General features: G+C 43.5%; 2 protein-coding genes across 2 annotated transcripts in view; one reads left to right on the forward strand and one right to left on the reverse strand.

Moving 5' to 3' along the window:
• GCA (grancalcin) overlaps positions 1 to 12861 on the reverse strand; it is a 19122-nt gene extending 6261 nt beyond the window's left edge. The window contains exons 1-5 of the mRNA XM_048485333.1: positions 12679 to 12861; positions 10836 to 11006; positions 5036 to 5105; positions 3232 to 3275; positions 610 to 757 (exon numbers count right to left, since the gene is read on the reverse strand). Of these exons, the coding sequence (XP_048341290.1) occupies positions 610 to 757; positions 3232 to 3275; positions 5036 to 5105; positions 10836 to 11006; positions 12679 to 12702 (457 nt within the window). The 5' untranslated portion in view covers positions 12703 to 12861. The remainder of the gene's footprint in view (positions 1 to 609; positions 758 to 3231; positions 3276 to 5035; positions 5106 to 10835; positions 11007 to 12678) is intronic.
• A 10734-nt stretch (positions 12862 to 23595) lies between these two features.
• Positions 23596 to 55369, forward strand: IFIH1 (interferon induced with helicase C domain 1). The gene is made up of 16 exons (XM_048485332.1): positions 23596 to 24311; positions 26828 to 26984; positions 31040 to 31156; positions 34693 to 34776; positions 37872 to 38095; positions 39143 to 39353; positions 42768 to 42985; positions 45125 to 45241; positions 46154 to 46277; positions 46391 to 46612; positions 48438 to 48694; positions 50092 to 50241; positions 50563 to 50724; positions 52513 to 52703; positions 54728 to 54821; positions 54921 to 55369. Exons 1-16 carry the CDS (start codon positions 23859 to 23861, stop codon positions 55104 to 55106), a joined length of 2967 nt encoding a protein of 988 aa, XP_048341289.1. The 5' UTR covers positions 23596 to 23858; the 3' UTR covers positions 55107 to 55369.
• The last annotated feature ends 5579 nt before the right edge of the window (positions 55370 to 60948 follow it).

A 60948-nucleotide genomic window follows, 5' to 3' on the forward strand; every position in this document is an offset into this window, starting at 1 on the left:
ACAATGATGGACTCGGAACTCATACGATTAGGTGGGTGTCGCATCAATTAATTTCCCTTATCCCTAGAAGAAAGGTCCACAAATGCCTAACCACTGAAACTAAATTGTGCACCTCTAAGCATCTAGATATTACATTACTCATAGGCAATACAGTCAAGTAACATGTTGAAGATATTAAGTTAACCTGATCCTGTTCACCAAGATTTGTGTGTCATATGAAGATATTTTCATTGAAGAATGGCTTTCTCTGTAAGTCAATCTGTTCACTATTCTGCTTTCAAATCCCAAGGATAAGTTATTTAACTCTGAGTGCTGCAGTGTCTTCTCCCTGTTAGTTGCTAAACAAATTAATTGGGAATCCACCAACAAAACCTGCCAGTTATACCGATAAGTTACAGAACTAATACAACGTTCAGTGCATATCTATCCTTCAAACTATTTCACCTTCAAAATAGCTGCAGCAACTGCCAGGGCTCATCAAAACCATTTCCAAGTTATATGGATAATAAGAAATGCTGCCAAGATTCATGTATACAAGATACAGTTTCAGTCAAAAGTCTGCATTTAACAGATTTGAAAGCCATCTATTTTGTTTTGGTGTGACCTTACCCATAGCAACGATGACTTGAGTCAATTCGTGAAGTTCTACAGTTCCACTTCGGTCCTGATCAATCATCATGAAGTTTTGCTTCCAAGCACTTAGAGCTGCCCAGAGTTCTTTAAATTCATTGAAGCCCATTTTCCCAGTATTATCTCTCTGAGGGTAGCTAGTTAACAAAATAAACTTCACAGATTTTCTCAAAAATCTATTCATAGGTACACTGCAATTCCCCTGGGAAACACCTGCATTCAACAGTTTGCTTACAATATTTAAGTGCGCATTCCAAGTAAAAGGCCGCTCTGTCACATGTTCAGTATCTTGCTACATTGCATTAATATCCTGGTCCACTACAAAGAATACCTTCACATTCAAAAGGATTCTAGATCAGAAGGCAAAGGAAGCAAGATGTTTGGCATAAAGCAACACCACACCAAATATGGCCGCTAAAGTGAAAGAACAGAGTTTATGTCCCAACTTTGCTAATGTGATTACTCATTTTGCCATAGTAATACCCAATTCTTGAGGCCTGTGGGAGTGCCAGGAAGGCAGAGGTTGAAATGTAGCTTCCTTTTTTAGTTATATCCTGTCATTTGGTGAACACTTTTCTATTCAGTGCTTTGGCACTGATGGCTACCAATACACTTTCCCTACATACAAGTCTACTATCATAAAAGAAACCAGGATGAAAGTTACAAAACTATCCCCCCATTTGGTCTCAAAACAACCAGGAATCTTAATTGTTTATAGCAGATATCAACATGAGACTAAGTTTTGGACCATCCTATATCTGTCTCAACTGATGGTAATGATGACATTCCTGCATGCAGAACAGCCTCCTGTGCTGGAGAAAAGTCCTCACATCAGCAACACTCAGCAATTAGATGAATGCAGACAATCCACTTTAGGTCAGTGCCATGAATAAGCTTAATGTCAGAAAAGAAACTAGCATGGAGGTCACAAAGCTATTCTTTTACAATCAAATCATAGGGGAAAAAATTGAAAAGATGGTCACCAGACCAATCATTAATGGTACTGTAATTGAAAAGTGCAATTTTTGTAAAGCCTTTTAATAGCTACTTGGTCCCCTGCTCTATGGCTTCCAATATTTATTTATTTATTTATTTTTTCAATTTATATACCGCCCGATCCCCGGGGGTATATATAGAACAAGTCAAAGTCTAAGCCAATCAAATGGCCCACCCAACTTCCTGCTTTCTTTGTTCCAGAGAGCACTGCAGCCTCTCCAAGGTGAGTAACAGTGCCTGGGAATGGGACAGGCTTTTTTTTGATCATTTAATACCAATGCCCATGTCACACAAGCACATGCAGTTAAAGTACTGAACACTTGTGGGGGGGGAAGTATTGCAAGCAAATGTTAACGTAATTAGCACAGTGAGCTTTCTTTGACAACTAAAGCAACAAATGATACATTCTATCTTGTTAACACTACACACAAAACAAAGGCTCTGCAACAAATCTGACTTTGGTTTAAAGTTAACCTATGTTTGCTCACTTACAAGCTACAATGTATCAATCTAGAGTACAATGTGACTACCAAGTAACATAAACGCAAAGCACTCCCTGGCCAGTAAACCTTTGAAAAATGATCATAATAATATTGTTTCTTTCCAATTCTTATATTAATTCTTAAATGTTGATCGCCCCCAAATTTTCACATGACATTCCTCCCTGTTGCGGGCAGGTAATCGGACCTTCAAATCGCCGAAAGTCCATATCTGAGCCAGGTAAAATGTCTTTTTCCTGGCGCAAGAGGCCATGAAGCTGGCTGTGTTTAACTGTCACCCTTAGAATGTTCATGCAGCATGTCTGTGGCCTGAGGGCTTGGTATGCCCTTAGAATGTTCGTGCAGATGGGCAGAGATGAGCAGTGAAAACAGTAAATAGGTAATACTGTTAGGTAATATGAGTGGAAGTGAAACACAGACACACTTTGCCATACAGCAAAGGTATAGTATTCAAGTCAGAAATGCTCCTGAATTTTTTTTGAGGCCCTGTATGAGGGTTGGCTTTCCCTGACGAACTATCTCCTGCAATCTTCCTCTTTGCCTAATTACACATGAAAGTGGTTATCACAAGTTTCAGTGATGAAAAGTGAGGCCTGTCCTTGAGTGGGGTAATTAACTTTCAAAGACAGCTGGGAAGAAAAGCAGGGAACCGGTTGTTGTTTTGTTCCTTCCTAAGCCTTGCGGCTGGGAGTATTATTTTTGGATCAGTTAAATCTTTTCAGTTTTGATACTGCCCGGAGAGAGGATGATTTAACCTTGGGAACGTTTGTTAACAAACTTGTGAACTTCATTTCAACAATGGTGTCTGGAGCTATGCCTGCAAAAGTCCCTGTTCACAAACCCCTTTGATGCAAAGGATTAGAGGAGGAGAGAGCTTCAGCTAGTCCTCAGCAACTGAACTGCTGGGCCTCCCTGGCTGAGCTTCCTGGAGCGTTGGGAACACCTGAGAGAAGGGTGAGAAGGGTGAGCCAGTGAGCAGTTTCATACAGGCCCTTATCCCAGTATCTAAATTTTGGTTCCATGGTACAACCAACCACAGCCCAACTGCACCAAAGGCAATACTAAGATGACTATTCCATCGGGCCATTTTTTGTGAAAAGGATACATCCAACATTGATATCATAATTCTGCAGGTCTCCAAGCTGAACGCTGAAATTACAAGCAAGGGATGCATTATTATAAAGCCAACTAAATGGAGCTCAATTTTAACCACTTGTTATAATTAGCAGCATAATGAAGTCTATCAAAACAAACAGTTCAAATACAATACAGAACTGCCAATTGGTTGAAAACAGAAAGTCATGATGAACACATACTAAAGATGAAGATGTCTTCTATTTTGCCAGTCTACGCAACTTGTACAATTTGTATATGAACATATATACTACAAAAATACATTCAAGAAGAGCGTTACCTGCTGAAAGTACCTTTAAAAACACAGAATGCCATTCTAAATAGAGCTATAACCTTCTGCATCTACTGCAATCAATGGGCTTAGGACAGCAATAGCTACATAGGATGGCACAGCTAGATTAATAGAAATTGGCATCATTTTGGAACTACGAAAATGTTTCCATAATTGCAAGAAATTCCTGGCATGCTGAAAAGCAAGGCAAATCCTTATCAGGGATTTCAGTAAATAGAAGTAGGAACAAATATTAGTGCCAGAAATATTTTACTTGAGGACATAAATAATGGCTTGCCTTCTGAGGCCTTTCATAGCTTCCGGGGAAATGAAATATTGTATATGCGAAACCTGCGTGAATGCAGATTATGAAATATATATTTTTCCTATTTCACAATAAGGTTAAGTTTACAATATATTATGGCTATCCTAACAAGTTTTATTAAACACTTATTAAACTTTAATTTCCCCTGGAAGCTATGAAAGGGCTCAGAAGGCCGCTTGGACCCCCTCAAGCCATTAGTTATGTCCTCAAGTATAGGTAAAGCTATGCTGTGTGTCAGTACTGGTATACAAGAAATATTCTTGCTTGCACAGCACTCACCACAGGAATTTTTTGCACACAAGGAATGCTGGCCCAGAGATCCAGTTGTTGTTTAAACTTATATTCTGCAGAATTTAAATTATGTATGCAGTTTCAACCTGTGGACTTTCAAAAGACTAACCAGATTTGTTTCAGCAAGTTCACCTGATGCACAGGTAGGAACAAATATTGTAGGTGGGATACAGAAGCATAAATGAAAATGTAACACTCATAACTGGACTTTTTAATGTTTTGTTTCTGTTGTTGTTCAGTCAGCAGCAGCAGCGTAGTGGTTAAGAGCAGGTGCATTCTAATCTGGAGGAACCAGGTTTGATTCCCCACTCTGCCGCTTGAGCTGTGGAGGCTTATCTGGGGAATTCAGATTAGCCTGCGCACTCCCACACACGCCAGCTGGGTGACCTTGAGCTAGTCCCAGCTTTTCGGAGCTCTCGCAGCCCCACCCACCTCACAGGGTGTTTGTTGTGAGGGGGGAAGGGCAAGGAGATTGTAAGCCCCTTTGAGTCTCCTACAGGAGAGAAAGGGGGATATAAATACAAACTCCTCTTCTTCAGATACATAGTATCATATTTTGTCTATCAGCAGGATGTTTCTGTACAGGATAGCAAAAGAATATAAACAGCAACCTGTCTACTGTCACCTCAACGGCAAACCAAAGTTCAAAGTACAAGCACTGGGTATTCAAGAAGAGAGTCAAAAATCCTACTGGACACACTTGAAATAGCTCTTTGATTCTTTGCCACTGTATCCAAGTGAAGACAATGCTACTTTGAAGTGTCCCAACACACATCTTGCATATAAATTTGCTAGACATTTTCTCTAGAGATGTTGATTTTTTTAAAACTAAAAACACACACAGAACTGTACATGAAGATTTCATTTAAAAGAGCGGCTAAATCTTACGAGTGTAAGTTCCAGTGATTCCAGACTGCGTTAGACATCTCTGTAGCTCTTCAGCATCCACTTCACCATCCTGTAAAATGAATGAGTGCAGACATATCTGACATTCAGGGACACTGACCAATTTGCTCATACAAGATCAACTGTATACATGAATAACAGACAGCCACCTAAATTCTAGCCAGACGTACAGACCTAGAATACTTCAGAGGAATGCCTCATCTAAGAGTATGCCATACTGTAGAGATCATACTGTAGACAGAAAACCAAAAAGCTTCAATATTCTTAATTTAAAATGAAGTATATGCTCATTTGAGATTATTACAGTTAACAGAGATCTTCTATACATAGTTGCCAGTTATTTGCTCCACAGATGTTCGCTCCGATTCTCAAAATAAATAAATAAATAAAAGGGTAAAGAAAGAACTCAACCAGAAAATTACAGACAGCCTCAAAGACTGAGCTAAAAACTGTAAAATCTATAACACACTAATTATATGTGCACAAAAAGGCTTTTTTAAAAACACAGTCTGAAACACATTTTTAAAAAATCAAAATAAACTGTTGTAATACATTTTATCACTGACTGATGGTATGCACATCCAGAAACACTGGTAATCAAACACCAGATTTTGGTATGAACGATTTCAATTGTGAAAGTTTTTGTGAGTAGGCCACACCAGGCCACCCGGTACATAAGGGTTTCACATTTTCAGATTAAAAATACCTGTAAGGTGTATTTCCAGATGTGTTTTCTTTAATAATACTGTTTTGTATTTATGATCACTCCCTGTAATCTGGGCCCTGTGTTTTTAACAAACCTTTTTGTGTACACCATATAATAAACATATTTTGCAATTGATTTTACAGATTTTAGCTCCACCTTGAAGGTTCCCTGATCTTCTCAAAAAACCACACACGTTTTACTTACAGCTCTGTAAATTACTAGAGAAACTATTTGAATATAAAGACTTGAAAGGATTTTTCCTTGCATACCTCCTCTACAAGTTTATACTATTCAAAATTATGAAGATGAACTGAAGCCCAACTTTGTATATACACACAGAGATCTTCCCACTCACCACCATAGAACAAGGAGTAGTATTTTCTGCTACCATGGCACATGTAATCCTGCTAGGAGGATATACCTGGCATAGAGATTTATTTCCCAATATAGAAAGTTCCACATGCAAGTAATGTGTTACGTATATTATACTACCTTCCCCTAAACTGACTTTACATCCTTCCCAAACAAAAGTGCTATTTGCGAGCTTCTCCAACGAAAGTTTGCATGTTTTAATTAATAAAAGCATCACCTTGCTTCTTTTAAGGTAGTGGAAAGGAGAGATTTAGTGTTTATTATTTCATTTTGAATTAACTGGAATTTTTCTTAACTATCATTGTAAACTCCTTTGAGCCACAAAGAAAAGCAGAGCATAAATGCTGTAAAAATAACATGTATAAATAAAAATGAGGGATATTCTAAGTTCAATAATCAGTATATTTCATTTGCACCCCTTTATAATTCCATGAATATAGAATTAAAAGGACTGGGCTTTGGAAAGAGGTTCCTGGAGGTTGTTGCAAACCATATTCATCCTGAAACAGCTCAAAAATGCAGCTGAAAAATGACAACACAGTTTTGCAGGAAAGTATGAATTCAAATGTAATTCTGCCATCTGGATATTATAAAGGCACCGCATATACAGTTCCCTCAAACATGTCTAGAAGACTATGAATCCACATGGCTACATATTCAAGAAAATATCAGATATGAACGGACGGAAATATGCTAATCATGGCATTTACCCACAAAACAAGAGACATTTTCATTGGGTAAGCTCACAGTGGAAAAGGAGAACTGAAATTGTGGTGATGAGTATACTTCTGAGCCCCATTGACTGGTGCAAGGCAATTCAACAACACTCAGAAATTATTTCATGTTCCTGCGTTCACCCTCCCCTCCAAAAGCAATACCCATGTTTTTGTGAATTTCTACCTGATCAGTTCTTTTGAGAGTCAGGGCTCATGCTTCCATCACCCCTTTGGTCTCGCTACATGGCAGATGACAGACTGTGTTTAATTGACTGGTACTTCAGGAGTGAATGTTTATTCCTCCTATAAAAAACTGAATTCACTAAAATAGCACACTTGAGAATGAATAAAAATATGGAAGTCAGCAAGTGTTGAAGATCCGAAGCAGAGCAATTCAAAGCAAACTCTTTCCCTTGTCCATTGTTTTTAGTTCTCAGAAATATAGTTACTATTAAAGCAATGGTTTTTCAAACTGTGTTCTGGAGAACCCCAGGGTTCCTTGAAAACTCATTCAAAGATGCTTCAATGAAATGGTCAGGGGTGGTGAAAGAGCGGCCTAGAAAGACAGCTTGCCCTTCCGCTAACAGTCTTCTGTGTTGCACCAATGCAAACAGGGTTGGATTCCTTCTGAAGTGTACTCTCAGCTGATATACAGCCAAGTAGACTCTATCAATATATCGCAGTATCCTTTGCTAGACATGGCTTTTCCCCAGCAAAGAGGGAAAGGGTTCCCTGAAGATACCAAGTTAAAAAACCACAGCTTTCAAGTTTTATGGAAATAAATGCAAAGATGGCAGATATTCTGCTGGAGTGGAGGGGCAACTTTTGAAACCAAGGAACACTGTAGAAAACTGAAGTCATATTTTAGCTACAATCCACATTTACCTTTGGATCAGCAACCAATCCAAGAGTACATGGGAACTCTAATACACATAATCTTCTACACGTGCAAAGACCTCTTTTCTTCACTGAAAGAAGGTAGCTCTAAAAATATGTTATTTTGCATTATTATATGCAGTTCCCTATGATAGGATTACTTCTGGAAAATAATATCTGTTCTCAAAACCCAGAAGTATGGTAGGATTACTTCTGGAAAATAATATATGTTCTCAAAACTTCTACAAAAACTTTCCTAGAGCCTCACTACATCTTCAACTCTGATGAATTAACTCCCTACCACCTTTCACATCCCCATACTGGATTTTGTAAATCAGAGCTTGCCTTTACTACTCCAAGTACAATCCAGCAACTTGAATTCTGTGAAGGATTCCAGATTCCTCATTCAGGGAACTGCCTAGATGGGCTGAAAATAACTACCATTCAAAGTGAAAACAGTTCAAATTACTAGACTGTAGGTACTTATTTTACAAAGGACAGCCACTTTTCTAAAGGCTTGAAGCAATTTTAATTATCTACATTTTTGTCTATAAAATTCAGTTTTTCTGCAGTCATTTCTGCTATTGCTTGAGAGGAAGAGGGACAATCACTAACCCTCTCTAGGAACACATGGCTGTTTAAGCAGCTACTGGCAGAATGAGGCGAGTCATTAGAAAGTGATTTCATTTTTGGTGGCTCCAATCTTTGTGGTTCTTCATCTGCAGAAGAATGATACTGAATGGGAGGTAAAGACCACGCTTGCCTGATGAATAATTTGTATCATCTATTCTATTGAAGCACTAGCCTTCAATTTGCTGCAGAAGATACCAGATGTTTGAGTGATCAACTAAATGGCAGATGCAGAACAGCTGCTATGATTTTAAATTTGCCAAGCTGCTATTGCAAGCTCAAGCACCTGTCACAATAAAGTTGCTTCTACCAGGCAGAGAACAAAGGGGTGCTCTGTTACCTGCAAGTCACAGTCCTGATTCTCTGCCCAAATAAATGGGGAAAAGAAAAAAAATAGGAGTTTTCCAGACCTCCCATTTGTGCCTTCTTCCTTCCAAATGTCCACTGACATCTAATAATCTCTCAGCTCGGCAAAGTTAAAGTATGCTTTGGCCAGCCATGCCCAGAATTGAAACATGCCAAATTCAATAAACAATCAAAATGGTAGAAGTTATGTACTCTTCCTTTCCATTGTGGGAACAAGTCTGAACCCCACCTACCTTTCTGCAAACCTACACTGTGCCATCTCATTCAAGTAGACAGAAAATTCTGCCTGCCTCAGACGAGAGTGCTTTATTATGCAAGCTGGCACCTTCAGAAGTGGGATGTAATGCTATCATGAATGTTCATGAGAATGCCCAATTCAGAGGAACACGAAGTACACAGAATTCATTTGTAGTCAACAATACTTCATAGCCTATCTGTTGCCTCAATGACTAATCCAAACAAAGCTTCCAGTTGTCCACAGTAGCTGCTAGTTCTTTATGCCGCTCTGCAAACATTAGAAAGCTACTGCAAATCTAGAACAGCTCATATGTTGTCTTCTGGACAATCCCTTCCAATAATTGTGAAATCACTTCGGTGACTTGTAATTTTGCACAATCTCTTAAAACGTTCAGCCTCCTTTCTAGAAACATTAAAGAAGCTGAAGATGAGCACCTGACTCAGACAGCATGTATTCTAAAACTATGCTAATTTCTGATGTACTTAAACTACACTACATATTTAACGTAATTAGGCTTCTAGATCTGATGAAACCCTGTATCACCCGCAGAATCCTAAAATAGTGGTCCTATAGTATAGAGCAGGGGTAGGGAACCTGCGGCTCTCCAGATATTCAGGAACTACAATTCCCATCAGCCTCTGTCAGCATGGCCAATTGGCCATGCTGGTAGGGGCTGATGGGAATTGTAGTTCCTGAACATCTGGAGAGCCGCAGGTTCCCTACCCCTGGTATAGAGAAAATACTTCAAGAAAAAATTCCCCTGCACACAAGCTGTGCCTACTGAAACACTAATATGCAAGATTGAACAAGTGGCTTGTCACCACAAGTAATGCGGCTCATCACCTCAATTTGTAAGAACTGTAGAAATCAAAATGCCAAGGCAAAAGAAGTCCAGAGTAAAGTTACTCACCTGAAATGAAAGTTGTTCCTGAATATTGCCTTTGCAGATCCACCTCTTAGGAGAATGCATAAGCGCATCACAAGTCCCAAAACGTTCTAGAGACCAATGACCTGTGGGGCCATGCATATGCCCTTGGGTGAATCTTTACTGTAACCTTTTTAACCAGCTCTCCTGCCCCATCCAAACAGTCACTGACCACTTTATAAAATACCTGGTGATGTGCATTATACTTCTCATTTTATCAACCCAGAAGCCTGGTGCAGACTCAAAAATAATAAAAAGACCTTTCGTATGCTTGTTAACATGGCATGTCTACTAATCATTTAGCATGAGAGGAGAACAATTAAAGCCCATCCTAGTATACCACACAATTCTAAATATTTGGAATGGGATTAGAAGCAGAACCAAAATCGCTTTTCACTGTTGCTTTTGAGCCTGAACTTAGCTTTCCAAAATAACTCTTGCTGAGAAAGCAAGAATTGAGTGGTTCTGTTTAGTGTGCTTCCAGAACAAGCAACCCCCTACCCAAAAGAATAAAAGGAAAAAAGAAGCTAAAGCAGATTCATTGCTTCAATAGGTCCATACTGTAGACTTGCCAATGACAGACTGGTACCAAGAACCATGAACTCTAAATGTGCTCCCCAAGCTTTATTTTTCCTTTTGTTATCAACAACAATAGCCCCAGGTCAAGCACACCTGATCCACCATGTGGAAATAATTACACAAAGTCAACATGACTGCAGTTGCATTAACCTTGCCATCAGAACCCCACCCTGGGGTTCTGAAAAGACAAACCGAAGGTTATCAGTTTCCAGTGTTTAGCAGCAAATCACTGGCAGACCTACACATATATTAAATGTGCTTTAATTCAATTACTCACAACATTTTACATGCTGACAAACAAATTAAGAAATCATCCCTTAAACAAAACAAAACAGCTTTTCCCCCAAAACTTGAAGAACGCAGCTTTCGCTTACCTGTCCAGAAATTGCACTGAAAAATGTCCACATAGGATCAACAGCAGCAGCGTAGGCACCAGAATAAACAGAATACCCAGAAGATCCAGCATGGGCCATACTTGGTACTCCTCCTGGCACGGGTTGGCCCATGGCCATTTGCATTGGCACCTGGCCACGGTAAGCACCGTACTTTTATGAAGAGAATAAGCATATGTCACTGTACTTACCATCTCTGTATACAAGCATGCATTGCTACTGACATTTATTTCCCTGTAGCCAAATATAAGCACTCTGTACTAATTTCACTATACTATATTGAGAGCATAGAAAATGCTGAACCAGTACATCAAACCACAATGTATGGCAACTGTCCAGAAGAAAGTCTGAAAGAAGGTTCTTTGATCATCAATTTGGAATTATAGCAGTGTCTCCACTCACACAAGCCAGGTAAAGGATTTATATCTTTATTTCCCACTGAGTGACCACACTCCCAGAGGCATGAAATTATTCATAATTTTATGGGCCACTTTTCTGTACTGAGCTCAGGATGGCTTACAGAAACGAATAATTAAAAGAATAGTTAAAATTAATCAACAATCAGTTGCTATAGTATATTGTAGTATATTGTCCGGTGGTGCCATAAAATCAATTCCAACTAAGGGGAGAATGAATGAAAGGAACAGGAAAAATAAAAAAGGGCAAGACGAAAAAGGGAAATGGAAGGGTGATAAAGGAGGCCAGCTTTGTTGAAATTCCACTGCTTTCCTTCATCCTGAGTTTTAATCAAACCTACTCGATTTCTGTAAAATTCCTACATGCACATGCTAGGTAGTTTACACTCCAAGATAGCCCTTAGCTTGAAAGTAAAGTTTTACAGATGCAATTCCAAACACAGTACAATAAGATGCCTGTTATTCCTTCCTGGTATTGGAAAAGCAGATAACAACTTTCAGATGTGGAAAAAAAATTAAGTGCTATAACAATGAAGATGTTCCCTCAGAATAAAACATAAACTTCTTAATGAAAATGGATGGAACCTTCCAATGATTATTCAGTGTTATTAGACAGTTTGACTACAACCAAAGTTTTCAAGGTTGCAATGAGAGACAATGAAATAAGTTGCACATCCCTCAATTTCTAAGAAACAGTTCTTTAAACACATACTCTTCAAAAAGGTTTAAATTGGTTACAGTTGTGCATTTAGGGTTGCTAATTCATGGGGGGAGGGCTTGTCCTGCCTTTAAAAATAGCCCATCATCACCCAGAATTCCAGCAAGTGACTCTTTAGCCCCTCAGCATGTGCAGAATAAAGCACTTTCAAGCCACTTTGCAGCTGGATTTTGCTGTGCAAAATATCAAAATCCACTTTCAAACAACTGTGAAAGTGGATTGAAAGTGCACTATTCTGCATGTGCTGAAGGGGCCTTTCTCAACTTTAGACCCATGGCACGAAAAAGATGGTTTCCCTGCACTGCAACAGTACGGTCAGTACTGGTTTGCTTTCTATTTATTTTCAAGCCAAGTAAACTGGTAACCAAGTAAAACCAAATGTGGTTTGTTCTCTATTTATTTTTAAACCAAGCAAACTGGGGGCACGTGACCCTCCTTTCCCTCATACTTCCGTTACAAGGAGGAGGAAGGGAGATGACACTGCTTGGTCTCGTTTGAAGGCCCACCCGCTCCAGGGCATCGCTTGAAAGAGAAACAACCGAGGTCCCTCCGCCTCGACTCCGTCATGGAGCTGTGAGGAGGCCACAAAGCTAATGGGCCATACATGGCGAAGAGACAGATGAGGAGCGGATAGGAGGAGGGAAGGACAAGACTGACAGGCCTCCCCTCCAACCGCTATCCTCGTACTCACCGCTCCGAACCCTGGGTACGTCATCTCGCCGTTAGGGGAGAAGACCGTTAAGAGGTGGGGGAAGGGAAGAAACCGTCGCCCGGATTCGAATTGGGGAAAAGCTCCAAATCTTCCACGGGGACCACCAGACTCTGAGGAAAGGCCGTCTCCTTCCGGGCTCAACGGACGAAAAGCGGAAGTCCCTTTACGTAACCCTTCATGCGTCGCTTCCTCTTGCTATTGGCTGAGGGAATATCCGCCCCGTCCCAGTATTGGTCAACCCGTGGAGGCAAAGGCGGGGCAAAAGAAAGAAGCGGAAAGGGGAAACAAACGCTGGCTGGAGTGTGACGTCTTCGGCGGAAGGGGCGGGACAAAGAGGTGATTGTCATCTGGTGGAAGAGATGCAGCCGTGTTGAATAATTGTATAACAAGCAATTATTATAGTGTGGAATTTCGGGGATTAGGGAACATATTCTTTCATCATGCTGAAGTGTGCTGAAAGTCAGGGATATGAATGATGCAATATGTCAGTCTAGAAATTGCTATCCAATTTCAATTGGGTTTCATCAGAAACGAGTTACTCTTCTGGGATTTCTGACTAAGCCTGTGGTTAGCTGTGCTGGCCCATGATTTTTTTAAAATGCCAGAAAGGCAATAAGTGGTGTAATGACTTAGTAGCACAATGTAACAGAGTGGTGACCTTTGAAGATCTCCAGAACTCTTCATGGGAATCACTGTTAAGCACACAAAGAAGTGGGGTTATGTTCCAGGGTGTGATGGAGAAAAGCTCAAAAGTCTATTGTTTAATAATGGAATTTTCTGGGAGTAGACAGGCAAAAAGATCGACTGCCAGCTCCAGGTTGGGAAATACTTGGAGATTTTAGGAGGGGAGCCTGAGGATGGCACGGTTGGAGGAGGGAGGGACTTCAATGGGGGATAAGGCCATGGTGTCCACCAAAGCGCCATTTACTCCAGGTGGACTGATCTCTGTTCCCCAGAGATCAATTGTAATTCTGGGAGATCTCCAGCCAGAGATGGATGGACTCAATCAAGGAAGCCTGGCCCTCAGTTTGCAAGGACTGAGCAAGGTTGTTCACGATAGAATGTTTTGGAGGGCATTAATTTATAGCATTGCCATAAGCTGGAAGCGATTCAATGGCACAACACACACACACTATCCTCCTAACAATTCTCCCTAAGCAAACCTAAGCAGAAATAAGTTTTGTTTTGTTTCATGCACTTAGTTAAAACATTGATCTGCTGCCTTTTGACAGAACTTGGATCCCCTTTAGGAATTAAAACATTTATACATTAGGCATTAAAACATTTGCACATTATTATTTGTCTAAATATTTAATGGTACAAGAAACAACTATAAATGTATGCAACACACATAAACAGAGAGGAAGGTGAATAAGAGTTTTACTGGGGGTACACCAAATGAAACAAAAAAGTCTTCACCTTCAGGTAGAAAACAATAACAAAGGGATACAGATGAATTTCCTTAAAGAGGATGTTCCAACGTTTCAGTTTTCTTTCTGTCCCTTCACACAAATCTGCAACAGAGCTGTGCAGGTGCAAACATCCCATTTTTCCTGAGTTCTGATTGGCTGTTCCATCACCACAGTCCCCCTTCCGCCTGTTCCCTCCCTGTGCTAAGGGAATGCTTCTGATTGGTGGAGAATCTACAACAACCTTGAGAGCCCAAGCAGGACCTCCCCCTCCTGTTTCTCCAGCGTGGAAAAGAAGTGAAGGGCTTTGAAACCATGACACATGTAAACATGAAGCATGCAGCCCCCCTTAACATCTGTGATATACAAAAAAATCTGTCCAAAAGGAGAGCAAAGGAATATGTCCCATGAACATCCAAAGGTGTGCTCTGAGCACCCAAAAAAATAAATGGAAACAAGGCCGTTGCTCACAATGGCCCTATTTATTTTGAATCCATTGCTGAACACCTTTACATGAAATGGCACTCATAGTCTCTGCCATGGGGAGAAAATGTACTTGGGGAATGTTTCTGAAATGGTGGGCTTCTACACTGGTCAGCAGTTCAGCAGAAACGAAACTGACATGATGTAAGGTGGAAGAACGGGTGGCGGGGTGGGGAAAATAAAGCATTTGGGCGCCTGTACCGTTCCCTCGGTAGTGGGTTCAACCCAGGATTTTTCAAAAAGATTGCAATTTGGCGATTTTTGAAAAACCCAGGTTGCGGGAACAGGCTAATCCCACTTCAGGGAAGGGACCCATGTGAAATACTTCCACAAACCGGGATATTACCCTTTTTTCATCCTGTCAAATTTCTACCATGCAGAATCTACTTTGGTGAGAATCTCAGAAATTGTATTCCGTCATCTAATTTTAAAATAGCATATGGAATAACATGTATGGGGTTTTTTTTTGTTTCTTATTTGATTTACATATTCAAGTGTTTTGTATCACTGAAAAATCTTGAAATATCAACACCAATCATCTTCGGCTAGGACATGAGGTTTTCACTTGACACCTGGAATAATCGACTACTGTTCTTCAGACAGAAGGCTGATAACCTATACAGAACTAAACTTTCATGATACTGCTTATTTAACTTACAGATCTTGAGCAATGTCACACTAGACACAACAAAAAATCCATATGCTTGGTTATTATAGAGAATAATTCTCTCAATATAGCCCTGTTGTTAATGTCTTGCTTTGGAACCCACAGAAAGATTCTTTGTTTCCATATGCTGAGGCCAGAACACTTCTCTCACGGGTGGGTTAAACCGTTACAGTGTAGTATGATCCCTGGAGCACACACCAATAGACATTCTGGCCACAGCATTATGTAGCAATTACAGCTTCTGGGCAATCAGGGGCAGGCCCACACAGAGTGCACTGCAGTAATCTAATCTAGATGTTGCCAAGGGTATGCACCACAGTGGCATGGTCTTTCCAGCCCAGGAAGGCTTCAGCTGGCTCACTAGCTAAAACTGGTGAAAGGTGCTCCTGACCACCTATTTATCCAAAAGGAGATCTGGATTCAACAGGACCCACAGGCTATGAACCTGCTCCCCTAGGGGGAGTGCAGTAATATTTAGAACAGGATGTCTCCCCATTGTATTGTCGAAGGCTTTCACGGCCGGAATCACTGGGGTGCTGTGTGGTTTCTGGACTGTATGGTCGTGTTCTACCAGCATTCTCTCCTGACGTTTCGCTTGCATCTGTGGCTGGCATCTTCAGAGGATCTGATAGTAGGAAAGGAAAGCAAGTGGAGTATATATACCTGTGAGTAACAATGAAGATAGCAAGGTCAATAGGTGAGAACATCTGAATAGAAATAGCCTGGCATGTGAGTAACAATGAAGATAGCAAGGTCAATAGGTGAGGGCATCTGAATAGAAGTAGCCTGGCCTTTCCTTGGTCTCCCCATTCCTTGGTCAAACCTTCCCCTCACTAGTAGCACCTCTGTTTTGTCAGGATTAAATTTCACTTTGATAACCCTCATCCCTCCAAAAACTGTCTCCAGGCACCTGTTTGGTTTCCACATCCTCCCTAGGATCTGTTGGAAGCATGAGATCAATCTGATTGTCATCCATGGTGACAGCCCAGCTCAACTCCATCTCAGCAACTTTACACAGATATTGGAAAACATTGGGGTCAAAATAAAACCTTGCAGAACTCCAGAGGTCAAGACCTGGTGCACCAGTATCCCAGCCCCACAAAAAGATAATAATTACAGGTGTTGATTTAAAAGAATATAGCGAAGAAAGAATTCAAAAGTATACCATCATTTGTTACAGCAACAGCTTGCATCTTTATTATCCCATTGGCAATAGACCTTTTATATTTTTAGCCCATCCTTTCTCCAAGGAATTTAGAGCAGTGTATATGGTTCTTCTATCCTACACAGATTATTTACAGTATTTTTACTCTGTCTTTCTACTGTCATCAGGGCCATAAAGCTTGTTAGCATATTAAAAAGCATACATAATAAAGACACATCTTAAACGTATTGACAAAGGCTTTCAGGGCTGGATTCAACTGGTTGTTGTGAGTTTTCCAGCTGTGTGGCTGTGGTCTGGTGGATCTTGGTCTCAACGTTTCGCCTGCATCTGTGACCGGCATCTTCAAAGGTGTATCACAGAGAGAAGTGTGTTACTATCTGCTTGGGGTTTTTGTTTTTTTTCTATCTGTTTGTTTTTTGAATCCTACAAATTGAGGACATGCTGCAGGTATAATTAAGTGATTCAGTAATTGCTGGATACATTAAAATGGTTTGAATATGAGAAGTGAACAGGTCCCAGCAATTAAATTAAAATAGAAGAAGGTAAACCATAGCAGAAAATATAAAATATATATAGGCAGAAGGAAAACTTGTGCCACTGACCAATTCCTGGGAGATCATGTAGTGGTCCTTGCAATTCTTTCAAGGGCTAGATGACCTTTGGACTGATTCTAAAAGCAATTTCTTAAGGCCTTAGGAAGAATACATGCTTAGGTTTGTCTAAAACCATTATACTGTATACTATTTCCTCTTTCCCTTCCTGTAAAGCAATAGACTCCTTCTGCTTCCTTCTCTCCTTCCCACCCAGCAGTCAACTTACTTTTCCCTACTTTCCCCTGGCAGCCTCTTATGGAAAACTCTGCATTTCCAGCTGCTGGCCAGGTTAGATCCACCTGATTGGTGCAGGTCACTTGCCCAGTTCCTCTGCTAGGGGAGGCTCAGGATGCAAACCTAGGTATTCAGGGTGTGTACCATTTGAGGGGTGTGTGTTAAAAGACCCGGATTTTTTTTTAAAAAAAAAGCCAAACCATATGAATTGGGGGGGCGGCGGCTTTTCACCCTGATTATGAAAAAGTCTGAGTAGCAAAGTTCAGCATTCTGCTCCACCACTCCTGCACCGTCTCTGAAATTAAATGCGGTTTTTGGAGGCAGTGGCACCAAGATAAAAGCTGGGCCCCGTTGGGCTAAGCCCAACTTTCAGTTCTTTGCTGCCTGCCACCTCCAAGCCCATGTGGACTTCTGAGGCAGCCTTCAGCTCAGGAGCGGGAGAGGGGTTCTCCCCATTTTTAAAGGGGGCAGGGCCAAAGTGGCCCCTAAAATGCCAGAAAAAATGGCATTTTTCAGCACCCTCTAGCCAACCCCCTTAAATTGCCATCATTGGGGAGGAGAGGAGGGGAATAAAATAAAGCTGAAATGGCTTTTGGGGAGTTATTTTCAGTTCAGTTTTATCTGGATGTACAGCCCAACTAGGTATCCCGGGTCCTGGTCTGAAATTCTAACCCCTGTCCCAAACTGGCTTTCATGGGTGGCTGCTGTTGAACAGTGGCAAGCAGTTGGACCTGGTTGAGTCATGGAAGTCAAGACACGTAATGGTTGCTGCTGGGCTTGGCCCCAATGAGTCCTCCATCAAAGGCTGAAATGGCCCTGTCACCAACTCCTGCCTTTTACTGACAGAAACCCATGGCTGGCAATACTGCAATGGCTGTCTAGCAACAGCCACCGAGAGCCTCCACTTCTTAAAGATACAGGCACTACTTCAGTTAGGTTTGGGAGGATTAATCCCCCCTCCCAATTTAAATTTTTAGACATCACTATTTCCTACAAACTTGAAGCTTTTCTCAGGATTGTTGATGAATAACAGCCCAATTCTGTTGGTGAGGTAGCCAGGGACAGTGCTGCTGCACCACCTCCAGAGGGCTTCCAGGTGGTGTGGGAAGGCAGGAGAAGCTGGAGAATCCTCAGCCACCTGAAAGCCCTCCATTTGGGAAAATAAAGTTACGCTACCCTAAGTCTGAAATGGGACAATGGAATTATGCCACCAACTTTCCCAGGGTCAAAGTCCAGGAGGAGTCAACAAATGTTGGCCTCCAGGAATGCCCTCAGTTGCATCAGCCTCAACATTAGGCCAACTCTGGAAGCAGTGTCCGAAAGTGGGTTGGATGCTGTGGAGTTCAGCCCCCGCATCTGGATTGAGCTGTAAGAAGATGAAAAGAGTTTGTTTTTTACACCCTACTTTTCTCTACCTTTAAGGAGTCTCAACCGTGGCTTGCAAAATGCCTTCCTTTCCTCACCCACCACAGACATCTTGTGAGGTAGGTGGGGGCAAGAGAATTGTGACTAGCCCAAGGTCGCTCAGCAGGCTTCATGCAGAAGAGCAGGAAATCAAACCCAGTTCACCGGATTGCAGTCCATTGCTCATGTGGAAGAGTGGGGAATCAAACCTGTCTCCAAATCTGAGCCACTCTTAACCTTCTCTGTTCATGGCTCCAGCCTCTGGATTTAAGTATTCATAGATCTGACCATGGTGAGAATTAAATATGTTGATGTTTTATACTTTTTAATTTAAAAAAAAAAAGCAAATCAGTGACCCTCTGGCATTTGAAATACAAAAGACTGAAATAGTGTCACATGATTCATAAAGACGACGTATAAAGATTCATAAACTGCATTCCGGGCAAAGCCATGAATCTGGCCAATTTGTGGTTTAAATGAAGATAAATGTGTTGTTGATTGTGAATCTTTAAATGTAAATGTTCAAGTTATGTTTTTATAAATGGGATATAATGGCTAATTATGTTCCCTTGGCTGAACATTAAATAGCACTGGAACTAGCATTTTTTAATGGAAGGAGGAAGCTAACATGAGGCATTATGAAATGAAACTAAACTGCACGTAGAAAAATGAAACTGATGATCTGGAGAAAAACAGAAAGCTATAGTTTAAAATGTATTTAAAATCCCGTTTGGTTTCCTTTCTGGTGTGTTGGCAAAACATTTTGTGGGAACGTTGACTGCAACTAGGGTTGCCGGCTGTGTTGGAAAACACCTTGAGGTTTTCACAGAACAGACCCTGAGGAAGCCAGGGTTTGGGGAGGAGAGGAATGTGGGTAGGGTTCAATGCCATTCAGCCAACCTTACAAAGCAGCTATTATCTCCAGATGAATTGTTCTCTATCGCCAGGAGATCAGTTGTAGTAGCAGGAGAGCTCCAGCCACCACAGCTTAATATAATGTGGACAACCTAACGCCATTCATAACAAATTCTTGAAATCTTGGCTTTGTTTTCTTTGGGATTGAAATTTCCTTGGTCAAACAATCTGTTGGGAAAGGTTAAGTGGCTATCTAATGTCAACCATAATACATCTTTGAACTTACTCCAAACGGTGCAAGGCTTTCTTTAACCGTGAGAGCTGCTGTACTGATTTAATTGCCAATTTTCATTTGTATTTACATGCTACGTTTTCTAATTATTTTTCTAACCCTGAAATGAAACCAATGGAGTAATTCCACTTTGTGGGGTGCACTAAGTGGTTAGTGGCATAGTGGTTAAGAGCAGGTGTACTCTAATCTGGAGGAACCAGGTTTGATTCCCCACTCTGCCATCTGAGCTGTGGAGGCTTATCTGGGGAATTCAGATTGGCCTGTACATTCCAACACACGCCAGCTGAGTGACCTTGAGCTAGTCACAGTTCTTCTGAATTCTCTCAGCCCCACCCACCTCACCTCACCTCACAGGGTGTTTGTTGTGAGGGGAGAAGGGCAAGGAGATTGTAAGCCCCTTTGAGTCCCCTTACAGGAAAGAAAGGGGGAATATAAATTCTAACTCTTCTTCTTCAAATCAACCACATAGAGGCTGGCAACCCCACCTGCAATTTGGGCTCACCTACTGTGAAATAAGTCCCACTGAACTGGGGATTTGTTTCAAGAAAGCAGGTTGGGGACTGGGCTATATAGTACCTTAACCAAAATTGAATAGGCAGTACCTGAACCACTATATTTTACAGAAGTGGGCAAAATTGGACTCAGGATAAGCACTGATAAATCAAAGATCATGTATATTAGCTCCATAGCCCAAACACAGGAATCATAATTGGATCACAGCAGATAGAGAAGGTGGAGAGGTTCACCTATCAGGGCAGTGTTATCTCCCTGAATGGAGATGCAGGGGCAGATGTCAGGTGCCGCACTGGAAAGGCTGCAACTGCTTTTCGGAGAATGAAAATATCTGGTGCTCATCAGTCATTGCCCTAAAGATCAAGCTCCATCCATTCATCTCCATTGAGATCCCAACAGCCATTTATGCTAGCAAGTACCGGAGGACATCAACTAGTATCAACTGCAGGCTTGACGTCTTGCAACAGAAGTGCCTTCACCATATCCTGAAGATCCAATATTATGACCACATCACCCATGAAAAGGTGCTTTGAAGGAGCCGCTTGTGCAAACTTCATACCATCGGTGCACATAGAAGACTATGATTAGCGGGCCGTGTCCTTCGGATGGAGAACAGCTGGATCCCAAATATGGCAATGAGGTGGATACCTGCTGATGCCAAACGACGAGGACGCCCTTGAAACACCTAGAGGAGAACATTCAAGCAAGACCTGAAGACACTGAACACTACACAGAAAGAGGCTGAGGGCAGGTGTCACCCAAAACCAGAACTGCTGGAGAGCACTTGTTGCCTGAAATGCTACTTAGCATGGGAGGATCTAAGACTAAGTGAGCTAAAGATGGCACAAGGAGGAAAGCTGGCATAGTATGTTATTTGTGATCATATTAAGCACGATATGTATATGACATTGGTCATATAGACAGACAGACAGATAGATAAGAATATAAGAATATAAGAACAAGCCAGCTGGATCAGACCAAAGTCCATCTAGTCCAGATCTCTGCTACTCGCAGTGGCCCACCAGGTGCCTTTGGGAGCTCACATGTAGGATGTCAACGCAATGGCCTTCTGCGGCTGTTGCTCCCGATCACCTGGTCTGTTAAGGCATTTGCAATCTCAGATCAAAGAGGATCAAGATTGGTAGCCATAAATCAACTTCTCCTCCATAAATCTGTCCAAGCCCCTTTTAAAGCTATCCAGGTTAGTGGCCATCACCACCTCCTGTGGCAGCATATTCCAAACACCAATCACACGTTGCGTGAAGAAGTGTTTCTTTTTTTTATTAGTCCTAATTCCTTCCCCAGCATTTTTCTAATGAATGTCCCTGGTTCTAGTATTGTGAGAAAGAGAGAGAAAAATGTCTCTCTGTCAACATATTTCTACCCCATGCATGAATTTTGTAGACTTCAATCCATATCCCCTCAGCCGCCTCCTCTCCAAACTAAAGAGTCCCAAACGCTGCAGCCTTCTCCCTCATAGGAAGGTGCTCCAGTCCCTCAATCATCAACTTTTTTTGTTGCCCCTTCTCTGCACTTTTTTTCTATCTCCTCAATATCCTGTTTGAGATGCGGCGACCAGAACTGGTCACAGTACTCCAAGTGCGGTCGCACCACTGCTTTATATAAGGGCATGACAATCTTTGCAGTTTTATTATCAATTCCTTTTCTAATGATCCCCAGCATAGAGCTCTTGCCTTTTTCACAGCTGCCATGCCTTGAGTTGACATTCCCATGGAACTATCAACTAAGACGCCTAAATCCTCTTTCCTGGTCTGTGACTGATAGCACTGATCCCTGTAGCGTGTATGTGAAGTTTGGATTTTTTGCCCCTATGTGCATCACTTTACATTTTGCTACATTGAACTGCATTTGCCATTTCTGGAGCCCACTCACCTAATTTATCAAGGTCCGCTTGGAGCTCTTCACAATCCTTTGTGGTTCTCACCACCCTACATAATTTTAGGTATCATCTGCAAACTTGGCCACCACGCTACCCACCCCTACTTCCAGAGTCATTTTATGAATAGGTTAAAGAGCACTGGTCCCAAAAGCGGATCCTTAGGGGACACACACTCCCGACATCTCTCCATTGGCTGAGAACTTCCCATTTACACCCACTCTTTGTTTCCTGTTTCTCAACCAGTTTTAATCCATAGGAGGACTTCCCCTCTTATTCCTTCATTGCTGAGTTTTCTCAACAGAAGTCTCTGGTGAGGAACTTTGTCAAAAGCCTTTTTTGGAAATCCAAGTAGACAATGTCCACCGGTTCACCCTGTCCACATGCCTGTTTACACCCCTCAAAGAACTCTCTAGTAAGTTTGTAAGACCCAGGATTTGCCTCTCTGCAAAAGCCATGCTGACTCTTTCTCAGCAGGTCTTGCTTTTCTACATGTTTTATAATTTTATCTTTAATGATAGATTCTACTAATTTACCAGGAACAGATGTTAAACTGACTGGCCTGTAATTTCCCGGGTCCCCCCTAGATCCTTTCTTAAAGATTGGTGTGACATTGGCCATCTTCCAGTCTTCAGGGATGGAGCCTGATTTGAGGGATAAATTGCATATTAAAGTGAGAAGATCAGCAATTTCATGCTTGAGCTCTTTAAGAACTCTTGGGTGAATGCAATCTGGGCCAGGGGATTTGGTAACATTTAGTTTATCAATGGCTGCCAGAACTTCTTCCTTGTCTACCACACTATCTTCGCTAGTTCCTCGGATTCCTCGGATGACTTCCAATGAAGATTCTGCTGAGGAAGGAAACGGCAAACCACCTGTTTCACACTCAACTTGAAAGGGGTCGCCTTGAATGAGGTCGCCATAAGTTTGCTACAACTTGAGGGCACTTTACACACACACACAAAGTTGGCACAACTGTCCTTCCCACCCCCATGGTTCAAGACAGCATTCAATTTGGCAAGCTCTTCCTCCCTTCTCCTGTTCAGAAATAACCTTTTCAACAGCATTTGTACCGAATGCTTTCTTAGGGCTGCCCACTCTGGCTTAGGAGATTTCTAGGACTTGGGTTCCAAAGGCAAGGCGAAGGAAGGCACGCTTGTGCGAAAAGGCTGTGCTTTGCACCCAAAGTCGAGTCGAGTGTCTGCAACACCTCCCGCCGGTGCCAAATGGTAGCAAACCAGGTCGAGGCCAGCTGTCCCATATCGTTTGCTACAAGAAAATCCAGAGCACTCCAGGAGAAGTTGGCTCGGCGCCCGTTACGTTTAGAAACCGACCGCCTGGCCAGGAATAGAAACTGAAACTGCCGGGAGGTTTTAAAAAGCGCACAGCGGAGCCGCCGGGCCAGTGGCGAAGGAGGCAGCTCCACAGCCCGGCTTCCAGGAAGGCACTCCGGAAAGCGCTTTCGGAGCCTTGTTTCGTTTCCCGTTGAGCAGAGAGAAGGGATCGGCGATCGGGAGCAGGAGCAGGAGGTGAAGCAGCGGCGGCGGCAGCAGCAGGGCGAGACCGTCCCTGCAAAGATCCCCGTCCGGGGCTTTCCTCTCTTCCTTCTTGTAGGGCGCGCCTGACCGTGCCCAAGAGGAGCGCAACATGGAAGCGGCGGCCCCTTCCCGCGACGAGTGCATCCTCTACCTGGTCTGGTGCTTCAGGACGAAGATCAGCCGGGGGCTGCAGGTGACGCGCGTGCTGGACCTCATGCCCTCCCTGAGCGCCGAGGGCAAGGAGGGTGTCCGGGCGGTCCTCCGCAACGACGGCGAGATCGCCGCCGCAGAGGTCCTGCTGCGCGCCCTGGAGGACGAGGCACCCCGCCGGCAGGGCCTGTGCCAGGAGTTCTGCGACGCCGTGCGGGGAGGGGGCTTCCAGGCCGCCGCCTACCTGGAGCCCAGCCTGAACGAGCTGCCCTCGCCCTCCCTGGAGGCCGACCTCGAGGCAGGCGCCTTCCTGCTGGAGGCCTTGATGGGCAGCTTGGTGGAGAAACTCAGGGCCGTGCAGGTTGCAGACCACTTTACAAATAACTTCTTCCAACCCGAGGACGTGGAGAGGGTAGGTCTCCTCGGACTAGGGGCGCCGGAGGTGGGACCTGGGAATCCCTTCCCCCATCTCCATTACAGTTGAAAATGGATGCTTTGGAGTAGGGGGCAATACGACATTGTAACCCTCCCTGTCGAGCCCCCTGTCCTCTTCACATCTCCAGATCCCTGTCCTCAGATCAGGCGCCCCCAACCCCACTATCCCCTCCTTGGTGGCCAGGGGGACTTGGCAGCCCTACCTCAGATAGGCTACCTGGCAGATGATTGGGGCCACTATTCGTTCAGAGATTCTCTCCAGTTTGGCTTTAAGGGCCATTTCAGTTACTTAGGTACCATGTTTTTCGAAAATAAGACAGGGTCTTATATTAATTTTTACTCCAAAGATGCATTAGGGCACAGGTGTCAAACTCGCGGCCCTCCAGATGTTATGGACTACAGTTCCCATCATCCCCTGCCAGCTGGCAGGGGATGATGGGAACTGTAGTCCATAACATCTGGAGGGCCGCGAGTTTGACACCTATGCAATAGGCCTTATTTTCAGGGGATGTCTTATTTTTTCCCCCATGATTCTGTGCCCTCCACATGATCAGCTGCACCGGGAAATCTGTAACTGGGGCTTATTTTTGGAGTAGGGCTTATATTTCAAGCATCCTCCAAAAATCCCCAAAAAATCATACTAGGGCTTATTTTCGGGGAAACGGGGGGATGTATATTTGTCACTATGTGTCTAAGGTGTTGGACATGAAAGTTTAAAAACACAAAAGGAAGTTGTGAAATAGTGCACAATAGAACCACTGAATAAGGTTTTAGTAAGGAGGGTTGTCAGCTCCAAGTTGGGAAATTCCTGGGGAGGCCTTGGGGGAATGGAGGGACCTCGGAAGGATGTAATTCTGGGGTGATCCTTATCCTTCTGAGGCCCCTCCAATCTCCCAAGTTCTGATGAAGAAAATGATGGTTCTGGAGGATGGACCGCTCCAGAATTATATCCTTCTGAGGTTCCTCCATTCCCCCATGTTCTGCTGGAATAAATGGAGAATGGACTGGACTTTTCTTGACAGCATCCCTATCTTATCACATTGTTGTTCTTCTACTCCTCCAAGGAATTCAAGGTAGAGTCCAGTGCTCCCTCCTCCTCCATTTTGTTCTCACAACAAACCTGTGAGGTATATTAGGTTGAGTGAGAAAGAGTAAGCATCATGATTCAGAAGAGACTCGAACCCAAATCTTGTCTAGCTCTCTAACCACCACATTACACTACTAGTCCACTGTGGATGGACGGGGTGTGAAACAGGTGAAGTGATGCTATTGGTGGAGTTTGTCCATCCATCACCTGTGCAGATATGTGCTTTCTGTGCCCAGCTGATATAGGGTTGACATCAGGAGTAATATGTCTCCTGGGTGAACACATTCCTTCTAGGGCCAGTGTGATCTTCGGTGATGTAATGTTAGTTTCCAGCAATGGCAGAAGTTCTCCAGTCTGACCTGTTGCACTCACTTGATAGCCTCCCTGGGAATTATATTTCGTCTTCCATTCCTAACTGCAAAAATAGAAGCAATGTACATTACCATGTGGAGCCATTAGACTGAACTTTATTTTTTTAAGCCAATGATCTTCAGTGGCTTGGGTATCACCTGTGGTTGTGGTGAGCACCGTTCCTCTTGCAGCTACCTCACATTCCAGGAAAGTGGGCATTTGCTTTAGAAATAATTTCACATTGCTGCTATTACTATTATTTTAGTTTATATATTGCCCTACCTCTCGCAGGCTCTGGGCACTTTTCAACATATAAAACCATGAAACATACAATAGATACATCAAATGCAATTAAATATGTTAAAACATAGACGGCAGCCAAAAATCTTTCAACTAAAAGTTTAAAAATTGCATCCCAATCAGTAAACCAAAACTAATTTGGGGGGGGGGGGTGAGGCCTTAGATGGATCCAAGGTAAAACAAACAGTTTCATTTTAAAAACCTGATGCAACTCGCCCAAGGTGATTATATCTGTAGGGATTCTGGTTGTACATATGCATCTAGTGAAATGGTGCATGGTACCGTTGAAGACTAGCCCATAAGACAAAATTCCTTGGCACTGAAAAAGGTTCTAACCACTCCTTCTGCAGAGCTACAGTAAAAGTCAAGGAAACTTTTAACACTTTAAAAAAAATTAAAAAATAATGTTTTTAAATAGATTTTAAATCTATTTTAATTTTAATAGATTTTAATAGATTTCTGGATAACTTGAAAGCTTGCATGGTGTTTCATGTCTGAACAACTGATTTGCAAGCCCTATTGTGAGGGATTGGGCTAGTTAAAGAGGCTGGCTAACTTTTGTTAGTAGTGGGGCGAGACAGTCATGTATGCTCAGAGGAATTCTGGTGGTCAAAAGCGTTACGTTATGTATTATTGATGGTTTGGGGATGGTGCGCAGAGTGATGTGGCTCTTCTGGTTGATGGGGATTTTGATTGTGTGATGTGCAGAGTTTTAAGTTTTCCTGCCCTTTCTTTCCCCTCTCTCTTTTAAATAGGTGAGAGCTCAAGATAATTTTCAAGGAAATCATGCGGCTGTAAGGGAATTGCTGAGCAGGGTCGTGCGGAAGAAGGATTGGTTGTCTCCGTTTCTGGAGGCCTTGCGTAGTTCTGGACATGAAGGTGTTGCAGATGAACTAACTGGGCCCAAAAATGGTAACTAGATTTTTACAAACAATTAAACCTGGCAATTCTTTCGGTGTTTGATTCTCCTTTGTTTTGTGGGTTGGGCCAGACAATCCTGGCTGTCATGTGACCCTCCGCACCCCACATAGCCACTGATCTGAAGGTTCTGACTCTCTTTATAATTATTATGGTTGCAGACCCTCTCTGCTCCCTCCCATTTGCATCTAATCTAACAGGGCAATTGTAACGGGGTCGCTTATATTCAAGTGAGGGAGAGATATTATCCCACCACTAGCCACCAATTGTAACAGGAACTTGTGGCCTACAATCAAGGTTCCCACTAAACTGACCAGTGGGGTTTCCTTTGCCACCCAAAATATCCCAGGCTAGTGTTCAGGGATCTTCTTTTTACTCTGCTGCCACCATAAAAGAGTAGGAACTAGGAGTCCCAAAACTGGCCTCTGGCCGCCAAATATATAAAGGATCCCACCTCACATTTGCTCTTGGTCTGAGGGGAATGTCCTTCAGAGTCCCATATACAAAAATGGAGGGAACTCAAAATTGGGTGGGATTCTAGCCACACAAACAGGCACTCTTCAAGCTCTCACACAAATGCAGGCTGGCAGGAGGGTAACTTGAACACAACAAATGATATTTATTTTAAACACAAAAGAAACTGGCTCAGAGAGTTACTAACGCTTGATGGTTTTAGAGTGGTTCTTTTCACTTAAAAGTTACAGAGCTTCAGTTGTTATTTAGGTTTCACACACATACACAGACACACGCTCAGACACTCAGGTGTCTCTTCAGAAGTGACTTGGCTTTTATACACTTTGCTTTTCCTCACAGACAGACACTAGTCCTTTCTGATCCACAACCCACTGAATACACACACACCCAGTCTGTGCCCTGTGAGATCCTGGCACACAAAGCCTCCCTCTCTCACTCTACTCCCAAACTGGCCTCACTGCCTCTGGAACGGGCTTTTCCCAGACTGGTGTTGTACAGGGGCAGGACAGACCCCTAGGTCTGGTCAGTGTCTACTGACAAGCCTCTGGCCGGCGCTTCACTCTGCACCAAAAAGCCAGTGCCTTCCTTCCTCTCACAAGCTTCCTTCGCTTGAGGAGAGTCACCAGAATCCTGCCAGCTCTCTGAGCTGGACCAGAATTCCTTTACACCAGAGACAGAGCTGAGAGACTTCACTCCACAGACTCTGCTCTCAACTGAACACAAGCTGTTATCTTCAGAATTCTCCCCACATAACTCTCTGACAGGCTCTCTCTGTCTTTCTGTTTATCTAGCAGTGTTTTAGTGCCCCCTTACAGTGGCCAGGGGCAACAGTGCCTTCCATCGACCAATCACCTGGCTTTTATTTAAATTAGGACCTGCTGCCTTACTTTGACTGTCACCCAGGCCTCTTTAAGCAGGCCTGCTTCACACCAGCCCTTCAGGGTGGGGCAAGTCTGTTACAGCAATCCTATACATTATTATTCCCAATTAAGCCAGTTGAAATCAGTGGGCTCTGACTGGAATATCTGCATTGGATGGTGCTGTAAGCAATACAGTGGTTCTCAGGTTTTGGGTTGGTACCTAAAAGTGAGTTTCGACTCTCTTACAGGTGGGGTGAAAGGTCAGAAGAAAGAAAAAGCAGCGAGAATTGGGGGAGGAGACTCTGGAAGATTTGCTTCTAAAGAGTGGCCATGAATGCCTTGAAAAGTGGTCATTAAATGATCATAAAAAGCAGCTGGCTGCTCTGTATTATTACATATGTATAAATACTAAACATGAGAAATCAGATACAAACCTGCTCACTGTTAACTGTTGTGAGATTGCTGTGTGTTGGGAAGGGAGAAAGTAGGGTGGAGTTGCTATCCAAGAGGGTCCTGAAAAGTATTGTAAGTTTAGAGGTGGGTCCCACTTCAACAAGTTTAGCCACTCTAAGCAATTATGCCCTAAGCGACCGTCTCTTTCGATGAAAAGGCAGGCTCTGATACCTTGGACTTTCCCTCCAACCCTTCATACATTGCAGAGTTGCACTTGCACTAGTAGGTTGTGGAGTCCCTACCTTGGGCAGATATAATGCAGTCCAGGGGCGTATTTGTCAGAGGGACTTGGGGGGGGGGGGGCGGTGTCAATCGACCCTGGGCACCACCCACTAGATCACATGGGGGGGTTCAAAATCGCCCCTCCCACGGAGAGGTGTGCCGGGCCGGGAGCCTGCTGTGGGCCCACCAGGTGCCCCTCAGCCCGGCCCTGCCAGGCTGCCTGGGACCGCTGCCACCCTCCTCCGCTGGCTGTGGTAAGTGGGGCGGGGGGAGGGTTGCCCTGGGCGCCATTTATTGTCGGTACGCCTCTGATGCAGTCACATGTGAATTGCAGGTTCTCCTCAAATCCTGTGGGTGTGTGGCATTGAGTTAGGATCAGGACGGTAGCACAGATGGAAAAGGGGCTTCAAACCTTCCTTTGGTGCCATTTTTAGAATAGAATAGAATAGAATCTTTATTGGCCAAGTGTGATTGGACACACAAGGAATTTGTCTCCGGTGCATATGCTCTCAGTGTACATAAAAGAAAATACATTTGTCAAGAATCATAAGGTACAGCACTTAATGATTGTCATATAGGTCTAGTAAGCAATCAGGAAACAATCAATAGTAATAAAAACATAAAATGTAAAATCATAAAATAAAATGAAATGTCAGCACAGGCTATAGTCATACAGTCATAATTGGGAGGAGATGGGTAATAGGAATGATGAAAAAAGTAGTGCAGTAATTATATAATAAATATATAATAAATAGTTTGACATTATCGAGGGAATTATTTATTTAACAGAGTGATGGCATTCGGGAAAAAACTGTTCTTATGTCTAGTTGTCTTGGTGTGCAGTGCTCTGTAGCGACGTTTAGAGGGTAAGAGTTGAAACAGTTTATGTCCAGGATGCGGTGTCAGTAAATATTTTTTCAGAGCCCCTTTTGACCCGTGCAGTATACAGGTCCTCAATGGAAGGCAGGTTAGCAGCAAATTGTTTTTTCTGCAGTTCTGATTATTCCCTCTGAAGTCTTGAGATGATCTTGTTGGGTTGCAGAAACCAAACCACATAGTTATAGAGGTGCAGATAAAAGACTCAATGATTCCTCTGTAGAACTGTATCAGCAGCTCCTTGGGCAGTTTGAGCTTCCTGAGTTGGCGCAGAAAGAACATTCTTTGTTGTGCTTTTTTCATGACATTTTTGATATTAGGTGTCCATTTTAGGTCATGAGATATGATGGAGCCTAGAAATTTAAAGGTCTCTACTGTTGATACTGTGTTGTCTAGTATTGTGAGAGGAGGTAGGATGGGAGGGTTTCTCCTGAAATCTACCACCATTTCTACGGTTTTAAGTGTGTTCAGTTCTAGATTGTTCCAGTGGCACCACGAGACACTCACAGTGGGACACTGTGTGGGAAAACCCACATAGCTGTAGTCATAATTGCACCACTGCCAACTAAGGGATTGGATCCAGTCAGCTTTTTCACTTAGCTTTCTTACTCCCGCCCTTGTCCCACATGACTTTGGTTTATGCAGATTCCATGAACTCAAGCATAAATGTTTAGTGGTCAAAAAAGTCCCCTCTCCTCCTTTTGCACTGGTGGAAAAGCTGGTTGGATTCCACCCAGTGTGTTAAAAAAAATTAGTTTTTGTATTTTATAAGGTTTTTTGGTCTCACGTTTATCCTTGTCCCCTGTAAATTACACTTTATGATCTATTCTAATAGTAAGATGGTATATAATTTCCCTAAGCCATGAGTTGGAATTGTCAAGCAGACATCTTCTCCTCTAGTGTAAGAATCTTTTACAAACCTGTATGCTTTGAGTGGATTGCACTGCAACAAAATCATAGTGCTCTGATGTCCGTAAGAAGTTTGACATTCACTGCTATAGTTCACTTTATGTGGGTATCTTAAAGAGTGTCTTTTTGCCAAATTTAGGTTAAAACCATTGTTTTAGGTTAAAACCATTGTCTTGCAGTTTGCTGAATGCATTTTCAGTTTATTTTGGAATAAAGAAAAAGAACCTGCTAAGCATTCTCATTTGTTTCTGCAAGGGCTGCCCCATTCTGAAACTGCGGAGGAGCTGAAGGAAGGAAGTGATCAGGAGCATAGGTCATCTCGTGAGGAGAATACCTTGGAAGAATCACTCGGCGAGGCCTCCAATTTCTCAGGTATTCTCTCAGTAGATCTCTTTTACGGATCCTTTGGTGCGTCTGGATCCGACTTCACAAACTACAAGTGATGAGCGGCATGTTTCTAGCAGGCTTCCAAGAAGTCGGCAGATCAACAGTGCCGTCCTAAACCAGGTTGCATCCTTCTAAGTCAATGGGAGTAACTCTGTTCAGAATGGCATGGTGAGACGGTGATCTTAAATTCACTGATTATGAATAAGTCCTATGGAAGTCAGGGAAGTTATTTCCAAGTATGTACTGAAGATTGCCCAGTCATCGGCCAGTGTTTTATTACCAGTGTTCCTGAGACACATGCTTTTCTGTAGTGACACCCTAGTTGAATATTCTCCACAGATATATTTGGCAGACCTTTATCCTGTTCTGGTTCTTTGCTAAATGAGACCTTTGCAGAAGCCAAAGCTTTTAACTGTGTTCTGTGCCTTTAGCTCTCACGAATCTCTGTCTCCTGCTTTGCTTCGCTTTGCTGTTACATTTAACTGGATTTTCTTCTTAATTATTTGCTGCAAGCTCTCTTAAGGACCAATATGATTAAGGGGAAAGTGAACACCCTGAGGTGCTCTTCTGGCGATGCATCCATCTCAGCATCATCAGCTGACATCACCTCCAGATAGGGTCATCATTTCACCGTGTCCTGTTGTATGATCACCATAATGCAGTGATTACCCCCAAAACAGTACCTGGGGGGAGCCACCAGCATATTTCATAGTGACTTCTTGGGGGCCCTTTCCCCTCATCTTTACATTCTTTAGCCCTCAGCTACTCTCCCCTCAAGTAGTGCGCGGGTCCGGTGGCACTCCCCACTCACAGGGCGGCGATAGCGCGAGCCGCTCTTCGACAACAAGCTTCGCCTGCTTTCTCGCCAGCTCAGCTACGCTGGCATCCCTGGCTTCCTCAAAATTATGCCTTTTGATGATCCCCGCCCTGGGGACGCTCAAGGCAGGTAAGAGATGTCAGCTACAGCTTGAGAGCAGCATGCAGCAAAGGGTGGTCAAAGGTAAGTGGGGAAAGGACCATCGATAAAATCCAAAATCTCTATGAATGGGACAGAAAATATTGGGAGCTCTGAGTCACTTAGTACCAGCAGACTGTCTAGCTCATCTTCCTAATGTTTCTGGGCTTAACAGCTTCTCCCTACAACCATATCAGAAGCAACACTTTCTTTTGCTCGGGAAGCTGAAATGAGCTAGTATCTCTTTACTAAACCAAAAAGCCGGTCCTGACTTTTCTTCACCTCCACTGTTACCGAAATGGTCCTGATTTGCATATACCTCCACCATCAAACCATCCTCCTTGTAAGGGGTCAGAAGCTTATACACACCTTAGGGCAAATATTATTGGGATCGTATTGCCTAATGTATACCAGGGTCCAAAATTTTGATCTAACATTCCCCAAGGCTGTACAGATTCTCAGAATAAACAGGCATGGATTTACAGTTAAAAGATTTATTAAGAAGAAGAATTGCAAAGGGAATTAGCAAATTGAATGTGGAGCTTGACTCATGTACAGACACACAAACACTGAGAAATGTTCTACAGACCTTACATTCCACTAAATCCTAGTTTGAAAAATAGTATGAACTTAAAGAGTCTAAAGAGAAAGGGGGAGGTGAAAGAGCAGCTTACAATTAAAAAACACCATATTAAAACACAAAGCGTTAGACACAAGCGCCATGAAAGCTACCCATAAACAGAAGCCAATAAGATAAAAACCCTCATTCATTCTACTGTAAGCTTTTGAGAGAGTGCGCCTGCTTCATCAAATGCATATTCCGTTTGATTTTTGTTTTCTGAAACTTTTATCCAGGCAAGCTTGCCACAGACCAGTAGGTGGCATCCTTTAGCTTCCTTGTTAGGAAAGCATAATTGTTTTTTAGGCAAAGGTTTTCTTATTAGTGACTAGTGGCATTTTTAGTACACTGAGATGTACAGGCTAGAACTATGTACCCTTTTTTTTTTTTTTGGTATTTTTGAGTTCAGGTTTAAAAGACCCAGACATTTTCAAAAAAGCCATACCCCCAGAATGGTTTTTTCTCAGCTTTTTTTTTTAATTGGGTTTTCAAAATTTGACCACCACCCCCAATTCTGTGCTTTTTGGCTCCCTTAAATTACTGCTTTTTAAAAAAAAAATCAGAAAAAAACCCCAAAACGGCTTTTTTAGTTTTATTCTTCGTTCAGCTTTTTTCGGACGCACAGTTCCAATACAGGCTTTAATTCTGCATGTTAGTATTAGTGGACCTGGCACTTAAGAAAATGCTTTAGATCAGTTACCGTTTCCGAGATTGCATCTTGTGCGCACAAGAGAGCCATCCCAGAGCTGGTAACAGTAACACTGCAAGTACACATTTGTTCATGTGACAATCCTCTTACCGTATATACTCGTGTATAAGTCAACCCGAATATAAGTCGAGGCACCTAATTTTACCACAAAAAACTGGGAAAACTTATTGAGTATAAGTCTAGGGTGGGAAATGCAGCAGCTACTGGTAAATTACAAAAATAAAAATAGATACGGTCAGGCACTATTTGGGGTCTTCCACTAACCCCCATCTCACCAATCCCAAGGTCTCTGCCACCGACCTCTCCATCCTGCAGCTTGTCCAGCTCACCCAGGTCAACTGGCTGTCACCCACCGACAGCCAAGGATTGGCAGCCGCCGAGAAGAAGGCAGAGGCAGAGAAAACGGCTGAAAGGGGGGAGGCAGAGAAGAAGGCAGAGGAGAGCGAAGCAGAGGAGGAGGCTGAAAGGGCGGAGGCAGAGAAGAAGGCAGAGGAGAGCGAAGCAGAGGAGGAGGCTGAAAGGGGGGAGGCAGAGAAGAAGGCAGAGGAGAGCTTGGGCAGAGGAGGAGGCTGAAAGGGCGGAGGCAGAGAAGAAGGCAGAGGAGAGCGAAGCAGAGGAGGAGGCTGAAAGGGGGGAGGCAGAGAAGAAGGCAGAGGAGAGCGAAGCAGAGGAGGAGGCTGAAAGAGGGGAGGCAGAGAAGAAGGCAGAGGAGAGCGAAGCAGAGGAGGAGGCTGAAAGGGGGGAGGCAGAGAAGAAGGCAGAGGAGAGCGAAGCAGAGGAGGAGGCTGAAAGGGGGGAGGCAGAGAAGAAGGCAGAGGAGAGCGAAGCAGAGGAGGAGGCTGAAAGGGGGGAGGCAGAGAAGAAGGCAGAGGAGAGCGAAGCAGAGGCAGAGAAAGCAGCGGAAAGAGGGAAGGCTGAGAAGAAAGCAGGAGAGAGCAAAGATGGGAGAGGGGGAATGCCACACAAGAATTAAGTGGGACCCTCACTCGCGTATAAGTCGAGGGGGGGCTTTTTCAGCCAAAAACGTGCTGAAAAAGTAGACTTATATGCGAGTATATAAGGTAATTTGTTTTGGGCATTGCCCCTGACAGGCTGCTTCTGCTTCAGTAGGAAATGGTGGTTATATGGAAAAACAACGTGGGGCTGTGTCAAATTGTACCATGTGGCCCTGAGATGGAGAGAACAATTTGTCCTAGGAAGTTGTGGAGTGACCTGGGCTTCTCTGTTTTGACTTCTAGAGACTGATGTCAGCTTGCTAGACCTAAGTGTCAGTGATGCCACTGAAAGCCTCGGACAGGTCGGCCTCGTCAACGGTGATTCAGGTACGACCTTCTTCGTTACACTCTAGGAAGCATGAAATAAGATCTATAAGGACACGTTCACCAGGCGCAGTGAATCAAAGCTGCCTTATGCATCGGACCACGTAGCTCCAGTGTTGGAAAACAAATACAGAGCAGTGTTTTTGTTGTGTGAAAGTTCAGTGACAGTAATAATTAACAGTGCCATCTCAAGTACAGTTGCTGTCTTCTAGCCAGTCAACCTCAGTGGGCTTAGAAGCATATAGCTCTGCATGGGATTGCTTCGTGAGACATGTTGGTTACTTTCAACCCAAGCCATTGGGGTGGGGGAAGTGTGCAGCTGCCGAGGATGGTGCTGCAATGGCGCAGACCTACCGATTCCAGAAGGGGTCTGAGCAGCACAGAAAGGGTGAAAACAGAGAAAAAGTCCTCTTGCCTAGAAGCTCCATTGAAGCAACAGAGTTACTGCATGGGGAGCGTTTCAAGGCTGAAAGTCCTTCAGAAGCTGACTGCATTTTCTCCACCTTCAGAAACACCGCGAGACCACCCCCACCTCTGCTGCCACAAGATCTTGTTGCCAATGGACAGCAGTGCAGCCCAGATTTCCAGGTTTAGGCTGCAGAGCCGCACAGTGCCAGCAGTGGTGTACCTAGGCAAACTGGCGCCCTGGGCAAAACCTGAGTTTGATGCCCCCCATGGGCGGAGCAGCCCGGCCGCAGCAGTCACCCTTCCCGGACGGCCCCAGCAGCCCAAGTTCACCGGAGGCAGAGCTCCCTGTCCTCCTGCTCTGCCTCTGGTGGCTTGGGGGCCACTGAACAGAGTGGGCAGGCCTTAGCCAGAGTGGGCGGGGCTTAGAAATCAGGCGCCCTCATGTGACGAAAAATTTCTGCACCTTGGGCAACTGCCCACTTTGCCCAATGGGTGGTACGCCACTGCCTGCCAGCATATTTGCCCCTTACACCCACGAGATGGGTACCCCTGCCGGTGCAGCCCTATGCTGATTTTACAATAGATTCTCCCCCGCCCACCCCGATTGGGCTGCTAGTTCTCACTTTCATCTTACCAAGCTATTGTCTTCCATTCTGACTTTGCCAAAAGTCTTTGCTCTGCCCTGCAGTGGAGAGGATTCAACGTCTAGGTGGTGGCTGGAGATCACCTGGGATTACAACTGATATCTAGGCAATAGAGATCAGTTCACCTGGAGAAAATGGCCACTTTGGAAGGTGGATTCCATGGCATTATGCACTGAAGTCCCTCCCCTCCCCAAAACCTCCAGGTATTTCCCAACCCAGAGTTGGCAACTCTATCTATAATGTATCTAAAATGGGGTAGGAATCAAAGGCCTAAAGCTGAGAGAAATTACAGGAAACAGAGTTGTTCTGCTGTTAAGAAGAGTAGAAGAGTTTGGATTTATATCCCCCCTTTCTCTCCTTTAGGAGACTCAAAGGGACTTACAATCTCCTTGCCCTTCCCCCCTCACAACAAACACCCTGTGAGGTGGGTGGGGCTGAGAGAGCTCAGAAGAACTGTGACTAGCCCAAGGTCACCCAGCTGGCGTGTGTGGGAGTGCACAGGCTAATCTGAATTCAACAGATAAGCCTCCACAACTCAAGTGGCAGAGCTGGGAATCAAACCCAGTTCCTCCAGATCAGAGTACACCTGCTCTTAGCCACTGCTCTTAGCCACTACGCCACTGCTGCTATGCCACTGCTACAGGTGAACCCTCCCCCCCCCCCCATCAGCGGCTTCTAGAGAGGGAAGACAAGAATCTCCCATTAAAGCTGCTCCAAACAGTTCCATTTCAGGAAAAAGGGCCTGCCTGCGAGCAGAGCATGGGAACCCCAAATTGGGTGCAGTTGGGTAGCCATCTTTAAAGATTGAGAAATGGATAGTGTTGGGACTAAGCAGAGGTTGCATGGTCTTCTGTGTCAGAAAGAAGGCTGGGTGCAAATAGCTCCGTGCCTGTCTAGTAGAAACTAAAGGCGTTTAAGGCTCTCGACATCCTCTTTCCTCCTATTAAGAAAAAGACAAATGTTGTTTCTGTGTGGAAAGTAGAAGTTAAATGAAACATTCTTTAGCAGCTCCAATGAAACCCAAGCTTCAACTCAAAGAGATTTCCATAATTTTCAGCAAGCTTCATTACATTCTGTTAATTTAGTTGGCTTTTAATAAATTTGCATCTACAGAAAAAAATAATACAACACACTTTATGCAATCTACAAATAATTATGGTGTTTACGATTGGCTGATATTGACAGTTTTACCAGACAGAAAATTCTACACACACACACACACACTCAACAGCATTAGATATTCATTGATGAAGGTCTTTCACCCATTCCAGTCGGCGCTGTTACTCTCCCTAACTGTCACAATATTTTGACGATTGACTTTTCATGCTTCTTAATTCATATCATGTCCTTTTTAAATGCATTTGGTTTATTTGATTCTCTCCCCGCCCCCCTCTCGTGCCTTTATTTTCCCTATACAAAAATATCTTGATTCTGGAAAACATCTTGGACTTCATTTTGATATTTTTACTGCCTACTTCTTTGTTTTGCAAGATTAATACCCCTGGTGTAAGTAGTACTGAACTAAGTGGCCCAGTAATTTAGAAAAATTGACAAAGGTCCATTGACACCTTAAAACAGGGGTCCCCAAAATGGGGCCTTATTTCTGGCACCCTTCTTTAGGAACTGGGTGGGGTCAGGTAGGGCTTTTGCCCAGCAAGACCTCTGACTGACTGACTACTGGAGTTTTGATTGGCTGTGCAAAATTTTTTAAATGTTGCTTTAATCTGTGGCATGCATTTTGTAGCTGGCTCCACCTCATACAGCAGCCATTTTGTTGCTGCATCCACCATGCCATGTCAGAATACAAAATGTGTGTGCAGGCTCAAAAAGAGTGGGAACCCCTGTCTCAGAGCCTATAGTAACATTGGCCATTTCCGCACGGAGGCGGAAGGGGTCAGGTCGGCGTACTCCACGCCGACCCAACCGTTCTCATGAACGGTCCCAGAACCGGCTGGGACGACGGCGCAGGACAGCTATATGTGCAGTTTGAAATAAAGTGTCCTGTTCTAAAAGAGCCCATTATGGATTGGTTTCTATGTCCCACAGATGATGTGGATGATGGGGACGAGAGAGCGTCACCTGAACCAGAGCTGACTCTCAGAGACTACCAAATGGAAGTAGCCAAACCAGCACTGGAAGGGAAGAATATTATCATATGCCTCCCTACAGGCAGCGGCAAGACCCGCGTAGCTGTTTACATTGCCAGAGACCATTTGGATAAGAAGAGAGAAGAACAAAAGCCTGGGAAAGTTATAGTACTTGTCAACAAGGTATGTTGTGTCTCTTTCATATGTGTCATACAAGCATTTACCTGTAGGGTGGAAGATATCATCATTATAGTATACCCATGACTACCATGCTTCCCACTGGCACCTTTCTGCATGCCCCCAAATGTTTTCAGAAAGTTGGCAGGGTCATAATGGTCTCTTGCCCATCAGGGCTTCTGATTGACCACAGGAGATTTAATTTGCTGTGCTGATTTAAGATATCATAGTTTGAGCAGCAGCTGCCACCACAATATTGGTTTTATTTTCACTCGCACTTCTTTCCCCATATATTTTAAATATGGCCTTCTCTCATGGCTTCCCCTATGCTGTAGGAGATTCCTGGGTGGTCTATTCCCCTAGGGCAGCGCAGCATTGTAAGGCTGGCTTGTAATTCTTGGCATACGCCTTCATTGGCATGCATAACAAAACAGTATAAAATACAGTTAGGAATAATAAAATAAAACTTCATAATGGATCATGAGTTCAATTTACAGACCTCAGCCAGGAACTTTGCCACTGCAAGACAGCAGTTAAAATCATTGCAGTTTAAAAGCATAGCTACTTTATCTAGCTCTGTGTAGGTTTTCATAGGGTCAATAACCTGTGATAACAAGCTGGATCTTAATTTCTGATAAAATGGGCAGTGGAGGAGAATGTGCAGGATGGAGTCCAGCTGCCCTGGGCTGCAGCAGCAAAGCCTCTTATCACTCGGTAGACCTTTGAGTCTTCCTCTATGGAGTGGGGATGGCATAATGTTAAATCTAGCCATGGCTGGCTGTATCTCTTATGGCAGCCATTTTGTCACTGTGCCCATCATCTGTGTCAGAATTCCAAGGATTATCCACAGGATTAAAAACATTGGGGCCCCAGTCATCTAAGACTCATTTGTTTTATTGTTGCTGTTGTTCATGCTTAGAATTAACTGTTAACTTTCTCCCCACCTATTTCCAAGTTAATGTTTTGTGGATAGCACTTTGTGTGAAGTTTTAACATGAACACTTCCTTTAATTCCATCTTTGCGTGCATTTTTGCTTGAAATAATTTCTACAGATTCCTCTGGTGGAGCAGCATTTCAGGAAAGAGTTTCACCCTTACCTGAAACACCAATATGAAGTAACTAGGCTGAGTGGTGACTCTCAGCTGAAAATTTCGTTCCCTGAAGTCGTCCGAAAGCACGATGTCATTATCTGCACTGCTCAGATCCTTGAGAATGCACTGCTGAAGGCAGATGGAGATGCTGAAGAAGGGGTCAGTTTAGCAGGTATGCGTCTTGTTCTGATGTTGAAACCTATACACTTATAGTGGAGTAATTCTGCATTGGATTGCTCTGATAGTCATGTGCGTTCCTGACCCATCAGCCTAGCACAAGTGAAGACCTGCTAGAAACTTGTGGAGATAGGTGGGTAGATGCTGTTACCCTCAGTGGCATGCTGAGTCTTCCTACCCTCAACAGCAGGCCAGGATGTCTCTCTCCCTTCCTCTCAAGGGCATGCCACCAGCCTTTTTATTTTTGGGGGGAGGGGGATTCATATGCCCTATTTGTTTTTGTTTTACTTTTCAGATTTTTCTTGCGAACTGTGGGGTCCCCCCAAGACTGCAGAAACATGTTGGGGGTGAGTGTGCCCCCATCTGCAGATTTAGGCATTCGCAGATAGGTGGCATGTATGGGAATTAGATATATAGATGCTCAGTCTTTCATGAATGGGCCTGTGGATAAACCACCTATCCAGTAAATGTGTAATCCATGGCCGTTTCCGCACGGCAGCGGAAATGGCGAGGTCGGCGCATTGCGCGCCGACCTGAAGATGCTGGGACCGTCCGCATGGACGGTCCTTGAAGCAGCTGGGCAGCCGGCGCCGCGGAGCGCCGGCGCCCAGCCGATACCTCGATTTCCGCTGAGCCTTTGGCGCGTCGCCGAGGCCTGGGGACCACGCCCCCCTGGCCCTGCGCGCCTGAAGCAGGCGCGCAGGGCCAGGGGGGCGGTCCCCAGGCCTCGGCGACGCGCCGGAGGCCCGGGGAGAAGGTGAGTGCCGGGTGGGGGAGGCGGCATGAAGCCGCTGCCGTTCGCTCGGCAGCGGCTTCATGCCGGCGTTTCCCCAAAAAGAGCGCTGGGAAGCGCTCCGGGGAAACGCCGCCTTCAGGCCGGCCGGGCGGCGCGAGGGCGGCGCGGCTGCATTGCAGCTGCGCCCCCCGTGCGAATGGCGGCCTGGAGACGGTGTTTTTACCGTCTCCAGGCCGCCATGAATTGCCCGTGCAGAAACGGCCCATGATTCTCCCAAGGAACTTGCAGTACATCGTTCTCCATTCCCCATTATATCTTCCCAAGAATTCTCTGAAGTAGGTTAGGTTGCAAGAGAAGAAATTATTGACTCACCCAGTTTCATGGTAGAATAGAGATTTAACCATGGATTTCCTAGCTCCCTAATCCAACATGACACTATACATAAACTCTTCCTGCATTATAATTTTACCTACAAGCTGCTTTGCATAACTAAACACACTGAGCCCCACTGGTCTGTCAGCCTCAGAACTGATGGATGCTCTCCAGGATCTCAGGTTGAGAGATCTTGCTCTGATCCTTTAAAAAAAAAAGCTGGAGATTGCACCTGGGACCTTTTGCATGCAAAGCCGATGCTCCCCCTGTTGAGCCCTAGACAATTATTTTGTGCTAATTGTTTTTACTTTGATGGCGGACCAATGACTGAACAGAAACTGTGTTCTCTTTCCAAATTCCTTCACACAGGACAAAAGATTGATTCCCAAGAGGAGCTATCCATGTTAGTCTGTTAAGAAAAATTAGAAATGAGGGTCTTGTAGCATCTTGAAGACTGGACAAATTTATTGAGGTTTAAGCTTTTGTGAACACACACACACACACACACACACACACACACACAAAACAAGCCAATAGTTGCCAATTGAACAGAGAGGCTGTTGAAGTGACTAGAAGTGGCCTGAAAATTAGGAGACTTGGAAATTGCCGAGTTTGTCCTAAGCTTTAGTTGAGGGCAGTTGTCTAGACGAATCTCACTGCTGCTGACAATACTTACATTTTTAAAAAAAATTTGGATTGTCCATCAGTGGACAATCTATGTATGTATATGTGCTTAGATTTCTATCCTACCTTCAGAATGTATATATCCCAAGGCTACTTGTAATTAAAGGAATAAAATGCAACCAACCATCATATTAACAGGTGTACAATAAATAGCATTACTTATGCATGCGCCAGTCTCGATTCCAACCAAATAATCAGATGTCCAACAAAAATATTTTTCCCTAAATAAACAATGGAGTAGATTTCCCTCAAGAGGGGATTCCAACAGACATAAAGATGCCACCAAAAATGCCTTGTCTTCTCTTTGCAAATGCTAACCTCACCTCATAAGGGGCATCAGTGACTTGTGTAATAAGGGCCTACCTCTATGTGTGAAATGGTGGTGGAAGGGAGAGGAAGAATATTGGGCAATATGCTTTGTTACATATTCAATATCCATCTTATGAATTAGCCTAGAAATTGCCTGGTAACCATCAACGCTCTTTTAAAATGGGTCTAATATTGTCTGGTGACAAGCCAAGCTTTTGCACTCCAGCCCAGCCAAAGTTTCTACACAGTATCCAGCACCCCCCATGAAGCACATTGTAGTAATCTTGTTGTGCGGTTACATATTATTTTACAGTTTACCTTTTTAAAAAGTACAAGAATGTCTGGAATAAGAAAAGTGTCATCTGGTACTATAGCAATTTCAGGGGTATTTCTTGAAACTAAAGTGTATTATGAGGCATGTACTATTTTTGGTTGGAAGAAGAAGAGTTAGTAGTAGTAGTAGTTTGGATTTATACCCTCCCTTTCTCTCCTGTAAGGAGACTCAAAGGGACTTACAATCTCCTTTCCCTTCCCCCCCAACAAACACCCTGTGAGGTGGGTGTGTCTGAGAGAGCTCTGAAAAGCTGTGACTAGCCCAAGGTCACCTAGCTGGCGTGTGTTGGAGTGCACAGGCTAATCTAGTTGCCCAGATAATTCTGCACAGCTCAAGTGGCAGAGCGGAGAATCAAACCCGGTTCTCTAGATTAGAGTGCACCTGCTCTTATCCACTCAGTCACAGAGCTTCAAGGGGGTGTGTGCCGTGCACCGGGTGCACACCTGGGGTGTAAAAGTGAAAAGGGACGCCCCAGGCCCTCCCCTTTTCCTCCTCCGACAGTGCCTTCTTCCTCATTGTCTTGTGCCTTAGTTCCTTCTTTTCCAGGATTCAGGCCGCAGTGACTGCTCTGTTGTAAAACAGCACTGAGGAATCTGAGTTAGTTCCCAGGAGACCTTGGGGCTCACAAGGTCTCCTGGGAAGTATAGTTCCCATCAGGCAGTTTTTACTGAGAACAGGCCTTTTGCAGCCTGAAAAAGTTCTCAAAAAGGAAAGAAACTAAGGTAACTGTGGGAAGGGGGGGCGCCATGGGGAGGGGGGCAGAGTGCTGCGGGGGGGGGGGCATGCGGTGGAAAATTAGAATGCGCACTGGACGCAGTTTGGCCCAGCTACGCCTCTGTAATCCACTACACCACTGCTGCTCCTAATAAGCCAACTAATTGTTCCTCCCCTTCAATAAGAACTGAACTGGAATTCTTCTTACTTATGTATTTATGCACAGGAGAACCAACCAACTTGTACTGAATGTTTTTCAGATTTCTCTCTGATTGTTATTGATGAATGCCATCACACTCACAAAGAAGGAGTCTACAACAATATCATGTGTCGTTATGTGAAAGAAAAAAGGGGCAATAAGAAGCGAATGAAAGAGAACAAACCATGGAGTCCTCTGCCACAGATCCTAGGACTGACAGCTTCACCTGGTGTCGGAGGTGCAAAAAACCATTCCAAAGCTGAGGAACATATTCTGAAGGTAAGCCACCATTGAATTTACTGCTACTACTCCAGAGAGGATGGAAAGCAACGGCTGTTTAAAAGAGAGCGTGAGCCTGTGTTTCCCCTGAGATCTGTTCAAAGCTTTGCTCTTACCACGCTCTCCTCCTTGCAAGTTCTCTTGACTTAGGTCAGGAATTGGGCCTTTTATTTGCAGTGGAATGGCCTTCTGGAGGCTGTGCGCCAGGCATCATCCCGAATGACCTGTAAAACATCATGGGTTTGAAGGACATTCTGTTGAGTGCTTCTGAAAGCTGGAGAATGTTTGTATGGTGGAGACAACTGGGTCTTTGTAATGAGATGAGTTTTACTGTTACCATAGGCCCATTTTGCACAACACAAATAAAACATCTTCAGGATGTTTTTAGCAAAGCATTTGGGGATGGAATTCCCCACAGTTTTACCCCCCAAAACGTTTGGAAGACATTTTATTTTTGCTCAAAACGGATTTTTCCAAAAACATTAAACTATCAACTTTTTCCTGAAGTCGCTTTGAAAATGTTTTCTGCTTGCTGTGCAGAGAGCAAGAAATGTTTTATTTTCCCCACCTGAACTTCTTGCAGCTCTCACTGTTGTTTTGTGAGCAGCTTGTGTCCCCCATTTTCTGCCGCTTCAGGCTTCTCTGTGCTGCCCACCATTTGCAGAAGGTTCCCATGGACGTTAGCTCTGCTTGCAGCTCATCCACTCGCTATTTCCATGTGTGGGGTATATAAAGTTAGTTCTCACTACCTATTCCGTGCACGTGTCATTTTTTTTCTTGCAGTGAGATGTCTGCAAAGCTACGAAGAAACAATATGAGAATTGCCGAGTTAACACCACCCTTTGGGTGGCTTAAGTCCGAGGCCTGTGCTGTGGTGCTCCTGGCTGAAAAGCTTGGATGGAAGTCAGCTCCACCCCCAGGAACACCCCCCCCTCGCCATGTTTGGCTGCTGTGGGTTGCCTGAACATTGGTGATTTTGCCCTCTCTGTTGACATGTGTGCTCCTTACACCAGTGGAGGGGACAAACATGCCAGCACAGCCCTCCACAACTCCCAGAAAACATTTTGGGACACCCCTTCCCATCTGGATTGGGCTGTTAAACTCCAACATTTCTCAATTTTTTTCACGTCCACCACAAATGATAAAAACATCCTTTCTTGATGATCACATTTCCAGTATTTATTTGAAACCTTTTTATGCATCTTTGCCAATTTCTCTGATGTCCTATACTAATGGTACATTATTCTATAAAAGTTCACTTTCAAATTGGAGGTTTATGCACCTTTGACCACATCTTCTCCCATTGTTTAAACTGAATATTATACATTCTTTCACTTGTTGGCCTTCTGTTTCCAATCTCAGCAATTGTTTATACATTTCAGCAATAATTTGTTCATCATTTGTATGCAATTCCACTTCAAATTCTGACTCAATATCATAAAAACCGTACAGTTTTTATCTAGTATGAATTTCTCATATGATTGTCCATAGGAAAACCAGTTACTGGTAATACTTTTTTGACTTTAATTGTTCTCTTGTTTTCATTTTCCATTTCCCTTGTGAGAAGTTTAAAATATCACAAAAATACGTTTACATTTATCTTGTCTCTTGTGAAAGCTGCTGTGTTCTTGTCTTTTTTTGTCAAAGTTTAAATTTGTCCCATATCCCGAGAATGGCCTGCCTAATACAATGATTATTAAAGACCTTATTGGCATAAGTTTTGTTGTACGATAAATAGGCATGTCATCCAAATTTCTAGTGATGTGCTTCTAGATCCAGCAATCTTAAATTTCTTCGTGTAATCCATTCTTTCAACCAAACTAAACAGCAGGACACAAAATATAGTTTCAGATCAGGTAAACCCCTTTCTTTTGTGCCTTGTGATATCTTTGTAACCTGAGACCTTTAGAAGTATGCCTAAGAAGTATGGTTCTGGTGGGTTTTGTGGGCTGTGTGGCCGTGGTCTGGTGGATCTTGTTCCTAACGTTTCGCCTGCATCTGTGGCTGGCATCTTCAGAGGTGTATCACAGAGGGAAGTCTGGACACAGTGTGTAATAATAACATGGACACAGTGTAATAATAGGCAGCATTATGCACGAAATGGACACGTAATTTCTGTAATAACATTCCTTCTTTCAGATATGTGCCAATCTTGATGCAGAGAGGATCATGACTGTTAAAGAACATGTGTCGCAACTGGAAGATCACGTGAAGGCACCCTACAAAAAGTTTGAGATTGCAGATGACAAACGGAAGGTATGGGTGAAATGAATTTAGATACGATGTAAAACAGTATGGGGTGGGGGACCTCCTGTGACTTGCAGAGTGTGCCCTTGCCTATCTTGGAGGTGCAGCTTTAGTTCAGTCGTAGGTTTCTGTCTGTTCAAAAACGCATTCATGATTATTTAAATTTCAAAAACATTGACTATAGTAAGGCATTATTGGTTCAAGAGGGTCATAATTTTAAATGTGTTGAGTGCAGGTCAGGCTCTGCTTGTGACCATGTGGATTATTGAAAACAGTCTCTGGCTTCTGAATGGGGAAGAAGTGAAAGTTCCCTTAATCATGGAATGACTTTACATTGTGGTCAACAGTTTGGATTCTTAGGGAGGTCTTTGAGGAGCAAATGGGAAGTGGTAGACCAGCACTATTGTGCCTACCTCCTATTCGCAGTACAGTGATCTGCTTGCAACGTACCTTGTCGTAGATAGCTTGTCCTCCTTCACATCTAGACTGGCCACAAAAATTTCATCCCGGAATCTGAATTTGGCCAAGGACCTTTAAATTGTTGAATCCTGATTAGCCAAGGATTATAACATCTGTGTACACAATCCTATTTTTGCATGTTATAACGCTTTTGGATTCATTGGCTGCATTAATGATTGTAAAGTGGCCTAAGAACATAAGAACAAGCCAGCTGGATCAGACCAGAGTCCATCTAGTCCAACTCTCTGCTACTCGCAGTGGCCCACCAGGTGCCTTTGGGAGCTCACATACAGGATGTGAAAGCAATGGCCTTCTGTGGCTTGTTATGAAATTTTGCATGCTTATTTTTTTTTTTTTTGCAAATACCTCTTGATAATTTTTAAACCAGTTTAATTCTGTTCTTTGTTGGCAAGAACATCCAGTGTATCTCTTTAACTGGATGCTCATGTGTTTGATTTTTAGGATCCATTCAGAGAAAAACTCATGAGCATAATGATGAAGATCCATGCCTATTGTAGGTTCAATCCAAACTGCGAATTTGGATCTCAGACTTATGAACAGTGGGTTATTCAAGAGGAGAAGAAAGGTAACTCTTCACATTAAATCTTCTTAAGGTACTTCGTCTTTGGATATCCAGGTCTCCTCCAGTGAGTTCTGGCGGTTAGTTTTGAGAGTGCATGTGTTTGTTTCTCTGACTAGCTTCTAAAGAAAAGAACCGCAAAGAACGTGTCTGCGCAGACCATTTGAAGAAATACAACGATGCCTTGCAAATTAACGACACCATCCGAATGATCGATGCGTACAACCATCTCAAAAGCTTCTATCAGGAAGAGAAGATCAAGAAGGGGAAAGTGAATGAAGAAGAAGACGAGCCATTGAAACTAGATGAAACAGACGAGTTTCTTTTTGATTTATTTTACGGTGAGTATGAGACATGTATGGTTAAATGCGTCCAATCCTTCATTTGGGCAGTAAGGGAAATCAGTTCCAAAACCTGTTTAATGTGCGTCAGGGCTGCTCTTCTCCAAAACATAACCATTAATTAGACCTACATACATTAATCAACATCTTTCCAACCCTAAGAACATCCGCAAACTTACATAGCATAAAAATGAGTTTTCTCTGCTTCATTTTATGGTGGAATGATGCTTTCCAAAGAATTTGCCATTTCCAGCATGCAGAATAGGGCTGGGTATTGCAAGGAACTTGGTGAGCTGGAGGAAAGGGATGACCCTTCACCATACAGACAGGCAGCATGGTTAAGAGCAGCAAACTCTAATCTGAAGAACTAGGTTTGATTCCCCACTCTTTCACATGAACAATGGACCCCTTATCTGGTGAACTGGATTTGTATCCCTGCTTCTTTTCAGACCTTGGGCCAGTCATAGTTCTCTGAGAACTCTCTCAGCCTCACCTACCTAACAAAGTGCCTGTTGCGGGGAGAGGAAGGAAAGGAGTTTGTAAGCCATTTTGGGACTCCTTACAGTTGAGAAAAGTGGGACATAAATCCACACTCCTCTTTTAGAATTGCTTTTCCTTTGCCACTTTGCGTCTCCACTAGGGAGTAAGGTAGGATGTCAATGAAAAATAAATAATTAATTGTGTTTTTGTTTCCATAACTGGATTTCAAATGGGAAATTGTGACAGGAGGGAAGATACTACAAAGTAAATGCGATATAAGCCGCCCCACTCTTTTCTGTTTTTTCTCCTCTGCACATCTCCCTACTTCTTTGCTTTGCACATGGGAAACAAACACAGTAGTAAGAATTCTGGTGTTTGTTACAGTCAGGGCATTAATTCAGATTCCACCCTCCAATCCTCAGCAATGCGCAAACCAACCTTTCCTGGCAAGCCTCCTGTTTCTGAAAGCATTTAAAACGATGACGGTGGCAGAGCTGCTCTTTACAACTTTCTGTTGTCCTCCCTACCCTCTAATACTCTACAGTGATTTATCAGAGACTGCAGAATTCTCACACTTCCTTGTTTGTTTGGCTTAGTATTGTCAAGAGTACTTTTGAGGGAAATCCAGACTCCAATCTCTTCTGGATTCTAACCGTTCTATAACATTGATTTAACTTTTGAGCGTGAAACCCTACTGTACTGTCCTAAAAAAATCAGCTAGCAGCAAGGGAAGGGAGATCCTCCAGAACAGCGTGATGTTTGACATGGAAACATACAATGGAAATAGAATTTTTTTTGAGGGGGGGGGGGGGGTTCTGTGTAAACGAAAATGCTCTTCAAAACTTTATGCATTTTGGATCTGACTTTCCATCTCAAAAGTCAGATCCAAAATGCAGCAGTGGCGTAGGGGTTAAGAGCAGGTGTACTCTAATCTGAAGGAACCAGTTTTGATTCCCCGCTTTGCCGCCTGAGCTGTGGAGGCTTATCTGGGGAATTCAGATTAACCTGTGGACTTCAACACACCTTGGGCTAGTCACAGCTCTATGGAGCTCTCTCAACCCCACCCACCTCACAGGGTGTTTGTTGTGAGGGGGAAAGGGAAAAGAATTTGTAAGCCCCTTTGAGTCTCCTTTAGGAGAGAAAGGGGGGATATAAATCCAACTTTTCTTCTTCTGTTTTCAACATGGCTGTGATTAAAATGGGCAGAGGAAACCTTGTGGTGTACTGTCTTGTGTTTCTTGGGCTTTTTCAAAAAGTTGGATAAAAATTGAGAGAGTTTTTCTTAATCTCCTCAGATTCTTCCCAGTTTTTAATGTGAGGTTGACTTTTTCTGTCATTCTGAAAGGCAACAAAAAGGAGTTGAAAGTGCTAGCTAGTAAGGAACAATACGAGAATGAAAAACTGACAATGCTGCGCAAAACTTTGATGGGGGAGTTCACGAAGACGGCTGAGCCCAGAGGGATCATTTTCACAAAGACTCGGCAAAGCGCCTACGCCCTCCATCAGTGGATTAAAGAGAACTCGAAGTTTGAAGAAGTCGGAGTGAAAGCTCATTACTTGATCGGTGCTGGACACAACAGTGAATATAAGCCCATGACTCAGGTAAAGAACTTAGCTTAAAACGTCGTACCAGATCTTCTTCAAAGGAGCAGGCTTTCTTGATCAACTGGACCAAGAACCCAAACTGCTTCTCACCTCTGTGAATCGTATATTCCCAAAGTAGGGTTAATAGAAACCAAAAGAAGTATTATTCTAGGAGAAATTGAAAACAGCATCATCTTGATTTGGCAGATAATGTAACCCCAACACCAACTGTCAATACTGTAAAGATATGTGGTGGCTTTTGGAGAGACTTACAATATTAATTCTACCACAAACAAGTTCTGAACTCCAGATTTCTTTCCCTATTACAACTACTATACTGTCTCACCAAAGGGTCTCAGGAGATTTTGAATTTGGTCCACCAGATAAGCCTCTGCAACTCAGGTGGAGGAGTGGGGAATCAAACCCAGTTCTCCGGATTAGACTTTACCTGCTCTTAACCACCACACCATAGTCATGGAAAATGCCATCAACTTGCAGTTAACTTTTGGTGACCCTGTAGGCTTTTGCAAGAGATGAGCAGAGGTGCTTTGCCATGTCCTGCCTTTGCTGATTAACCCTGGATTTCCTTGGTCTCACATCCTAGTACTAACCAGGGCTGACCCTGCTTAGCTTCCAAGACCTGACAACATCTGATTAGCCTGGACCATTCAGGTCAGGACATTATATAAATACATTGTTATTATTGCTTTCTTGCTATACATTTATAAGAACAGAAAACTTTCCAAAACTGCAGAAACACCCTATTTTTGTCTACATCTATGTTAACCCTCCTAGGGAGGAGTCCGGCCATTCCCCACTTTTGGGAAGGCTTTTTAATAAATTGGGTTATGGGACGCCTGTTATTATTGTATTGACCTCTGTTTTAATGGATTTTAATGGATTTTAGTAAATGTAATAATTGTTTATGTGGTCACTTATTGTGATCTCTTGTTATAAATTGTATGTGCATTGACTTTGTTGTGCACCACCCAGAGCCCCTTGGGGATGGGGCGGTATACAAATCTAAACAATAAATAGATGGATGGATAGATGGATAGATGGATAGATAGATGTCTTATTGAGGTGGAATGTTAATTTGGTGTTGAATTTAATTGGATTTGGAAGGCAAAACGTTCCATGCGCAGTTCCTGGGGACCTGTTGGATCTTCTAGTTCATTGGGGTTAGATGCTCTTACTGTAGTGTCTGATCCAAACTGTCCAGACTGTTTGGCCCCAATTGTAAGGTGAATGGTAATATGTTCATTCAAAGTCCCTCGGCATGTTGGAGCAAAAAATAAAAAATGGTAAGCAAACATGAAAACTGTGCTCCTCTCAATAAAGCCAAAGTAACTATACTGATAATTGAATTCATGTTCATTCAGTTAGTAAATCTTACCATTGATATTTTGACACAGAATGAACAGAAGGAAGTCATTGAAAAATTCCGCAGTGGAAAAGTGAACTTGCTCATTGCTACTACTGTGGCAGAGGAAGGGCTGGATATCAAGGAATGTAACATCGTTATACGCTATGGCCTTGTTACCAATGAAATAGCTATGATGCAGGTATGTTATGTTGAACGCCTAGGCCGGTGGTACCCAACATGGTGCCTGCTGACAGCTGTTACCACAGTACTGATTTTATTCTCTTTTAAACTCTTCTTTACCACTGTATTTTTAAAAATTACCTCTCAAGTTCCCTTCGCTGGGGCTCCCTTTGTGTGTATGTGTGGCCGGCTCTGCTTCTTTTGGCAGTTATTTTATCGCTGGCTTTTGCCTCCCACAGTGGCCATTTTATGGTTGCGTTTACTGCCCTATGTCAGAATTACATCTATCCATATGCACCCTTTGTGTATTCATGTTAACGTTGTCTCCTGTGTATCCCAGGCACGTGGAAGAGCTCGAGCTGATGAAAGTACATATGTACTCGTGGCATCAGGAGATTCTGGAGCGGTTGAGCGTGAAAATGTGAATATTTATCGTGAGAAAATGATGTATAAGGCGATTAGGCAGGTCCAAGAGATGCCCCGAGAAGAATATTGTAATAAGGTACTGTTCAGAACTCAATTCGGACCAAGTCAGTTCATTTGTTCTGAAAGAGTCTAAAACAACAGTCATTTAATAACTTTTTTGTATTGTCGATGGCTTTCATGGTCGGAATCACTGGGGTGCTGTGTGGTTTCCAGGCTGTATGGCCATGTTCTAGCAGCATTCTCTCCTGACGTTTTTATTATTATTATTATTATTATTATTATTATTATTATTATTATTATTATTATTATTATTATTATTATTATTAATTACGTTTATATACTGCCCTCCCCCAAAGGGCTCAGGGTGGTGAACATAGAATATACAAGCAGAGTACAAATAAAATCAGACAAATAAATTATGACTCTGCACATTTTAAAACTAAGCCCCCTAAAACACAGCGTACTCATTATACAGCACAGCCTGCATCTGTGGCTGGCATCTTCAGCAGATCTGATGGTGGGAAACTTTTTTACTAGGACTATCCATAATGTCACAAAACAGCAAAGTTTTGAGATTCCCAGATGACTTATTCCTCTTCCTCCTCCTCTTTCTATTATTAAAATTTCTATTATTACTTAATTAAATTATCAGGTTGGAGGTTCAGTGCAATTTTTAGAAAGGAAGGGAGAATATAATATTTTGCTTCATGACATGCTTCCTGATACTTTGAAGAATAGTTCCAAGGCTGCAGTTTTGAAATCTTAAAATAGAATGCATACTTTGTGGCAGAGTGCAACTCCATGCATAGTTATTCCGCTCTAACCACATTGATTCAAATGGATTTAGGCTGGAGCTACTCTATATAGGACTGCATTGTCAATTGAACTGGCTGGTGAGATTTCAAGATGCATCAAAAGCTACTGGTGCAGAGAAGCGAAAATATTTGAATTCTACAATTAATCTGCAGATGTATTAATAAAAAGCCTTCTGCTTTATCAGGGGCCTGTGAATTCTGGTTGGTGTCAGGGAGACCTCTGGCTTTTATATTCTCACAGAGAAACTAGCCATGTGTTACTTCACCTACCCACATGCTCCTTTCGATATGAAAGCCAGGATTTATCCATCAGTCTCACTTTATTATGTAAACACGGGCATGAAAGCCAATAGTATGAACATCCTCATCATGTCTAGACTGGGTATAAAAAGGTTGGTGCAAATACATGGTGGCATTTTGGAAACCACTTGAAAAAAATGTTTTCAGGTGTTCCTGACAATATGGACTATTTATTTCTTTGCAAGCATAAACAATCTTACACATTATGTTACCTATAAATGTTAAACTATATACCAAAGTATTGTTGAAGGCTTTCACGGCCGGATTCAACTGGTTGTTGTGGGTTTTCTGGGCTGTGTGGCCGTGGTCTGGTAGATCTTGTTCCTAACATTTCGCCTGCATCCGTGGTTGGCATCTTCAGAGGTGTATCAGAGAGGGAAGTCTGTTACTGGACTCAGTGTGTAATAGACTTCCCTCTGTGATACACCTCTGAAGATGCCAGCCACAGATGCAGGCGAAATGTTAGGAACAAGATCTACCAGACCATGGCCACACAACCCAGAAAACTCTCAACAACCAGTATATACCAAAGCATACAAAGTAATGTAATATAGATGCTCTGCAGCGTAGGCGATAGGCAGAAAAACAGAAACATTATATTGCAATTAATGTTATTTTTAAATAACTTCAATAAGAATTTTCACATGTGAAGTATTTGAAGCTTGGTTTGATATCATCTCACAGATCACAAGATGTGCCCATTTCACATCATAAGAATAAAACTTTTTGTGTATTTCTTCCGCTGTTAGATTGAAGGCTTTCAGATACAAAGGAAAGTGGAAGCCAAAATGAAGGCAAAGAAAGAGCAGCGTAAAATGCTCAAGCAAAGCCCGTCCTTGATAAAGTTCCAGTGCAAAAACTGCCACAAGATAATATGTTCAGGAGAAGACATACAAGTTATTGAAAAGATGCATCACGTCATTGCCAAACAGGAATTCCAGTAAGTTATCTAGCATGCTTTTGCTGGTATTTGTGCTACTACGAGAACAGCGGTTAAAACTGTATCGCTCAGGGGACATAATGCATTTGTTCTACTCAGGGCGTGATTCACTGGGGATTGAGAGAGAACATTCACAGGAGAAACTGAAATGAAATGTAACTCTTATTAATAAAAAAAGAAAAAGGAATCTCTTTCGATAGTTTGGTGTCCTCACCCTAAAATTATCTCAGTGATACTCATTTATTGGTTCAAGAATGGTATGTGACCAAAGGCAGGGCGAGGGGAAACTACGCCCAGGGCACACCCCATGTCCCCACTGTTGCACCACCCACCCCAGAACACCCTCGCCACGCCCCCTCCATGGCCCAGCCGCTCCTCCACTGTGGTTCCGCCCAGGGTGTCGCGCCCCTCTGCCTGCCCCAGGGACACTACGCCACTGTATGTGACTCTTCAGCATTCCACCTGTGGCTCTATTTCCCCATAGCTTTCACTCCACGTTCCAGGAAAGTGGAAAATGTCTTGAAAAACTAGAATAACTTCATCATTACTACATATAACTCACAAAATGTCCACAATGATAATGTCAAGGAATGAGTTCATATCATATCCAATCACAAATGTATGAGTTATGTATATAAGTCTGGATCAACATAAGCAGCTGCATGAAGTGGTAGAATGGTAGTTCCACTATGTTGCTAGCCCATAAAGAAAAATCCAGATATTGGGGAAAGACAACCCACCATGCTCAGAGCTAGTCTGGCAATTGAAAGAGTTATATTATTATTGTTTACATGTGTCTTGGATAAACCACAAGACATAGTGTACACCTGGTGCTCTTTTGGTTTATGGAATTTGTGAATGTGACTGTTTGTGATCCTCAAAATGTGTACCACTGTTCTAGATCTAGGTCAATTTAGGAATCAGCCTTATACTGAATTATGGCTTTGATTCACCCTATTTGTTCTAAGGGATTTAGGACCTTTTGCCTTCTGGCCTCTTTTGACATGGTTAATTTGCTTTAATAGCCACCACAGGGAAACCTCATATGGTTTATGGCTATGGATCTGGTGTAGGAAGTTAACCATTTCCCTTAGCCATCTCCTGGAGGGAAATACTCCTTATTCACTACCATTACTATTAGTTCTAGCATAGAGTTTCTTCACTCAGTAGAGTTTCCCCACTCAGTACCAGGGCTAGATAGAGCGAGATAGAGTTTCCAGGGCCAGATAGTACCAGGGCTAGATAGAACGAGATAGAAAGCAGTGATTCTCAACCTTCCTAATGCCGCGACCCTTTAATACAATTCCTCATGTTATGGTGACCCCCAACCCTAACATTTATCCATTTTACAGATGGAGAACACTGATGCAGAGAGTCTTAGGTGACCCGTGAAAGGGTCGTTCGACCCCCAAAGGGGTCCCGACCCCCAGGTTGACAACCACTGAGATAGAGTTTCTCCACTCAGTACCAGGGCTAGAAACTGTTCAGGGGCAGTTGATTTATATCTGGAAAAAGGCACTGGGAAACAGTAGGCTTTTTCAAACCCTGCTCCAGTGCCTCAGCAGTAATCCAACTCCCCCCACTCTTCACAGATCTTAAAGAATATAGAATATGTTACAAGATCTAAATGTGATTGTTTCATCTCGCTGTGCCTTAAGAAACTTAATGCTTTCAGTATAGTTGTGTATTCATGCAGAAGGCCTGGTGTAATGCAGCAGTTGTGTTTGTTGCCCAAAAGTTGAAGCTGTCTTGAGATATACTTGTATCTTATATGTGCAGTGCAGTTCTATGGCTTGAATCCAGTGGAGGGATTCAAACAATTTAACAACCGGTTCCAGTGGTGGGATTCAAATAATTTAACAACTGGCTGTTTACAAGCACCATTTTAACAACCGGTTCTGCCAAAGTGGTTCAAATCCCACCACTGCTTGAATCCCTTTCTGCTTGAGAAAAGAATACCTTCCCCAAGCAATAATAGTGTTCTCACTTGCAAAAACTGACTCTTATTTCTCAACCATTTTCAGGGAGCTCTATATTGTAAGAGAAAACAGGACTCTGCAAGCAAAGGAAGTTGATTATCAAACAAATGGAGAAATTATCTGCAAAGATTGTGCACAGGTGAGTGTGTATTTTGGGTTGGTTTGATTTGGGTATCTTTCTCACCTGTGCATCTTCCATAATATAAGATGGTTGATTTCCTTTCTTTTTGTTTTGCAGGTTTGGGGGACTATGATGGTGCACCGAGGTCTTGACCTGCCATGCTTAAGAATAAAAAATTTTGTGGTTGTGTTCCAAGGCAAGAAAACTGTTCAAAACCAGACCTTCAAAAGATGGGCAGAGTTGCCCGTTAAATTTCCAGATTTCAATTATGCTGAACACTGTGTATCTAGTGACGAAGATTAATAAATCCTGAGGCAGCTATTGTTGTTCTTGCATTGTTGTTCTTGCAGCTGTTGTTGCGAAGGGCAAATTAACATATACACTTTCATGACTCAGTCAGATTTACCCCCGCGCACAAAAACATAAGATATATTTCTGTAGTCTAAAAATACTATGGTGCACTGCAATGTTGTTTATATAGGTAGTTTTATGTAGCTTATATAGGTAGGGATCTTACAGGATCATTTGTATTTCAATGTTTGTATCAATAAAGAAGAAGAAAAATAGTTGATTTTTTTAACTTCTTTGGATAGTTTCTAAGTGCAGGGGATGCATTCTCAAAAAGCGAATGGCGAATGGAAGCGTAGAGTTGACAAAAGCACGCTTTTGTCCTGCAATTGACCCCTGAGCCCCCCATTTCCTTGCACCTGCCCCATCTGCGACTTGGGCAGCGCAGCAGCTCCTACTCCTCTCTCATTGGGCAAAGGCCACCCCTTGATTGGTCCTTGCAATGGGGGCCAGCAGTGGAATGGCAGTGATTCTGGGGCTTCCTCTTGGACTTTTCCCCAAGACCTCGGAATCACCGAGGCCCCTTCCGCACAGCAAATGTAAAACAGGTTGCAGTTGGGATAAAGGAACCCATTTTCCTGTTCACATACATCCCTGCAGGCAGCGATTGGAGCCCACGGAAACAATTCAGGTTGCTTTCGTGCCTTCGCACGCAGACTCATCTATTTTTTAAAAAATATTTTCCACCCATGTATAGCTACGCAGGCGTGCACAAATGAACCCCCACAGCCATGCTGGTGTCCCACTATATGACCATTTGCACCTGCATAGCTACGCAGTTACATAGATGCAAGCCACAAAATATTTTTTTGTCGGGGTTCCACGTAACTCATTAATTTCAGAACAACCCAGTAAGGTTTTCTCAGACAAACAGGAATTAACACTGATGGCTGGCAGCTCATCTAAGCGCACTCAATGTGTTCATAGCTGCCCACATATTTAATCAGGAACTTCTTGGCTTATACTGAAACATTACGCTATAATAGCTATAATTTCTTTCAGTACTATAAAACATTGTGCTTTTGGAACGTTTATTAAGGGGGAAATCTGCCACCAGGCCCTCGTAGACCAAATCCAAATCTGCCATTTGGCCCTCATAGATAAAATCCAAATGTCCTGTTTCCAGCCAGGAGTCAGTCAGGTGAACATCCCATTGAAATAAGATGGTAGTCACAACTAACCTAACCCTTATTAATTTTATGCAGATTTTCAGCCCAGCCCTTTTTTAAAAAAATCTGGGCCGATATCTGTGTTGACAAATGCAGCTCTTGCAGAAATGGCCGCTTCTATTAAAATTGTCAGCCCTTTGTATGGTCTGATCTAAAAATGCAACAAAACTAGATGCTGTGATGGATTATACCATCTCAGACTGCAACTGAGGGGTGTCACATAGTAATTCCTTGTCTAAAGCCTTTTGATTAAAAAAAATTAACACATCACAGAGGAGGATTCTAGTCTAGCGCTTGTATACATAGGCAATTGTTAACATTGGGGAGGTTTGAAAACTAGAATCCTTCACCAGCAGGCTGTAGTGAGACAATCCATTTTGCCACCTTTGAATGCTACCCAGTGGTATTCCGCACATGCAAAGCCACGCCAAGGTGATTTCTGCAATTCAGCTAGTTAAATCCGTAAAAGCAGAAAGTTGTTCAGATTGTTTTTCCCAGCAGAACTGCAAGCTTGTTAAGGAGTTGTATGAGAAGTCCGCTCACAAAAAAAAGAGAAACGGAGCACAGCAAAAGTTTGCAGTCCTTGTTTTACACAGTATGGTGGTTAAGAAAAGGAGACCCGTCTCTCTAAGGCCTTCCTGGGAGGGTACATTTGATGGAGTCATTATTCAAGTGGAAGAGGTAAAACAAAATAGTGCTCAGGTTGATGTGAGTGGGAATTCAAGGCAGGGGTTGATTTTTTAATGTATTTTGATTATCAGAGCTATACTATTTTAACTATTCAAGGCCTAGTACAGTTGCCATTAGGTTAAGAACAAGAAGAAGAGTTTGGATTTATATCCCCCCTTTCTCTCCTGCAGGAGACTCAAAGGGGCTTACAATCTCCTTGCCCTTCCCCCCTCACAACAAACACCCTGTGAGGTAGGTGGGGCTGAGAGAGCTCCAAGAAGCTGTGACTAGCCCAAGGTCACCCAGCTGGCATGTGTGGGAGAGCACAGGCTAATTTGAATTCCCCAGATAAGCCTCCACAGCTCAGGGGGCAGAGCTGGGAATCAAACCCGGTTCCTCCAGATTAGATACACGAGCTCTTAACCTCCTACGCCACTGCTGCTCCTCTGAGTTCTTGTTGCTGTTAAATTTGTTGCTTGCAGCTGTTTTAAAGGTTGTGTTTTATTGCAAAACAGACAAGCGGTTGTGATTTTTGAGCCAAAAGGTTAAGCCACAGGGCCTTCAACAAGCCAATATTCTCCAGTCTGAAGCCTTGGTCTGCAATGCTTGGACTATAATAGCTGCCCACCATACGGGGCTCTTTGTAAGGAATCCAGAGAAAATTGAATACCTGGAACATGCCATTCAAATGCAAGCTGTTATTGCTACTATCAACCCATTTCTAAAGGAGGGCCTAAGGTTCAGCAGTAGAACACATGGGTTACATTGCAAAGAACCCGTGTTGTATCACTTATATCTCCAGTTAAGCTCTTCAGGGAGTGATGGATGAAAATCTAGTGATGGATGAAAATCTAGTTGTTCCTGAGACTCTGGCTGACCAGTCAGAGTTGAAAGTACTGAATTCGATTGACCAATGAACTAATCCGGTGTAACACAGCTTCATGTGACCAGCCATTACCATTGTAATTGTTTGATGTCTGAAAGACATTTCTTCCTTAAGATTTGTTAGGACTGCCAGAAATTTAGAATTGCTGCATATTCTTTGTCAGAGGAATCTCTTCCTCCAGCCCCCAAACCACTGTCCCTAGTAAATAATTATTCACCTGGCAGTTTAGATACAATTGTCCCTTCTACATCGTGACTTTCCACATTGTGGTTTTGGCTTATTGCGGGTTGGCACCGCATCCCACCCAGGATCGTGGCACTTGCTTCCACCCGGAGGCAGCAGCCTTGTCAACAATGAAAAAAGGCCACAGACGCCACATTGCCAGCCTGATGCTCTTTGATCCATGCTGCCCCACAGCACAAAGGAACCCCTTTGCAGAAGAGAACACCATAAAAATGTTACGTGGTTTTCCAGATTGCGGGGGGGGGGGGGGGGGCTACACCCCTAACCCCAGTGATATAGTAGGGACAACTGTATAATTAACGACAGGAGAGTTAATGGGTTAATCAATAAAATGAGGGTTTAATTATATATGAATAAAACTATAGATTTGAAATTAAAAAGCATTCTTTAGATTAGCTGTGTTTATGTCACAGTTAGTGCTTTAGTGTTAGTGTTTTCTTCCTTTGTAAGGGAATAAAGGAGTGGATCCGACAGAGGATTTCAATCCATGGAGAGTGGCTTCTTCCCCATATCTCTAAGCGGCCCCGATGGGGTGCTCCTGGAGGTTGGGAGGCCCTCAAGAACAGCATGAGGGGAAGTCACATGCCTGCCTGTGATGCAGGGGTGGAGCTCCCAAGGGGACATGTGCGGTCATATGTCTCCGGTGCTTGCCATTGAATCATGTGAGGGGAGTAAAATTGGCCCCCACACTTCCAGCCTGCCTCAGCTGCTGCCCTCTCCTTCCTCAGTGACAGATGGACTGGAGACTGTTGCCCTCCGATGGGCATCATCACTGTCCCTTCTCGCCTTAATGCCCCTCACCAGTCTTTTTCCCGTCGCGACTCGGACAAACGCTTTTCTGTCTCTTCTTCCTCTCTCTCCCCCCGCCCCGTCAAACTTTCTCGCAAGAGAAAAGAGCAGACAGACCTGGGAGTGAGAGGGGAGCGGAGAGGGGAGGGAAAAGAGGCCGCCGAGTCCTGTCTAGAAGAAGGCAGCAAGCTGGCAAGGCAGTAGCAGCAGGAGTGGGTGCGGCAGCCATTAGGTGGGTGCACCAGGCTCAGGCAGCCTCTCCACCCAAGCAACCCAGCAGGCGTGCCCTACAACACCAGGCAGGCGCCCCAGCCAGCCCTCCGGGGCTTTCACTTTGGGCCAGGGGGAGGGGGCAGCTGCATGACTTCCCAGCAATCTTCAGCTGCTCCAGATGTTAATAACCAGGCTCAGCTGATGAGAAGTTCCATCCCTATGGTAACACCAAAGGCCCAGACAATATTAAGAAATGGATGTATCCTAGATGATGTAACTGGAGATTTGGAATCTTCAGCTGCTCCAAGCAGGAGAAACAAAACTGAACCAGCCACAGGGCTGGGGGGGGCGGGGGGGGGTTGATCTTCCTCCTGGGGGTTGGCCACATTCCTGTGTTAAGCCATCCCAAGCTCACCATGTGACCCGTGGAATGCCCACAGTCCCAGACTGCAGTGCCCTTCCCCCTTGGGTGCCATGGCACTGCCTCCCTCCATGGCTTCCTGGGATCCCCAGGGTGCCAAAACTGCCTGCCGAGGCCTGAGATCCCTGCTTTTGCAGTCTCCCTCCCTCCCCGCACAGAAGGTGTCACCCCGTTTTCCTAGCACCAGCACTGGGCTGACCATCAGCCTTGGCTTCCTGTGTTCAGAAGGTACACTAGCCAGCCAGCCATCCTGCCCGAGTCCCATTCTCTCTGCCCATTCTGGGGGAAGAGACTACTTGGAACAGAGGCCCAGAAAACTCTGCGCTCCACACTGGCTCATCCCAATGGTCCCAGTTTTGCAACAGATCTGTAAATGAATGTTCCAACATGGGGCTTCCCTTTGAAACTCAGAGAAGCGCTCTGGTACCAGCAGAAGTGACCAACTGAAAGAGTTGGTTATGGTCTTTGGGGTATCACCTAATGGGGCCTATCTAAGAAAGCCACCCTCTTCAGTCCCCGTGATTCACTCAGATGTGGATTGCCTCAGACTATCTAATCTTCCTGAAAGGGCTTTGGTCAGAATCTCAGAAATCATATTTTTATCTTTCATTGAGACCAAGCATAAGGAAAGTGTATGTCTTTCTGTTTCTGGTTTCATTTACATGTACAAGTATATTTTGTATCATTGTGATTTGTATTGACTCATTTCACAAATGATTTCAAAAATATTTAAACATAACCATGAGTGTAGTGGAGTCTCCTTTGGAGATTTTTTAGCAGAGGCTGGATGGCCACCTGTTAGGAGTCCCTTGACTGCAGAGGCGTATCTAGGGAAAATGGAGTCCGGGGTAAAATCTAGGGAAAATGGAGCCGGGGAAGGCGGGGCAGAAAACTCAGATTTTGCCCCGAGCTCCATACGCCTCTGCTGTGATGTTTCCATTAAGTTAGCTGTGAGTAGACAGCAAAGAAAAAGTTTTCGGGTATATTTTAGTGTCTCCAAAGTACAGCATATACACCCCCATTCTTTTTTTCATTCTGGGCATCAGTACAATATCACGTGTGGCCACAGAGCGGTGCTTGTGCCCTCGGATGCCCGTACATTTGTTGTTTAATTTGTCTTATTCCTCTCATTACTCTTGAAAAGTCCTCCATTTGGAAGATGGCTGTTGCAGCTGTGCCAAGTGTCCACTAGAGTCCACTGCTGGCTGTTAATCTTTCAGTGGGTGAATGTCCATATTTTTTGTCCCCTTAGCCTCAGTTGCAAATTGAAACGTCTTTTACCCTCAGCACCATCCAGTGTAATTAAAGATGTGTCCCTGAGTGCACCTGCAAGTGAGTAAGTCCCATAGAGCTTAGCAGGAGTTGCTTCTGAGTAGACGTGCTTAGGATTGCACTGAACGCTTTGCA

Source organism: Sphaerodactylus townsendi, linkage group LG02, assembly GCF_021028975.2.
Source record: "Sphaerodactylus townsendi isolate TG3544 linkage group LG02, MPM_Stown_v2.3, whole genome shotgun sequence".
NCBI classification, from domain to species: domain Eukaryota; kingdom Metazoa; phylum Chordata; class Lepidosauria; order Squamata; family Sphaerodactylidae; genus Sphaerodactylus; species Sphaerodactylus townsendi.

What these genes read in the sequence shown, in the direction of transcription:
- IFIH1 (XM_048485332.1), top strand. Translation starts at nt 23,859, where the DNA reads ATGGAAGCGGCGGCCCCTTCCCGCGACGAGTGCATCCTCTACCTGGTC. An exon ending in CTGAGGAACATATTCTGAAG is followed by an intron (nt 42,986 to 45,124) that starts GTAAGCCACCAT and finishes TCCTTCTTTCAG; the next exon opens with ATATGTGCCAATCTTGATGC. An exon ending in TATTCAAGAGGAGAAGAAAG is followed by an intron (nt 46,278 to 46,390) that starts GTAACTCTTCAC and finishes TTCTCTGACTAG; the next exon opens with CTTCTAAAGAAAAGAACCGC.